Here is a 63,415-nt window from a genome sequence, read left to right as displayed (position 1 = left end):
ATGAGGGAGTGACAAGGAAAAGGGAGAGAGAAGGGAGAGGGAGAGAGAAGGGAGAGGGAGAGAGGAGAGGGAGAGAGGAGAGAGAAGGGCGAGAGAGAGAAGAGAGAGGGAGAGACAGAGAGAAGGAAGAGGGTGAGAGAGAAAGGAATGGTTGAGAGAGAGAAGGGAGAGGGAGAGGGAATGACGAGGGAGTTATAAGGGAGAGGGAGAGAGAAGGGAGGGGGAGAGAGAGAAGGGAGAGGGAGAGAGAGAGAGAAGGGAGAGGGAGAGAGAGAGAGAAGGGAGAGGGAGAGGTTGAGAATGGAAAGAGAGAGAAGGGAAAGGGAGAGAGAGAAGGGAGATCAGGTGTTCAGGATATCCAAGCTTCAACACAGATGCTTTAATCAGTCCCTGCTTCAGCACAGGTGGCTCAATCAGGGTCTCTGTCTTCAAACAAGCCTCTGTTTGAGCCACTTGTGCTGAAGCTGGAAAATCCTGAAATTCAGACATGTTTCGTGGCTTAAGGACTTGAGTTGAGCAGCCATTTGTTCAAATTCTATTATACTTTTTATTTACATTTGCATCTAGAGTACTCTTTAGAAGCGGTTTGTCTCACTTCAGAGTGGCTAGGATAGGCCGCAAAAGCCATTGAGGTTTACAGGGAAAAAAAGAGGCATAACAAACTAAGGCTGCCATCTCTTTATATCACAAGGTTACTCAGCAAACTTAACAGAAAAACACAGAGAATACACAGAACTATGCAAAGAGCCACCCACAAACAGGGCTGGTTGATGATAAACCAATGAATACCATATTTCAAACCAAAGAAAAATTAACATGTACAGTATTTAAAGTACGTGAATGTGACCGCAATCACCGTTATGAATAGGTATATAGGATCAAACGACAGGTGCTCAAGGGGTATAGATATAATGTTTATCAGAGTTGATCAAAAAAGATTTGATCAGAAGAGTTCCCCTTATATACAGCACTCTATTGTCATTCGTATGGTAAAGGTAGACAACAATTGGTCTTGCAGTATATTACTGCAGATCTGTCAGGTTGGCCAGAATCACTGCGGATATCAGAAAATAATAAAATTTTATTAATTCTACATAGATAATTAAAAACACATATACATGATTAAAAATCCCTTTTTGTGGCTGATATGTAAATAGGATGAGGATTATTTGGATCTATTGCCATATATCATCATATCATGACTCTCAGAGTAATAACAGCAGGTCTGTAATTGATTTGTATGTGGCTAGCTAGCAAACAAATTGGTCTTGCAGTATATTACTGCAGATCTGTCAGGTTGGCCAGAATCACTGCGGATATCAGAAAATAATAAAATTTTATTAATTCTACATAGATAATTAAAAACACATATACATGATTAAAAATCCCTTTTTGTGGCTGATATGTAAATAGGATGAGGATTATTTGGATCTATTGCCATATATCATCATATCATGACTCTCAGAGTAATAACAGCAGGTCTGTAATTGATTTGTATGTGGCTAGCTAGCAAACAAATTGGTCTTGCAGTATATTACTGCAGATCTGTCAGGTTGGCCAGAATCACTGCGGATATCAGAAAATAATAAAATTTTATTAATTCTACATAGATAATTAAAAACACATATACATTATTAAAAATCCCTTTTTGTGGCTGATATGTAAATAGGATGAGGATTATTTGAATCTATTGCCATATATCATCATATCATGACTCTCAGAGTAATAACAGCAGGTCTGTAATTGATTTGCATGTGGCTAGCTAGCAAACAAATTGGTCTTGCAGTATATTACTGCAGATCTGTCAGGTTGGCCAGAATCACTGCGGATATCAGAAAATAATAACATTTTATTAATTCTACATAGATAATTAAAAACACATATACATGATTAAAAATCCCTTTTTGTGGCTGATATGTAAATAGGATGAGGATTATTTGGATCTCTTGCCATATATCATCATATCATGACTCTCAGAGTAATAACAGCAGGTCTGTAATTGATTTGTATGTGGCTAGCTAGCAAACAAATGTTGGCAAAAATCACAGTTTGAGATCATATCATAACTCACAGAGTAATAACAGCAGGTCTGTAAATGTTTTGTATGTTATTAACTCGCAGATAGATACTTGCAAAATTCACCATTCAAACCACAATCACTGTCTAACATATATACTGGTATTGCTGCTCTGAATAGATAATTTACAGGGCAACTCTTCTGATCAAATCTTTTTTGATCAACTGATAAACATTTACAGTATTTACAATCTTTATCAGAACTCTTATAGAGACAATAAAAAGTGGATATATATATACACACACACACACACACACACACACACACACACACACACACACACACACATACACATTACAGTATGTGGGTGTGTATGTGTGTATATTATCTCTAGGGGTAGTTGCTCTGGGCTATTTCATACACAAGAGCCCCACAAACAGGGGTGGTTGAGCCTTTCAGGTACAGACACATCTCAAATAAACACTGATACCTTATGAATATTTCTCTATTAAACAGAAAGTAATCAGCAGCTTTGTGCTTTTTCAGTAACAGACCCTCTTTAATCACAGAAGATTCCCAGAGATAAAAAAATAAAGCAACTTACTGTATTTGAGACACACACCACTCGGTTAAACACTTTGAATTAAAGCCCAGGCCCATCTGACATCACATGATCAGTGACCAATTAGAGAATTTGTAGCAGACAAAAAAACTACAGTGCCCATGAAGCTTTGCTGCAAACTCATCCTGGAGTTCAAGAGTTTACAATGATTGATGTCTTACAACTGGGAGTGAGACAAATTGTAACAAAAACTAAATGTATCTATTCTGCTTATTGTAATGTCAGTGTGTGTGTCTGAGGTCCAGGGATATGTCATTTAATTGTGTGTGTGTGTGTGTGTGTGTGTATGTGTGTGTGTCATCTTAAATCAATCTATTCTTAACAAATAAAAATATTTTACATGTACTAATTCTCTAATTTCTTTTAATTCACTATGAATTGACTGAATTATTTTAGTATTTTTCTCTCCGCTCTTAATTATTGCTTAATTATATATTTTTTCATGTTTGTGGTTCTGAATCCACACATTAGGAAGTATAGACAGTTGCTTTCTTTCTTTCTTGCTTTCTTGCTCTCTTGCACTCTTGCACTCTTGCACTCTTGCACTCTTGCACTCTTGCACTCTTGCACTCTTGCACTCTTGCACTCTTGTGGAGAGGGAGTGGCTCAGTGAGTAAAAGACACTGAGTGGCACTGAGAGTTTGAAGCCTGGGGCCTGGTTCAATTCCTGGTGTCAGATCCTTGTGACCTTGGGCAAGTCACTTTATCTCCCTGTGCCTCAGGCACCAAAAACATAGATTGTAAGCTCCATGGGGCAGGGACCTATATTATATTATTATAAATTATATTATTATATTATTGAGCATTTCCCATTTTAAATGCAAAATTACTAACTAATATGTTTTTCTCCTTGTGCTATGAAATGCCTTATTTGAATCCAAAACTCATTGTATGAGGATAGACGCCATTGATTTTTCTTTCATTATTGCACATATGAATGTACAGCTGCAGCAGCAGCGGCCTTTATTCGAACACTTCACGCTGTGTATACTTCAGAATACCCATGTAGTGGCACGTGATCTCTTCCAACCTTCCCGCCTTATCACCCACTATCACTGCTTACTGAATAGCAGTAGGCATTAAGTGCTTGATAAGTGGCTTATGAACGCTTACTGCATAGGCGTGTGTGTGTGTCTGTGTCTATCTGAGGTACTGAGATACAGTAGGTCATTTAATTGTGTGTGTGCATGTACAAACTAAAAAAAAGTAACAGTGTTATTATAGCAATTACCAGTGTTACAAATATAGAAGTGCAAATAGCTAAAATGTAAGGAATCTACCGTTTTTTTAAAAAAGGGGGGGACTATTCCATTGTGCATTTCACTTAATGTGACTTATTACCTTGCAATTAGATTTCTAGATATCTCTTGTATTTTCTAGGGTTACTCTTTGGGAGTACACTGGCGACACACTTTATTCGAGCTTGGCTAGCCCCACGAATTCGGGTATACCCGGGTGTATTGAGGTTTGTGACTGTTTTCTGCCCGAGTGCATTGAGTTATTTTCCAGGCAGGGATTGAAGCATTTTATTCCCGCTGGCTGCAATACTGCACAGTATATATATATATACTGCATTACAATTCATGAATTTATGCCATCTGGCAGACACGCGAAGCATTGCAGCCTATTAAATCCTAATCATTATCATTTAACAGATCAGCCGCCCATCAGCCAGGCATGAACCCAGGCTGGGAAGGCAAATGCAACGGGGCTTGTCAGAGGTGAGGAGCGGCGCATTCCAGGTATCTGCCAGGTACATACCGGGTATTTGCTCTAATAAAGTGTGTCGGTGCAGTATGTGTGAGAGCAAGAGACGGGTTGAGTGAAAGAAATAGAGTGGGAGTCAGGGTGAAAAAATGGAGAGAAGGGAAAGTGAGAGAGAAGGGAATGTGAGATAGAAGGGAAAATGAGAGAGAAGGGAGAGGGAGAGAGAAGGGAGAGGGAGAGAGAGCAGAGGTAAAGAGTGGTGTTTAAAGAGGGGGCAGTTTTAGTCGGGGAAGTAAGGCAAGGGTCATATCGAGAGAGATAAAGGGGGAGTGAGTGATAAAGGGAGAGAGAAAGGGGGAGAGAATGAGCTCTTAAAACAGGACTGCTTTAATGTTTTTAAAGCCTAAGAAATCAGATCAACATACACTGAAAATGAAGGATTTTTTAAAACCGATCGAATTGGCAGAACCAGACTGAAACAGCTTCGTACAAAGCCTTTTTAGATACAGATTGGACATGGGAGAAGGGCTTGCAGCATAGCAAACCATGCCAATTCGCATCTAGAGTGCTCTTTCGAAGTGATTTGTCTCACTTCAGAGTTTCTAGACTAGGCCGCAAAATCCTTTACGGTGTACAGGAAAAAAGAGACATAAAATACCAAGTCTATTTCAAAACAATGAATGCAACTTAAAGACTCAACATATCTGGCTGATGAATGCAAGGGTTAAACCTGGGAATACTATATTTTCAGTGTGACATGACCCTATTAAGATGCATTTCTCAAGGTTTACAAGTTACTGTATGGTTATTTTGCTGTTTAAAGTTTTTCTACCTTTTTTTGTTTAATTTCTTGAAATTACCTATGTACTGGTAGGAAGATAAATGTTTGAACAGGGGTTCTCAACTCCAGTACTCAAGCCTGTCCAACAGGTCAGGTTTTCAGGATATCCCACCTTAAGCACATGTGGTTCCATCAGGGGCTCAGTTTTCAACCAAGCCTCTGATTGAGCCAAGATATATGACACATATTACTAATGCAGGAATAAGTCATCAGAAATAGGCCCCTTGTTCAAAACAATATAACCATTTTCTCCTGGGATGTTGGAAGCATTAATATGCCTGATGACGCCATATGCTGGGCACAATGACCGAGATAGCAGCTGAGAGAAAGAGCAGAGAATGTAATAGTGTTTAAAATTGTTTCCCAATAGCTCAGATATAGCGATCAGTGAAAGAACAGTGTCCCATCAGCAGTGGCTGGACTGGATGTCTTGCTCACAAGTGCTATGTAATGTGGAAAAATGTTGCACACCAAAAATCAAAATAAATCTGAGATACTAATACCAGTGGGAGTCCGAGTGAAAAAATGGAGAGAAGGGAGAGTGAGAGAGAAGGGAGCGAGAAGGGAGTGGGAGAGGGAGAAGAGGTAGAGAGAGGTGATTAAAGATTGATTAGTTTGAGTCAGGGGAAGTGAGGCAAGGGTCATATAGAAGGAGATAAAGGGGGAGTGAGTGATAAAGGGAGAGAGAAAAGTTGAGAGATAAAGGGGGAGAGAATGAGCACTAAAAACAGGACTGCTATAACGTCTTGAAAGCCTAAGAAATCAGATCAACATACATAGACCTGAAAATGGAGGATTTTTTAAACCGATCGAATTGGCAGAACCAGACTGAAACAGCTTCTTATCAGCCGTCTACCACTGAGATGTATATTCTTTCAGTGGTAGAGAATGTATCATACCCTCCATTAGCAGTGTCTGATTACAATGGCTGCAGTGAAAGAAGTTAGGGTTAGGGTATCCTGAAAACCTGGCCTGTTTGCGGCTCTCGAGGACTGGAACTGTGCAGGCCTGGCTTACAGCATAGCAAAGTAGGCCAATTCACATAAAGAGAGCTATTTAGAAGTGGTTTGCCTCACTTCAGAGTTACTAGAATAGGCCACAAAATCCTTTGCGGTGTACAGGAAAAAAGAGGCATAACATACCAAGGCTGCCATCTTTTAATATTACAAGGTTACTAGATGCTCTGCAGAATTTTATAAATGCAGTAATTAATTGAAGCCAACTAAAGTGTCACTAATTTTAAATATCTTGGCATTTGGTTTCACTCCCATTTAAAATTTGAGTTGCATATTGATAATCTGACATCCAAAATCATTGCCAAACTGGGTGTACTTTATAGGAACAAATCCTCCCTAGGCCAAGGTGCATGATGGGTTAACTTTTGTATCTTACAGACATGCTTAAATGTAGTTAGTACTGCATTGCTGTGAACAGGACACATAGTGGAAAGTTACCTTAATTAAGAGAAACTCTCCAGAGTTGTATGGGAGTCTCCTGGGCCCTCCCCTAGGTCATGCTTATAGTGCCAGCAACGCGACTGGCGAAGTGACGGGTGACGTCACCTGCGAAAGTTATAATTTAACTTTCGGGGATGTCGCTGGCGACATGGGCATTGATTGGTTCAGAGGCTGTCACATGTGGCGACAGCCTCTGAAAAATCTGATTTCCCCAGCTCCAAATTTTGAGTCGCCAGCGTTACTCCCGTCGTGTCGCACTTACTATAAGCGCTGCCTAACTGGGATGTATACTGAATGCCTGGATGTGTTCTCTGACACATTTGTACAGCAGAGAAATGTGCCAGACTCTCAACTGTGGCAAAGCTGATAGTATACTCAGGACTGCGTGCAGTAAAAATTGATCACATAATAGCAACTATTGGGAGTCCCCTGGTTGTTGATGACATCATGAGCGCTATCCTGAGTGTCATAGAATGCTGAAATATATCCAAAGCTATGTATCCAATAAATTGAGCAGAAAGAGATAGGGGAAACTGTCCAAGCATTGCTGGAGTCAGAGGTAATATGGACCGCAGCCAGTTTGTTCAACTATCTGGGCTGTGGAAATACCAGATGGGTAGTGTAGGGTGGCTGTGCACTGTAGAACCCTAAACACAGTAGTGCCACTTTTGGTCGCTGTCATCGCTGACGTAGTTACTTTGGTGGAACATATGCTGTGAAGTATGTATATACAATTATACCAAGGTACAAAAATAGGAGAATGAGAAAAGGAACATAGAGTAGTACGTCTTTGGCTAAGAGAAGAAGAAACCACTTGATTGTCTCTCTCTCTCTCTCTCTCTCTTTTTATATATATATAAAAATATAAAAAAGTGTAAAATGGGGGGGTTTGCGAGGTGTGAAATAGGCCTTGCAACACTACCATTTGAGTAAAAGTTGTGCCCTAAAAAAAATGTCATGGTAGGTGTGCTATGGGGTAGGGAGGGGGGCCTGATCCTTGCATTTGTCCTGGGCCCCAAGATTTCTGCTGGCGGCCCTACTGACAAGGGATTCCTCAAATTGGGCCCAGCAGAAGCTACTTCCCAAGCAAGCAATTGCCTTTTTATATTATTTGTTCTGCTTTTTACTATTATCAGTATATATATGTAACATCGCCAAAAGAAGGGTCGTGCGGTCACTGCTGTATTTCATCTCCTGTCTGCACCGCTGATAAGAGGCATAGAGGAATTTGTGAGGGCGGACCCTCGCTCTCGCAGAGGGGAGGGGTTTGATGTCTGTCTGTGTGTGTGTGTGTGTGTGTGAGAGGGAGAGAGAGAGTGTGTGTGTAAGAGGGAGAGTGTGTGTGTGTGTGTGTGTGTGTGTGTGTGTGTGTGTGTGTGTGTGTGTGTCACCCACCCTGTTTCCCTCTGTCTCACTTTCTGTCGCCCTCTGTCTCACTTTCTGTCACCCTCTGTCTCACTTTCTGTCACCCTCTGTTTCCCCCTGTCACCCTCTGTCTCACCCTGTCACCCTCTGTCTCACCCTGTCACCCTGTGTCACACCATGTCACCCATTTTCTCCCTGTCAACCTCTGTATCTCTCGGTATCACCCTGTCATTCTCTGTCTCACCCTGTCACCCTCTGCCTCACCCTGTCACCCTCTGCCTCACCCTATCTCACACACTCTCTGTGTCTCACACACTCTCTGTGTCTCACACACTCTCTGTGTCTCACACACTCTCTGTGTCACACACACACGCACACTCTCTCTGTGTCACACACACACTCTTAACAAGGACTAATTGTAGTATAATGTAATACAATAAATAAACATGTCAAAAACGAATGTTGTTCTTACTAGGAATTTATTCAATTTTTTTTAAAGCGGGTCTGGGGCGGGGCTAGGTGATGAGTAGATTTTTTTGTTCAGCGAGTAGATTTTTGGGTGATTTGTCAACCACAATATATATATATATATATGTAAGGGGGCCACTCCCGGCTTCCCTGATGTTCCTTTGCCCCTTGCCTTACCCCTGTGGCAGTGGGGGAAGGGGATGGCGACTTTTCCCAGTTGGCGCCGCTATCTGTGCCGGCGCCGTCGGGGGCCCTGATGCTCGAGCATGCGCAGATAGCCACAGCGGCCATGTTGTGTTTGGTGCGAGGTTCGCGCAATACGCAGAGGTTGGCAAGGGTAGTGGTGGCCATTACAAGTGTACAGGAGATCTGGTAGGTTGCGCAGGTGCAGTTATGTGTAGCGGTGGCCACTACAGCTTTGCACAGGTGCAGTAGAGACCGCGCACACAGTCCCCATAGGAAAGAGGTTCTGAGTGGACTACATCCCCCAGCAGCCTCTGGTGAATGCCCTATGTTCCCTGTCACCTGCAACCAACCAGCCACTGAGACTTGCAGATTCTCTGCAGCAGGGAATTTGATACATTGTTTTGTGCAGTCAGGAAGCAGACTGGGAAGCACGTGAGTGAGTGAGACTTAGGGGACAAAGGGGGAAAGAAGGTGGGCAGAGAGCTGCGAGATTCTGCCCTAGGCCAGAAATCCCCAGGCTAGAGTTGAGGCCCTGACTTCCCACTAGTGAGGGTGGGTGGTCACAGGGACAGGCCCTAGTACAGGAACCTGTCACTTTAGAGAGAGAGAGAAGTGAAGGAAGCAGAGACTGTCGCAGCACCATTACAGAGGTTTAGGATCAGACCTCTTCAAGCACAGCAGCAACCAACCGGGTGGGATCGCCCTGGAAGGTAACCCTGACGTATCTTCACCGTCGGATCCTTTGCGAAGTCTGTTTGCAGGTCCTAGCGCTGGAGCGCTCGGCAGGTAACATCCATAAGTGCACCAACTATAAATCAGTACATAGTGGCTGTGCAGTCACACACACACATACCTTACTTTGGGGGTGGGGTTGTGGTGTGGGGAGTTGGACATGGTGTGGGTACACGGTGAGGGGTTGCATCCTGCGAGACACGTGAGTTACTGTGTCTCCTAGAAGAGAGACACTTAATGTATGACATGCATAGTTATGTTACTGTTAGAAAAGTCACTGTTCTTTTATATGCTGTGTGCGTGATATTATATTATTGTCCTGTGAGGAACAACTCCCGCTCTGCTTGGAGCCATCACAGGTGGAGGCGCTGCACCATATAGTATTGTTCAGGAGGATACACCCCAGGCTCTCATTGGCGGAGGCTCAGGCCTCCTGTGAGCCTCACAGGTAAAGCACCACACTGGGTAATACATATAGCTCCCCTCACATGCACCCTATCTGCGATTGGGTGGGGGAATATGGGTTACATATATATATATATATATATATATATATATATATATATATATATATATATATATATATATATATATATAGTACCGACACACTTTATTCGAGTGTGGCCGGTACCGCAAGCCGGGAGATTTCCCGGCTTGCTAGTGGCCGCCCCTCGGCGTGCCGCGCGTCATAGACGCGCGGTCACGTGTCTTCGGGAGCGTGCGCCCCCTGCACTCGCGTCCAGGGGCTCCCCGAGGGAGCCCTGGTGTCCCGCGATCGCGGGACAGCGGCAGGGGGTTCCGGGGGACCCGGCGGACCCGGCAGCGGTAGGGAGAGCGCCCCGATCGGAGGGCGCTCTTCCGCTGCTTCGGCGCGCGCCCGTCACTCTCGGGCGCGCGCCAGGCTACTGCTGCGGCCAAGAACGGGCAAATGCTCGAATAAACTTGGCCGCAGCAGTATATATATATATATATATATATATATATATACAGTGGTTGACAAATCACCAAAAAATCTACTCGCCACACAAAAAAATCTACTCGCCACCTAGTACCAAACGTGTGCTGCTTGGGCCAATATTTACTCGCCCGGGGGTTAAATCCACTCGCCCGGGGCGAGCAAATGTATAGGTTTGTCGAACACTGTATATATATATATATATATATATATATATATATATATATATATATATATATATACTTATTATTAGGCTATAACTGCAGCACTGATTATTGTGCTACCTAGTTCTTGTTGGTTCTTAATAGATTGCTATGAGGGATATTGTTATATGCACTTATGATATAATACACCTCATTTAGCAATCAGGACGCCACACTCCATATATTTTAGCACCCTCCCCATCAGTTACATATGTTGCTGGTACCATGGTTTTTTACCTCACTACTTCTTATTGGGACTCACACTGGTACTGTCATTTAGCGCATGAATATTTATTTTGTTCTAACAAAATTAACACAGTATAGGAAAATATGCATTTGTCAGAGGGAAAGGCCAATAATCTGGAGTCAGGTCACCCTAATGTATATTAAAAATAAACACAGGCCTGTCTGATACTCCCTGATATTATAAAGTAAAGAGGCCACTCTATAATAAATATTTACACAGGCCTTTTTAAGTCTGTCCCTAATAATCTGTAATCAGGAGGTCATTATAAGTGTTAAACAGTAGTGGTACTGTGATATTAAAGTGACAATCCCATACAAGTTTAATTCAGCCCAAATCCACACAATAATGTTAATAAATGCATTATAAATATCACATGACCATATGTATACTGTCTTAGTTCATGGCTGTGTTATTACATCATTACATGTGTAATTAAATCCGTGACATTCTCAGGCTCCCCCCTTCTGTGACAATCATACAGCCGGGCCGTTACATTGCAACACACTAATCCCGCCCCTAGTGACATCACGTAATCAGTAACCAGTCAGAGAAGCTAGCAGGCAAAGAACTACATTTCCCACAATGCACCTCGTGGAGTGTGGCTAGCAGCTACACCTTCTCTCACTAGTTTGTCTCCTGCGAGCTTCCGTACACAGCGTCTTGTTAGAGTGGGGCGTGGACATGTGTAAACTTCAATGGTGGGAAAATGAGACAGTTTTAGCTGCTAGCTGAGCAGTGGTACAGCGCTCTGTAGAAGGCGCTCTCAGTCGGGTGAGTGATTTTTCAATGTGTGTGTTTATTTTATTTCATTTCTCATTTTACTTTCACTTTAAGTACTGCATGCTTATTTTTTTCTGTGGGCATTTAGGGATTTAAGTGCTCCGTGAGCCGAGTCCTCCATTGAAGGAGGAGCTATGAGGCCAACCTATCACAGCTACTGTACCATCTTCAGTTGCTTTCAGTATACTGATTAATCCACGGCACAGAATATGCAACTTCAAATACATCTATCAACTGTCTATATGTTAAGCCCCCGGACAAGCAAGTGGTGAAACATGCATGTCAGGACTTGTCTGTCTCATCTAGGATGTGGTGGTGATCTCAGCTGTTTCTCCTTCTCTCCGCTGAATCTTGCAGTCTGTGCTCCAAGCAACCCTGGGAGCATGTGCTGAGACTCACTCTCCCTGAACCTACGAGCAGTTAAGCTGTGGATATATGCTATCACTCTGCTGGACACTTTGCTGTACACTCAGGACTGGTCTAAGTACTTTTGCTACCTATTTTGGCTTGTTAGTTATATCTGCCAATTTTTTGCTCATCTGTGTGTTTCATATCTATAGGCTTGGATCATATTACTAACTTATATAATTAACTTATTCATTTCCTTGCTTGTTAGTTATACACTAGTTTCATACAAGCACTTCACACAGGGGGCTTCAACTTAGGTAGTACTTGACCGGCCGGTCTGAGTGTTCTCATTTCCATATATTTCTTGCCTCTACACTTTATTTACATACTTTGTACTTATTACTGCAGTGTAGCATTTTTCCCCACACCTTAAGGTTCAGTTTATAACAGCTTTGTAGGTCACCACTGCTCCTCATTTTAACCATTTATGTGTATGTGATTAATAAACCTTTATTGATACAATTTGTGTATGTTAGAGTGCTATTCAGGGGATTCTTTTTTTCTGTGTTAGTTTTCATATATATGTGTGTGTGTGTGTGTGTGTGTGTGTGTGTGTGTGTGTGTGTGTATATATGTATATATTTATGTATATATATTTGTGTGTGTGTGACCTTGGGCAAGTCACTTCATATCCTCTGTGCCTCAGGCACCAATGTCATAGATTGTAAGCTCTATGGGGCAGGGACTTGTGTCTGCAAAATGTCTCTGTATAGCGCTACGTAAAACTAGCAGCGCTTTAAAAGAACATGCTGTTATTATTATTATATATAAATGTGTATGTATTTATATAGCACTATTAATGTATATAGCGTTTCACAGTAGTAATACATGTGAAAATCCTATAAATAACAAATACAAATATCAGGTCATGGGAATAAGTGATTTGGACATAAAAGTAACATTTCGGAAGTGTGGACAACTAATACATCTTGTAGATTGCCTTTACAGTGTGATGTCATTGATTCAGTAGATTGTGTGCAGACCAGGACTGCAGTACAGTGTCACTCACATGGATGACTTGCGTGGTAGAAGCTCAAGAACAAGGATGTCAAACTCCAGTCCTCGAGGGCAGCAAACAGGCCAGGTTTTCAGGATATCCCTACTGAAAACCTGGCCTGTTTGGGACCCTCGAGGACTGGAGTTTGACATGCATGCTCTAGACGGAGCACAGCTGTGGGTGGGAGGTGGATTTGCTTTGCATCAAATGGTTTGGAGCAAGGTTTATTGTATGTACACTACCGACACACTTTATTGAAGTGTGGTCGGTACCGCAAGCCGGGAAATCTCCCGGCTTGCTAGTGGCCGCCCCTCGGCGTGCCGCGCGTCATAGACGCGCGGTCACGCGTCATCGGGAGCGTGCGCCCGCTGCACGCGTGTCCAGGGGCTCCCCGAGGGAGCCCTGGTGTCCCGCGATCGCGGGACAGCGGCAGGGGGTTCCGGGGGACCCGGCGGACCCGGCAGCGGTAGGGAGAGCGCCCCGATCGGAGGGCGCTCTTCCGCTGCTTCGGCGTGCGCCCGTCACACTCGGGCGCGCGCCAGGCTACTGCTGCGGCACAGAACGGGCAAATGCTCGAATAAACTGTGCCGCAGCAGTATTATCATAATAACAATGCAATGCTTAACTTTTATTTCAGGAGGGATGACTGCAGAACAGAAGTGAATATTGAAGCCATGTGTTCCTTTTCTTGCAAAAGAGAAAATTTGAAGGACAGTTGAACAGAATGAAAATTACTACACAGAGACAGATAAGCAATGTGTATATTTCTCATTTACCATTTAGTATTTGTCGTTTTATTGACTCCACACAATCCGGCTGCTACGGGTTTCACATTGAACATTTTCATCTCTACTCTACCCCTTCCTGTGATCTGAACCATGCAAGTTTTCATTGATTCAATACATCATGAGTAGAGGGTGGCTACAGTATGAAGTAAAGACCCAAGGACCACATCTACTACCATTCATAACAAGAACATGTGCAGTAGCGCACAGCTGCAGTTCTATGTGATTGTTATGAAAGGTTGAGGTGGTTCAATTCTATGAATCTGGAGTGGGATGGATCCTGTTTGCATCACATGGTTTCATCTAGGCCAGTAGATTATATAACTCTCAGTACAGGTTACACATGGCATCAGTATTAGTGATGTAAAGAGGAGGAAAGCTTCAATGTGGAGAACAAAGCCAAGTAATGTTGAAGTTACTCCTTTTACCATTTACTTGGTCAGTCTGTACTGTCTACTCCCCACACAGCTGCTAAGGGTCTTCCATTTTAAATACTTTCACCTCCTATTCTGCACTGCTTTGCTGCCCATTATTTAGAGATGCGTTCCAGTCATGTTTACCACTCTGAATCTCTCTGCAGTCATTGATTCAGCACATCATGGGTAGAGCATGGCTACAGATACAGAAAGCTTTTATTATTTTACCGGCTGATCATCCATAATATTGCATTAAAACATAGAATATCACTTAATTTCCAAAAGATTCAGTGATGCTGATAATGCAGAATCTCACAACATTTCCCATCATAATGCCATAATGCACCAGAGGAAGAAATAATCCTTGCTATATCTGTACATTGTGTGACGTATTACCTCCATGACCATTGATAGCAAGTACATCTTCTGTATAGAGCAGCTGTGTTATGATGCAGTTATTGATCATCATTGACATAATCACAAGAATCTTATGCAAAGGGAAATTGTCCGCAGCCAAGTGAGATGTGTGCCTGTTTTAAGTCCTCCAGCTTAACGCCCCTACACCTCCCACTACACAGACATACTTACTTATGCATACACTGACATCTGGCATACCTACACACACCCCAGGGCCACTTCCTTCCCCTGATGTCAGGGAGAGGATGGGCATGCAGAGTGCAGTAAGTCTCCACGTTACTCTGGCCAACAGTCTTGGCCTACCCCCAGCATCTGTCACCCACAACATCTGTTCCCTCCTTGTAAAGTGCTGAACTATCTCACCTGGGTCAGTGCTATAGCTGATCACAGTGCCCGATCATGATGTCACTGTGACAGGCAGCAGTGCAGATTGACCGGTCAATCAAAGCAGTGCCGCACCATATGCACTAAATGAGATTTCCGTGCCCCCTGTCAGGTTACTCCCTGGGCAGTGACCCTGCTCACCCCCTCCCCTAGTTCCACCTCTGACCACAATTATCTCTCTTGGAGAGTGTAGCAAATTGGTGTTGGTGGAATCTCACCTCTGCCATGCATGGTCACAATCTGGGCACAGGACCCAAATAGTGGGCAATGTGGCACTTCTTACAGTAGAGAATAAGTAACTATATTCTTTACTTGTGTATTAAGGACCTTATTTGCATTAAAATTCAGTCCCCATGGGACCAAGACTTTCTGGCTTACTGAACAAAGTGGAATTGTTTCGTAGAGGGTGGAGAATTGTATTTTATCTGAAATTACCCCCTCTGCACAAAATACAAACAATTATACACATACACATACCTTGTGGAAGTTGTTGCCCTCTATCTTCCTGTGGTCTCTCCCTGTTTCTCACCGTGCCTCCTCCCATTTCCTTGCACCTCTGCGTCTCCGCATATATCCCTATACTCAGAGCCGGCTCCGGTCAGTGACATGGGATGCCCAAATATGAGCATATCCATACATGGGCATCCATGCCACTGACCGGAGCCCACTCTGTTGCGGATATGGAGAGAGACTGGGAGATTTACATCCCCTTATAATTCATATGGTGCATAGTACCGGCACGTATTGTTTTACCGTTACTGTGTACCTTCCTACTTTCACACTGGTACAGTATGTGCTGCAGTGGGACTGAGAGGGATATATTGGTAACACATAGTTATTGTTGGGGGAATTCAATCCATTTTGAAAATAGTAATGCAATGTTTTATACTTTTTTTTTTGCAGTAATGAAGAATGAAAAAGTTCTGTTAAAATTGAATTGGAGGTGAACTGGAATCATCATCAACTCTGCACCAGTGTGAATTGATGTTCTTTAATGTTCTGATAAGGTACATGCAACATCTCTTCCTCAACCCCTACACCACTCTCTGCCTCTTGCCTCTCTCTCTCCACCTCCCTGCTAAGCGTATTAACCCATCTAATGTAATCCACATTCCATGTCTCACTTTACTCTTCACTTCTCACGTGCCCTCTGGAATGTCTGCTCTCTGACTAACAAGGTCTATTTGTACATGACCTCTTCTGCTCTCATCATCCACCACTTCTCATTCCCCTCACCCCTGTCCTACTCGATACCTCAGCTTAATTGAACTCTCTCCTCTGACATCTACCCTTATCTCTAACCTCTCCTCACTTTCTGCTTAAACTAACTATCTTGTTAACTTTTACAATGCTATCATCTCCTCCTCCTCCCTCCTCCTCCTCCCTCCTCCATCATATATATGCCCCTTCTAGGCTCTGACACACTCATCCCTCTAAGGCCATGATTATCATGGGCACATGCTTGGTCATCCACAGTGTGTGCGAGCGATGCAGAGCCGCCTCGGACCTCAGTGCAGGGATTGCTGCATACCCCCAGCATCTGTCACCCACAAACAATACACACACTAATACTCCCCACAATACACACTATAATACCTCCTCAATACTAATCTCCCCAATAATATTATAGCTCCAAACACAATATACACAACACCCTTACACAAGATACACAATCTAGTACTCTCCTCTGCACCTCTACACACAATATAATACTCCCACACACACAATATACACACTACCCTCCTACCCCCATAAAATACAACCAATAATACACACACACTTTGTGGATGTTGGGACCAGCTCCCGGCATGCACCAGTGAAAGAGAGAGGCCCGCAGAAGCTCGGAAGAACTCCCTCCATCCGTGCCTTCCTCCGTTTCACATCTTCTCCCTGTCTCTCTCTCTCCCTCCCTTTCCTTGCATCTCCCTGCGTCTTTACGTATACCCAGTCAGTGACGGCTCTGGTCACGTGATGCCTTAATATGGGCTTATCCATATATGTTCATCCACGTCACTAATGTGATGCCCGCACTGTTGCGGAGCTGGTACTTACGACGGGCACTTATTGTTTTATCAGTACTGCGTACCTGACTCTACCGGCCTACTTTCAACACTAGTACAATATGTGCTTCACTACGAGTGAGTGGGGAATATTGGCATCACACAGTCACTGTTGAATATGCCATTCAATCCATTTTGAAAATAGTAATGCAATGTGGTTTTGTTTTGTTTGCTTTTTGCAGTAATGAAGAATGGAAAAGTTATATTAAAATTAAATTGGAGGGGGACTAGATTCAGCATTTCATCATGAACTCTGCACTTGTGAGAATTTAACTTCTTGAATACCCTGACAGGTACACGCAACATTAAGACTATAATCTGCTGTGCAAGCTTTCGTGCTATACCTCCCCCTCAGGTTTTGATTTATACATTTGCTCCCTCAATTCATGTCCTCTAATATTTGAAAGCTCTCTCCTAGCATTTTCTCTTTACCACAGAACGTCATCCCAATGTAACCTCTCTCTTGTTCTTTCTGCTTGCTGTTTCCTCACTCCTCTGTTAAACTTTTCTAATTTCTCTAACTTCCACACTCCTGCTTTTATCCACATGTTCTCCTCTTTCCTTCCCCTACCTTTGCATGTGTCTACACACTGCACCATTTGTACAGACCTCTATTGCAGCTATTTCTGCACTGCTCAATGAAAAGCACTCTTTAATATCCTATTCTCTGTGCCCCCTCTCTCTGCGCCCCCTCTTTTGGCGCCTCCTCTCTCTGCGCCCCCTCTCTCTGCGCCTATCTGTCTCATTCTCTCTACGTCCCTCTCTCTCTACATAGAGCTATCTCTGTCTCTCTCTACACCTATCTCTGTGTCTCCTTCTATGTTTGCTGATGTGTGGGATATCTCTTATAATCTTGAACCTGCTCATATACACATCGGGCCTCCCTGCCTCTGCCTCCCTGCTAAGAGTGTTAACCTATCTAATGTAATCCACATTCCTTTCCTTACTTTTCTCTTCCCTTCTCCTATGCCATCTGGAATGCCCGTTCTCTGACTAACAAGGCTCTAGTTGTACATGACCTCTTCTGCTCTCATCATTCACAATCAGTCATTCCCCTCACCCCATCTTACCTGTCCCACTGATTTTCCTCTGCTTAATTAAACTCTCCTCTGACATCTACTCTAACCTCTCTCTCTCTTTCCGCTTAAACTAACAATCTTATTAACTCTTACAATGCTATCCTCCTATCTATATGCCCCCTCTAGGCTCTGACACACTTGTCCCTCTAGCCCACACCCTTGGCTAAATTCCCAAACATGTTCATCACACTTCCACTCGCTGTTCTTAATGCCTATGAAGGAAATCACACAATTGATATTTGATTTTTCTACAGTAAAAATGTCTCCAGTCCTGTATAAAGCTGCTCTCTGGGGCCAAACCACACTACTTTTTTTTCACATTCATCAACACTCAAATTTAATTTACGCTGTCTTTTTTTCCCTGTATTTGACTCCCTCCACTAACCTTCTCCTCACACTTGCCATCCTTCCTTCACTTCTCCTCAAGCATTTGACTACTTCAGAGGCAAGGTGGATGCCACCCACAAGGAGATTCCTTCTGTCCCTTCCCCCTTCTCTCCTTCTACCTAATTCTCCTTCTGCATTTGACTCCTTTTCTTCTCTTACAGAGCTGGAAGCTAATCATCTTCTCTTCTCCCTCTACCACATGCCCTCTAGATCGTATCCCCTCACACCTTACTGCATCTCTTAGTCCCCACTCTCACCCACATCTTCAAGTCCTCCCTATTCTCTGGCTCTTTACCCTCTTACTTTAAGCCTGTAGTGGTCACCCTTTTCTCAGAAACAACCTACACCCTATGTGCCTTACTAACTACCGCCCTGTATCCCTCCTGCTGTTTGTCTCCTAATTGCTAGAATGTCAACATTCTTAAATCACATTCCCTCCTGGATCCTTTACAACCTGCCTTTCGTACAGCTCGTTCTACAGACTGTGCTTAAAGCAAATTCCCAAGGTCACTTTTCCCTACTAATCCTACTTGATCTATCTGCTGCGTTTGATGCTCTCAATCACTCTCCTCCTTCATATTCTAAACTCTCTCTTGGTATCCGTAACACAGTTCTATCCTGGTTTTCATCATAACTTTCCTGTCACACATTCTCCATCTCTGTTGCTAACATGTCTTCGTCTTCTATTGATCTGTCTGTGGGTATACATCAGGGCTCTGTTCTGAGATCTCTCTTTCTCTCTACATACTATCATTTGGTGACCTCATCAACTCTTTGTGACAATCCTATAAATAACAAATACAAATATCAGGTCATGGGAATAAGTGATTTGGACATAAAAGTAACATTTCGGAAGTGTGGACAACTAATACATCTTGTAGATTGCCTTTACAGTGTGATGTCATTGATTCAGTAGATTGTGTGCAGACCAGGACTGCAGTACAGTGTCACTCACATGGATGACTTGCGTGGTAGAAGCTCAAGAACAAGGATGTCAAACTCCAGTCCTCGAGGGCAGCAAACAGGCCAGGTTTTCAGGATATCCCTACTGAAAACCTGGCCTGTTTGGGACCCTCGAGGACTGGAGTTTGACATGCATGCTCTAGAAGGAGCACAGCTGTGGGTGGGAGGTGGATTTGCTTTGCATCAAATGGTTTGGAGCAAGGTTTATTGTATGTATTATCATAATAACAATGCAATGCTTAACTTTTATTTCAGGAGGGATGACTGCAGAACAGAAGTGAATATTGAAGCCATGTGTTCCTTTTCTTGCAAAAGAGAAAATTTGAAGGACAGTTGAAGAGAAGGAAAATTACTACACAGAGACAGATAAGCAATGTGTATATTTCTCATTTACCATTTAGTATTTGTCGTTTTATTGACTCCACACAATCCGGCTGCTACGGGTTTCACATTGAATATTTTCATCTCTACTCTACCCCTTCCTGTGATCTGAACCATGCAAGTTTTCGTTGATTCAATACATCATGAGTAGAGGGTGGCTACAGTATGAAGTAAAGACCCAAGGACCACATCTACTACCATTCATAACAAGAACATGTGCAGTAGCGCACAGCTGCAGTTCTATGTGATTGTTATGAAAGGTTGAGGTGGTTCAATTCTATGAATCTGGAGTGGGATGGATCCTGTTTGCATCATATGGTTTCATCTAGGCCAGTAGATTATATAACTCTCAGTACAGGTTACACATGGCATCAGTATTAGTGATTTAAAGAGGAGGAAAGCTTCAATGTGGAGAACAAAGCCAAGTAATGTTGAAGTTACTCCTTTTACCATTTACTTGGTCAGTCTGTACTGTCTACTCCCCACACAGCTGCTAAGGATCTTCCATTTTAAATACTTTCACCTCCTATTCTGCACTGCTTTGCTGCCCATTATTCAGAGATGCGTTCCAGTCATGTTTACCACTCTGAATCTCTCTGCAGTCATTGGTTCAGCACATCATGGGTAGAGCATGGCTACAGATACTGCAAGCTATTATTATTTTACCGGCTGATCATCCATAATATTGCATTAAAACATAGAATATCACTTAATTTCCAAAAGATTCAGTGATGCTGATAATGCAGAATCTCACAACATTTCCCATCATAATGCCATAATGCACCAGTGGGAGAAATAATCCTTGCTATATCTGTACATTGTGTGACGTATTACCTCCATGACCATTGAGAGCAAGTACATCTTCTGTATAGAGCGGCTGTGTTATGATGCAGTTATTGATCATCATTGACATAATCACAAGAATCTTATGCAAAGGGAAATTGTCCGCAGCGAAGTGAGATTTCAGCCCCCAAACGTCTGTAATATTAATGCAATGTCTTACTTTTGTTGCAGTGAACACTGAAGAGACGGATCTACTACAACACTGTACAGGATGAGCATACGCTACAAGCAGCAAAATGATCTTGCAGTTGACAGTATGTTGTTCTGGTAATGTGCACAATTATTATTTATGGGCTACACACCACAGTGCTGGACATATTCTGTTAACTTCAACTCTACTCCTAACATGGAGATGTCTTCCTGGTGTTACTGATTCAGTACATCATATGCACAGTGTGGTTATGATATGATGGATTGATTTAATGAACCCACCAACCAATGATGACATCTGCATCATCTTCTGTAAAGTGCAGCTACAGCATGATATTATCAGCATTTGGTGCGGTATAATCAGAGGTATCTATGTGCTTTTGTGCCTGTTTTAAGTCCTCCAGCTTAACGCCCCTACACCTCCCACTACACAGGCATACTTACTTATGCATACACTGACATCTGGCATACCTACACACACCCCAGGGCCACTTCCTTCCCCTGATGTCAGGGAGAGGATGGGCATGCAGAGTGCAGTAAGTCTCCACGTTACTCTGGCCAACAGTCTTGGCCTACCTCCAGCATCTGTCACCCACAACATCTGTTCCCTCCTTGTAAAGTGCTGAACTATCTCACCTGGGTCAGTGCTATAGCTGATCACAGTGCCCGATCAGGATGTCACTGTGACAGGCAGCAGTGCAGATTGACCGGTCAATCAATGCAGTGCCGCAACATATGCACTAAATGAGATTTCCGTGCCCCCAGTCAGGTTACTCCCTGGGCAGTGACCCTGCTCACACCCTCCCCTAGTTCCACCTCTGATCACAATTATCTCTCTTGGAGAGTGTAGCAAATTGGAGTTGGGGGAATCTCACCTCTGCCATGCATGGTCACAATCTGGGCACAGGACCCAAATAGTGGGCAATGTGGCACTTCTTACAGTAGAGAATAAGTAACTTTATTCTTTACTTGTGTATTAAGGACCTTATTTGCATTAAATTCAGTCCACATGGGACCAAGACTTTCTGGCTTACTGAACAAAGTGGAATTGTTTCGTAGAGGGTGGAGAATTGTATTTTATCTGAAATTACCCCCTCTGCACAAAATACAAACAATTATACCCATACAAGTACCTTGTGGAAGTTGTTGCCCTCTATCTTCCTGTGGTCTCTCCCTGTATCTCACCGTGCCTCCTCCCATTTCCTTGCACCTCTGCGTCTCCGCATATATCCCTATACTCAGAGCCGGCTCCGGTCAGTGACATGGGATGCCCAAATATGAGCATACCCATATATGGGCATCCATGCCACTGACCGGAGCCCGCTCTGTTGCGGATATGGAGAGAGACTGGGAGATTTACATCCCCTTATAATTCATATGGTGCATAGTACCGGCACGTATTGTTTTACCGGTACTGTGTACCTTCCTACTTTCACACTGGTACAGTATATGCTGCAGTGGGACTGAGAGGGATATATTGGTAACACATAGTCATTGTTGGGGGAATTCAATCCATTTTGAAAATAGTAATGAAATGTTTTTTACTTTTCTTTTTTTTCAGTAATGAAGAATGAAACATTTCTGTTAAAATTGAATTGGAGGTGAACTGGATTCATCATCAACTCTGCACCAGTGTGAATTGATGTTCTTTAATGTTCTGATAAGGTACATGCAACATCTCTTCCTCAACCCCTGCACCACTCTCTGCCTCTTGCCTCTCTCTCTCCACCTCCCTGCTAAGCGTATTAACCCATCTAATGTAATCCACATTCCATGTCTCACTTTACTCTTCACTTCTCACGTGCCCTCTGGAATGACTGCTCTCTGACTAACAAGGTCTATTTGTACATGACCTCTTCTGCTCTCATCATCCACCACCTCTCATTCCCCTCACCCCTGTCCTACTCGATACCTCAGCTTAATTGAACTCTCTCCTCTGACATCTACCCTTATCTCTAACCTCTCCTCACTTTCTGCTTAAACTAACTATCTTGTTAACTTTTACAATGCTATCATCTCCTCCTCCTCCCTCCTCCTCCTCCCTCCTCCATCATATATATGCCCCTTCTAGGCTCTGACACACTCATCCCTGTAAGGCCATGATTATCATGGGCACATGCTTGGTCATCCACAGTGCGTGCGAGCGATGCAGAGCCGCCTCGGACCTCAGTGCAGGGATTGCTGCATACCCCCAGCATCTGTCACCCACAAACAATACACACACTAATACTCCCCACAATACACACTATAATACCTCCTCAATACTAATCTCCCCAATAATATTATAGCTCCAAACACAATATACACAACACCCTTACACAAGATACACAATCTAGTACTCTCCTCTGCACCTCTACACACAATATAATACTCCCACACACACAATATACACACTACCCTCCTACCCCCATAAAATACAACCAATAATACACACACACTTTGTGGATGTTGGGACCAGCTCCCGGCATGCACCAGTGAAAGAGAGAGGCCCGCAGAAGCTCGGAAGAACTCCCTCCATCCGTGCCTTCCTCCGTTTCACATCTTCTCCCTGTCTCTCTCCCTCCCTTTCCTTGCATCTCCCTGCGTCTTTACGTATACCCAGTCAGTGACGGCTCTGGTCACGTGATGCCTTAATATGGGCTTATCCATATATGTTCATCCACGTCACTAATGTGATGCCCGCACTGTTGCGGAGCTGGTACTTACGACGGGCACTTATTGTTTTATCAGTACTGCGTACCTGACTCTACCGGCCTACTTTCAACACTAGTACAATATGTGCTTCACTACGAGTGAGTGGGGAATATTGGCATCACACAGTCACTGTTGAATATGCCATTCAATCCATTTTGAAAATAGTAATGCAATGTGGTTTTGTTTTGTTTGCTTTTTGCAGTAATGAAGAATGGAAAAGTTATATTAAAATTAAATTGGAAGGGGACTAGATTCAGCATTTCATCATGAACTCTGCACTTGTGAGAATTTAACTTCTTGAATACCCTGACAGGTACACGCAACATTAAGACTATAATCTGCTGTGCAAGCTTTCGTGCTATACCTCCCCCTCAGGTTTTGATTTATACATTTGCTCCCTCAATTCATGTCCTCTAATATTTGAAAGCTCTCTCCTAGCATTTTCTCTTTACCACAGAACGTCATCCCAATGTAACCTCTCTCTTGTTCTTTCTGCTGGCTGTTTCCTCACTCCTCTGTTAAACTTTTCTAATTTCTCTAACTTCCACACTCCTGCTTTTATCCACATGTTCTCCTCTTTCCTTCCCCTACCTTTGCATGTGTCTACACACTGCACCATTTGTACAGACCTCTATTGCAGCTATTTCTGCACTGCTCAATGAAAAGCACTCTTTAATATCCTATTCTCTGTGCCCCCTCTCTCTGCGCCCCCTCTTTTGGCGCCTCCTCTCTCTGCGCCCCCTCTCTCTGCGCCTATCTGTCTCATTCTCTCTACGTCCCTCTCTCTCTACATAGAGCAATCTCTGTCTCTCTCTACACCTATCTCTGTGTCTCCTTCTATGTTTGCTGATGTGTGGGATATCTCTTATAATCTTGAACCTGCTCATATACACATCGGGCCTCCCTGCCTCTGCTTCCCTGCTAAGAGTGTTAACCTATCTAATGTAATCCACATTCCTTTCCTTACTTTTCTCTTCCCTTCTCCTATGCCATCTGGAATGTCCGTTCTCTGACTAACAAGGCTCTAGTTGTACATGACCTCTTCTGCTCTCATCATTCACAATCAGTCATTCCCCTCACCCCATCTTACCTGTCCCACTGATTTGCCTCTGCTTAATTAAACTCTCCTCTGACATCTACTCTAACCTCTCTGCTCTCTCTCTCTTTCCGCTTAAACTAACAATCTTATTAACTCTTACAATGCTATCCTCCTATCTACATGCCCCCTCTAGGCTCTGACACACTTGTCCCTCTAGCCCACACCCTTGGCTAAATTCCCAAACATGTTCATCACACTTCCACTCGCTGTTCTTAATGCCTATGAAGGAAATCACACAATTGATATTTGATTTTTCTACAGTAAAAATGTCTCCAGTCCTGTATAAAGCTGCTCTCTGGGGCCAAACCACACTACTTTTTTTTCACATTCATCAACACTCAAATTTAATTTACGCTATCTTTTTTTCCCTGTATTTGACTCCCTCCACTAACCTTCTCCTCACACTTGCCATCCTTCCTTCACTTCTCCTCAAGCATTTGACTACTTCAGAGGCAAGGTGGATGCCACCCACAAGGAGATTCCTTCTGTCCCTTCCCCCTTCTCTCCTTCTACCTAATTCTCCTTCTGCATTTGACTCCTTTTCTTCTCTTACAGAGCTGGAAGCTAATCATCTTCTCTTCTCCCTCTACCACATGCCCTCTAGATCGTATCCCCTCACACCTTACTGCATCTCTTAGTCCCCACTCTCACCCACATCTTCAATTCCTCCCTATTCTCTGGCTCTTTACCCTCTTACTTTAAGCCTGTAGTGGTCACCCTTTTCTCAGAAACAACCTACACCCTATGTGCCTTACTAACTACCGCCCTGTATCCCTCCTGCTGTTTGTCTCCTAATTGCTAGAATGTCAACATTCTTAAATCACATTCCCTCCTGGATCCTTTACAACCTGCCTTTCGTACAGCTCGTTCTACAGACTGTGCTTAAAGCAAATTCCCAAGGTCACTTTTCCCTACTAATCCTACTTGATCTATCTGCTGCGTTTGATGCTCTCAATCACTCTCCTCCTTCATATTCTAAACTCTCTCTTGGTATCCGTAACACAGTTCTATCCTGGTTTTCATCATAACTTTCCTGTCACACATTCTCCATCTCTGTTGCTAACATGTCTTCGTCTTCTATTGATCTGTCTGTGGGTATACATCAGGGCTCTGTTCTGAGATCTCTCTTTCTCTCTACATACTATCATTTGGTGACCTCATCAACTCTTTGTGACAATCCTATAAATAACAAATACAAATATCAGGTCATGGGAATAAGTGATTTGGACATAAAAGTAACATTTCGGAAGTGTGGACAACTAATACATCTTGTAGATTGCCTTTACAGTGTGATGTCATTGATTCAGTAGATTGTGTGCAGACCAGGACTGCAGTACAGTGTCACTCACATGGATGACTTGCGTGGTAGAAGCTCAAGAACAAGGATGTCAAACTCCAGTCCTCGAGGGCCGCAACCAGGCCAGGTTTTCAGGATATCCCTACTGAAAACCTGGCCTGTTTGGGACCCTCGAGGACTGGAGTTTGACATGCATGCTCTAGAAGGAGCACAGCTGTGGGTGGGAGGTGGATTTGCTTTGCATCAAATGGTTTGGAGCAAGGTTTATTGTATGTATTATCATAATAACAATGCAATGCTTAACTTTTATTTCAGGAGGGATGACTGCAGAACAGAAGTGAATATTGAAGCCATGTGTTCCTTTTCTTGCAAAAGAGAAAATTTGAAGGACAGTTGAAGAGAAGGAAAATTACTACACAGAGACAGATAAGCAATGTGTATATTTCTCATTTACCATTTAGTATTTGTCGTTTTATTGACTCCACACAATCCGGCTGCTACGGGTTTCACATTGAATATTTTCATCTCTACTCTACCCCTTCCTGTGATCTGAACCATGCAAGTTTTCGTTGATTCAATACATCATGAGTAGAGTGTGGCTACAGTATGAAGTAAAGACCCAAGGACCACATCTACTACCATTCATAACAAGAACATGTGCAGTAGCGCACAGCTGCAGTTCTATGTGATTGTTATGAAAGGTTGAGGTGGTTCAATTCTATGAATCTGGAGTGGGATGGATCCTGTTTGCATCATATGGTTTCATCTAGGCCAGTAGATTATATAACTCTCAGTACAGGTTACACATGGCATCAGTATTAGTGATTTAAAGAGGAGGAAAGCTTCAATGTGGAGAACAAAGCCAAGTAATGTTGAAGTTACTCCTTTTACCATTTACTTGGTCAGTCTGTACTGTCTACTCTCCACACAGCTGCTAAGGATCTTCCATTTTAAATACTTTCACCTCCTATTCTGCACTGCTTTGCTGCCCATTATTCAGAGATGCGTTCCAGTCATGTTTAGCACTCTGAATCTCTCTGCAGTCATTGGTTCAGCACATCATGGGTAGAGCATGGCTACAGATACAGCAAGCTATTATTATTTTACCGGCTGATCACCCATAATATTGCATTAAAACATAGAATATCACTTAATTTCCAAAAGATTCAGTGATGCTGATAATGCAGAATCTCACAACATTTCCCATCATAATGCCATAATGCACAAGTGGGAGAAATAATCCTTGCTATATCTGTACATTGTGTGACGTATTACCTCAATGACCAATGAGAGCAAGTACATCTTCTGTATAGAGCGGCTGTGTTATGATGCAGTTATTGATCATCATTGACATAATCACAAGAATCTTATGCAAAGGGAAATTGTCCGCAGCGAAGTGAGATTTCAGCCCCCAAACGTCTGTAATATTAATGCAATGTCTTACTTTTGTTGCAGTGAACACTGAAGAGACGGATCTACTACAACACTGTACAGGATGAGCATACGCTACAAGCAGCAAAATGATCTTGCAGTTGACAGTATGTTGTTCTGGTAATGTGCACAATTATTATTTATGGGCTACACACCACAGTGCTGGACATATTCTGTTAACTTCAACTCTACTCCTAACATGGAGATGTCTTCCTGGTGTTACTGATTCAGTACATCATATGCACAGTGTGGTTATGATATGATGGATTGATTTAATGAACCCACCAACCAATGATGACATCTGCATCATCTTCTGTAAAGTGCAGCTACAGCATGATATTATCAGCATTTGGTGCGGTATAATCAGAGGTATCTATGTGCTTTTGTGCCTGTTTTAAGTCCTCCAGCTTAACGCCCCTACACCTCCCACTACACAGGCATACTTACTTATGCATATACTGACATCTGGCATACCTACACACACCCCAGGGCCACTTCCTTCCCCTGATGTCAGGGAGAGGATGGGCATGCAGAGTGCAGTAAGTCTCCACGTTACTCTGGCCAACAGTCTTGGCCTACCTCCAGCATCTGTCACCCACAACATCTGTTCCCTCCTTGTAAAGTGCTGAACTATCTCACCTGGGTCAGTGCTATAGCTGATCACAGTGCCCGATCAGGATGTCACTGTGACAGGCAGCAGTGCAGATTGACCGGTCAATCAATGCAGTGCCGCAACATATGCACTAAATGAGATTTCCCAGTCAGGGCAGTGACCCTGCTCACACCCTCCCCTAGTTCCACCTCTGATCACAATTATCTCTCTTGGAGAGTGTAGCAAATTGGAGTTGGGGGAATCTCACCTCTGCCATGCATGGTCACAATCTGGGCACAGGACCCAAATAGTGGGCAATGTGGCACTTCTTACAGTAGAGAATAAGTAACTTTATTCTTTACTTGTGTATTAAGGACCTTATTTGCATTAAATTCAGTCCACATGGGACCAAGACTTTCTGGCTTACTGAACAAAGTGGAATTGTTTCGTAGAGGGTGGAGAATTGTATTTTATCTGAAATTACCCCCTCTGCACAAAATACAAACAATTATACCCATACAAGTACCTTGTGGAAGTTGTTGCCCTCTATCTTCCTGTGGTCTCTCCCTGTTTCTCACCGTGCCTCCTCCCATTTCCTTGCACCTGTGCGTCTCCGCATATATCCCTATACTCAGAGCCGGCTCCGGTCAGTGACATGGGATGCCCAAATATGAGCATACCCATATATGGGCATCCATGCCACTGACCGGAGCCCGCTCTGTTGCGGATATGGAGAGAGACTGGGAGATTTACATCCCCTTATAATTCATATGGTGCATAGTACCGGCACGTATTGTTTTACCGGTACTGTGTACCTTCCTACTTTCACACTGGTACAGTATATGCTGCAGTGGGACTGAGAGGGATATATTGGTAACACATAGTCATTGTTGGGGGAATTCAATCCATTTTGAAAATAGTAATGAAATGTTTTTTACTTTTCTTTTTTTTCAGTAATGAAGAATGAAACATTTCTGTTAAAATTGAATTGGAGGTGAACTGGATTCATCATCAACTCTGCACCAGTGTGAATTGATGTTCTTTAATGTTCTGATAAGGTACATGCAACATCTCTTCCTCAACCCCTGCACCACTCTCTGCCTCTTGCCTCTCTCTCTCCACCTCCCTGCTAAGCGTATTAACCCATCTAATGTAATCCACATTCCATGTCTCACTTTACTCTTCACTTCTCACGTGCCCTCTGGAATGACTGCTCTCTGACTAACAAGGTCTATTTGTACATGACCTCTTCTGCTCTCATCATCCACCACCTCTCATTCCCCTCACCCCTGTCCTACTCGATACCTCAGCTTAATTGAACTCTCTCCTCTGACATCTACCCTTATCTCTAACCTCTCCTCACTTTCTGCTTAAACTAACTATCTTGTTAACTTTTACAATGCTATCATCTCCTCCTCCTCCCTCCTCCTCCTCCCTCCTCCATCATATATATGCCCCTTCTAGGCTCTGACACACTCATCCCTGTAAGGCCATGATTATCATGGGCACATGCTTGGTCATCCACAGTGCGTGCGAGCGATGCAGAGCCGCCTCGGACCTCAGTGCAGGGATTGCTGCATACCCCCAGCATCTGTCACCCACAAACAATACACACACTAATACTCCCCACAATACACACTATAATACCTCCTCAATACTAATCTCCCCAATAATATTATAGCTCCAAACACAATATACACAACACCCTTACACAAGATACACAATCTAGTACTCTCCTCTGCACCTCTACACACAATATAATACTCCCACACACACAATATACACACTACCCTCCTACCCCCATAAAATACAACCAATAATACACACACACTTTGTGGATGTTGGGACCAGCTCCCGGCATGCACCAGTGAAAGAGAGAGGCCCGCAGAAGCTCGGAAGAACTCCCTCCATCCGTGCCTTCCTCCGTTTCACATCTTCTCCCTGTCTCTCTCCCTCCCTTTCCTTGCATCTCCCTGCGTCTTTACGTATACCCAGTCAGTGACGGCTCTGGTCACGTGATGCCTTAATATGGGCTTATCCATATATGTTCATCCACGTCACTAATGTGATGCCCGCACTGTTGCGGAGCTGGTACTTACGACGGGCACTTATTGTTTTATCAGTACTGCGTACCTGACTCTACCGGCCTACTTTCAACACTAGTACAATATGTGCTTCACTACGAGTGAGTGGGGAATATTGGCATCACACAGTCACTGTTGAATATGCCATTCAATCCATTTTGAAAATAGTAATGCAATGTGGTTTTGTTTTGTTTGCTTTTTGCAGTAATGAAGAATGGAAAAGTTATATTAAAATTAAATTGGAAGGGGACTAGATTCAGCATTTCATCATGAACTCTGCACTTGTGAGAATTTAACTTCTTGAATACCCTGACAGGTACACGCAACATTAAGACTATAATCTGCTGTGCAAGCTTTCGTGCTATACCTCCCCCTCAGGTTTTGATTTATACATTTGCTCCCTCAATTCATGTCCTCTAATATTTGAAAGCTCTCTCCTAGCATTTTCTCTTTACCACAGAACGTCATCCCAATGTAACCTCTCTCTTGTTCTTTCTGCTGGCTGTTTCCTCACTCCTCTGTTAAACTTTTCTAATTTCTCTAACTTCCACACTCCTGCTTTTATCCACATGTTCTCCTCTTTCCTTCCCCTACCTTTGCATGTGTCTACACACTGCACCATTTGTACAGACCTCTATTGCAGCTATTTCTGCACTGCTCAATGAAAAGCACTCTTTAATATCCTATTCTCTGTGCCCCCTCTCTCTGCGCCCCCTCTTTTGGCGCCTCCTCTCTCTGCGCCCCCTCTCTCTGCGCCTATCTGTCTCATTCTCTCTACGTCCCTCTCTCTCTACATAGAGCAATCTCTGTCTCTCTCTACACCTATCTCTGTGTCTCCTTCTATGTTTGCTGATGTGTGGGATATCTCTTATAATCTTGAACCTGCTCATATACACATCGGGCCTCCCTGCCTCTGCCTCCCTGCTAAGAGTGTTAACCTATCTAATGTAATCCACATTCCTTTCCTTACTTTTCTCTTCCCTTCTCCTATGCCATCTGGAATGTCCGTTCTCTGACTAACAAGGCTCTAGTTGTACATGACCTCTTCTGCTCTCATCATTCACAATCAGTCATTCCCCTCACCCCATCTTACCTGTCCCACTGATTTGCCTCTGCTTAATTAAACTCTCCTCTGACATCTACTCTAACCTCTCTGCTCTCTCTCTCTTTCCGCTTAAACTAACAATCTTATTAACTCTTACAATGCTATCCTCCTATCTATATGCCCCCTCTAGGCTCTGACACACTTGTCCCTCTAGCCCACACCCTTGGCTAAATTCCCAAACATGTTCATCACACTTCCACTCGCTGTTCTTAATGCCTATGAAGGAAATCACACAATTGATATTTGATTTTTCTACAGTAAAAATGTCTCCAGTCCTGTATAAAGCTGCTCTCTGGGGCCAAACCACACTACTTTTTTTTCACATTCATCAACACTCAAATTTAATTTACGCTGTCTTTTTTTCCCTGTATTTGACTCCCTCCACTAACCTTCTCCTCACACTTGCCATCCTTCCTTCACTTCTCCTCAAGCATTTGACTACTTCAGAGGCAAGGTGGATGCCACCCACAAGGAGATTCCTTCTGTCCCTTCCCCCTTCTCTCCTTCTACCTAATTCTCCTTCTGCATTTGACTCCTTTTCTTCTCTTACAGAGCTGGAAGCTAATCATCTTCTCTTCTCCCTCTACCACATGCCCTCTAGATCGTATCCCCTCACACCTTACTGCATCTCTTAGTCCCCACTCTCACCCACATCTTCAAGTCCTCCCTATTCTCTGGCTCTTTACCCTCTTACTTTAAGCCTGTAGTGGTCACCCTTTTCTCAGAAACAACCTACACCCTATGTGCCTTACTAACTACCGCCCTGTATCCCTCCTGCTGTTTGTCTCCTAATTGCTAGAATGTCAACATTCTTAAATCACATTCCCTCCTGGATCCTTTACAACCTGCCTTTCGTACAGCTCGTTCTACAGACTGTGCTTAAAGCAAATTCCCAAGGTCACTTTTCCCTACTAATCCTACTTGATCTATCTGCTGCGTTTGATGCTCTCAATCACTCTCCTCCTTCATATTCTAAACTCTCTCTTGGTATCCGTAACACAGTTCTATCCTGGTTTTCATCATAACTTTCCTGTCACACATTCTCCATCTCTGTTGCTAACATGTCTTCGTCTTCTATTGATCTGTCTGTGGGTATACATCAGGGCTCTGTTCTGAGATCTCTCTTTCTCTCTACATACTATCATTTGGTGACCTCATCAACTCTTTGTGACAATCCTATAAATAACAAATACAAATATCAGGTCATGGGAATAAGTGATTTGGACATAAAAGTAACATTTCGGAAGTGTGGACAACTAATACATCTTGTAGATTGCCTTTACAGTGTGATGTCATTGATTCAGTAGATTGTGTGCAGACCAGGACTGCAGTACAGTGTCACTCACATGGATGACTTGCGTGGTAGAAGCTCAAGAACAAGGATGTCAAACTCCAGTCCTCGAGGGCAGCAAACAGGCCAGGTTTTCAGGATATCCCTACTGAAAACCTGGCCTGTTTGGGACCCTCGAGGACTGGAGTTTGACATGCATGCTCTAGAAGGAGCACAGCTGTGGGTGGGAGGTGGATTTGCTTTGCATCAAATGGTTTGGAGCAAGGTTTATTGTATGTATTATCATAATAACAATGCAATGCTTAACTTTTATTTCAGGAGGGATGACTGCAGAACAGAAGTGAATATTGAAGCCATGTGTTCCTTTTCTTGCAAAAGAGAAAATTTGAAGGACAGTTGAAGAGAAGGAAAATTACTACACAGAGACAGATAAGCAATGTGTATATTTCTCATTTACCATTTAGTATTTGTCGTTTTATTGACTCCACACAATCCGGCTGCTACGGGTTTCACATTGAATATTTTCATCTCTACTCTACCCCTTCCTGTGATCTGAACCATGCAAGTTTTCGTTGATTCAATACATCATGAGTAGAGGGTGGCTACAGTATGAAGTAAAGACCCAAGGACCACATCTACTACCATTCATAACAAGAACATGTGCAGTAGCGCACAGCTGCAGTTCTATGTGATTGTTATGAAAGGTTGAGGTGGTTCAATTCTATGAATCTGGAGTGGGATGGATCCTGTTTGCATCATATGGTTTCATCTAGGCCAGTAGATTATATAACTCTCAGTACAGGTTACACATGGCATCAGTATTAGTGATTTAAAGAGGAGGAAAGCTTCAATGTGGAGAACAAAGCCAAGTAATGTTGAAGTTACTCCTTTTACCATTTACTTGGTCAGTCTGTACTGTCTACTCCCCACACAGCTGCTAAGGATCTTCCATTTTAAATACTTTCACCTCCTATTCTGCACTGCTTTGCTGCCCATTATTCAGAGATGCGTTCCAGTCATGTTTACCACTCTGAATCTCTCTGCAGTCATTGGTTCAGCACATCATGGGTAGAGCATGGCTACAGATACTGCAAGCTATTATTATTTTACCGGCTGATCATCCATAATATTGCATTAAAACATAGAATATCACTTAATTTCCAAAAGATTCAGTGATGCTGATAATGCAGAATCTCACAACATTTCCCATCATAATGCCATAATGCACCAGTGGGAGAAATAATCCTTGCTATATCTGTACATTGTGTGACGTATTACCTCCATGACCATTGAGAGCAAGTACATCTTCTGTATAGAGCGGCTGTGTTATGATGCAGTTATTGATCATCATTGACATAATCACAAGAATCTTATGCAAAGGGAAATTGTCCGCAGCGAAGTGAGATTTCAGCCCCCAAACGTCTGTAATATTAATGCAATGTCTTACTTTTGTTGCAGTGAACACTGAAGAGACGGATCTACTACAACACTGTACAGGATGAGCATACGCTACAAGCAGCAAAATGATCTTGCAGTTGACAGTATGTTGTTCTGGTAATGTGCACAATTATTATTTATGGGCTACACACCACAGTGCTGGACATATTCTGTTAACTTCAACTCTACTCCTAACATGGAGATGTCTTCCTGGTGTTACTGATTCAGTACATCATATGCACAGTGTGGTTATGATATGATGGATTGATTTAATGAACCCACCAACCAATGATGACATCTGCATCATCTTCTGTAAAGTGCAGCTACAGCATGATATTATCAGCATTTGGTGCGGTATAATCAGAGGTATCTATGTGCTTTTGTGCCTGTTTTAAGTCCTCCAGCTTAACGCCCCTACACCTCCCACTACACAGGCATACTTACTTATGCATACACTGACATCTGGCATACCTACACACACCCCAGGGCCACTTCCTTCCCCTGATGTCAGGGAGAGGATGGGCATGCAGAGTGCAGTAAGTCTCCACGTTACTCTGGCCAACAGTCTTGGCCTACCTCCAGCATCTGTCACCCACAACATCTGTTCCCTCCTTGTAAAGTGCTGAACTATCTCACCTGGGTCAGTGCTATAGCTGATCACAGTGCCCGATCAGGATGTCACTGTGACAGGCAGCAGTGCAGATTGACCGGTCAATCAATGCAGTGCCGCAACATATGCACTAAATGAGATTTCCGTGCCCCCAGTCAGGTTACTCCCTGGGCAGTGACCCTGCTCACACCCTCCCCTAGTTCCACCTCTGATCACAATTATCTCTCTTGGAGAGTGTAGCAAATTGGAGTTGGGGGAATCTCACCTCTGCCATGCATGGTCACAATCTGGGCACAGGACCCAAATAGTGGGCAATGTGGCACTTCTTACAGTAGAGAATAAGTAACTTTATTCTTTACTTGTGTATTAAGGACCTTATTTGCATTAAATTCAGTCCACATGGGACCAAGACTTTCTGGCTTACTGAACAAAGTGGAATTGTTTCGTAGAGGGTGGAGAATTGTATTTTATCTGAAATTACCCCCTCTGCACAAAATACAAACAATTATACCCATACAAGTACCTTGTGGAAGTTGTTGCCCTCTATCTTCCTGTGGTCTCTCCCTGTATCTCACCGTGCCTCCTCCCATTTCCTTGCACCTCTGCGTCTCCGCATATATCCCTATACTCAGAGCCGGCTCCGGTCAGTGACATGGGATGCCCAAATATGAGCATACCCATATATGGGCATCCATGCCACTGACCGGAGCCCGCTCTGTTGCGGATATGGAGAGAGACTGGGAGATTTACATCCCCTTATAATTCATATGGTGCATAGTACCGGCACGTATTGTTTTACCGGTACTGTGTACCTTCCTACTTTCACACTGGTACAGTATATGCTGCAGTGGGACTGAGAGGGATATATTGGTAACACATAGTCATTGTTGGGGGAATTCAATCCATTTTGAAAATAGTAATGAAATGTTTTTTACTTTTCTTTTTTTTCAGTAATGAAGAATGAAACATTTCTGTTAAAATTGAATTGGAGGTGAACTGGATTCATCATCAACTCTGCACCAGTGTGAATTGATGTTCTTTAATGTTCTGATAAGGTACATGCAACATCTCTTCCTCAACCCCTGCACCACTCTCTGCCTCTTGCCTCTCTCTCTCCACCTCCCTGCTAAGCGTATTAACCCATCTAATGTAATCCACATTCCATGTCTCACTTTACTCTTCACTTCTCACGTGCCCTCTGGAATGACTGCTCTCTGACTAACAAGGTCTATTTGTACATGACCTCTTCTGCTCTCATCATCCACCACCTCTCATTCCCCTCACCCCTGTCCTACTCGATACCTCAGCTTAATTGAACTCTCTCCTCTGACATCTACCCTTATCTCTAACCTCTCCTCACTTTCTGCTTAAACTAACTATCTTGTTAACTTTTACAATGCTATCATCTCCTCCTCCTCCCTCCTCCTCCTCCCTCCTCCATCATATATATGCCCCTTCTAGGCTCTGACACACTCATCCCTGTAAGGCCATGATTATCATGGGCACATGCTTGGTCATCCACAGTGCGTGCGAGCGATGCAGAGCCGCCTCGGACCTCAGTGCAGGGATTGCTGCATACCCCCAGCATCTGTCACCCACAAACAATACACACACTAATACTCCCCACAATACACACTATAATACCTCCTCAATACTAATCTCCCCAATAATATTATAGCTCCAAACACAATATACACAACACCCTTACACAAGATACACAATCTAGTACTCTCCTCTGCACCTCTACACACAATATAATACTCCCACACACACAATATACACACTACCCTCCTACCCCCATAAAATACAACCAATAATACACACACACTTTGTGGATGTTGGGACCAGCTCCCGGCATGCACCAGTGAAAGAGAGAGGCCCGCAGAAGCTCGGAAGAACTCCCTCCATCCGTGCCTTCCTCCGTTTCACATCTTCTCCCTGTCTCTCTCCCTCCCTTTCCTTGCATCTCCCTGCGTCTTTACGTATACCCAGTCAGTGACGGCTCTGGTCACGTGATGCCTTAATATGGGCTTATCCATATATGTTCATCCACGTCACTAATGTGATGCCCGCACTGTTGCGGAGCTGGTACTTACGACGGGCACTTATTGTTTTATCAGTACTGCGTACCTGACTCTACCGGCCTACTTTCAACACTAGTACAATATGTGCTTCACTACGAGTGAGTGGGGAATATTGGCATCACACAGTCACTGTTGAATATGCCATTCAATCCATTTTGAAAATAGTAATGCAATGTGGTTTTGTTTTGTTTGCTTTTTGCAGTAATGAAGAATGGAAAAGTTATATTAAAATTAAATTGGAAGGGGACTAGATTCAGCATTTCATCATGAACTCTGCACTTGTGAGAATTTAACTTCTTGAATACCCTGACAGGTACACGCAACATTAAGACTATAATCTGCTGTGCAAGCTTTCGTGCTATACCTCCCCCTCAGGTTTTGATTTATACATTTGCTCCCTCAATTCATGTCCTCTAATATTTGAAAGCTCTCTCCTAGCATTTTCTCTTTACCACAGAACGTCATCCCAATGTAACCTCTCTCTTGTTCTTTCTGCTGGCTGTTTCCTCACTCCTCTGTTAAACTTTTCTAATTTCTCTAACTTCCACACTCCTGCTTTTATCCACATGTTCTCCTCTTTCCTTCCCCTACCTTTGCATGTGTCTACACACTGCACCATTTGTACAGACCTCTATTGCAGCTATTTCTGCACTGCTCAATGAAAAGCACTCTTTAATATCCTATTCTCTGTGCCCCCTCTCTCTGCGCCCCCTCTTTTGGCGCCTCCTCTCTCTGCGCCCCCTCTCTCTGCGCCTATCTGTCTCATTCTCTCTACGTCCCTCTCTCTCTACATAGAGCAATCTCTGTCTCTCTCTACACCTATCTCTGTGTCTCCTTCTATGTTTGCTGATGTGTGGGATATCTCTTATAATCTTGAACCTGCTCATATACACATCGGGCCTCCCTGCCTCTGCTTCCCTGCTAAGAGTGTTAACCTATCTAATGTAATCCACATTCCTTTCCTTACTTTTCTCTTCCCTTCTCCTATGCCATCTGGAATGTCCGTTCTCTGACTAACAAGGCTCTAGTTGTACATGACCTCTTCTGCTCTCATCATTCACAATCAGTCATTCCCCTCACCCCATCTTACCTGTCCCACTGATTTGCCTCTGCTTAATTAAACTCTCCTCTGACATCTACTCTAACCTCTCTGCTCTCTCTCTCTTTCCGCTTAAACTAACAATCTTATTAACTCTTACAATGCTATCCTCCTATCTACATGCCCCCTCTAGGCTCTGACACACTTGTCCCTCTAGCCCACACCCTTGGCTAAATTCCCAAACATGTTCATCACACTTCCACTCGCTGTTCTTAATGCCTATGAAGGAAATCACACAATTGATATTTGATTTTTCTACAGTAAAAATGTCTCCAGTCCTGTATAAAGCTGCTCTCTGGGGCCAAACCACACTACTTTTTTTTCACATTCATCAACACTCAAATTTAATTTACGCTATCTTTTTTTCCCTGTATTTGACTCCCTCCACTAACCTTCTCCTCACACTTGCCATCCTTCCTTCACTTCTCCTCAAGCATTTGACTACTTCAGAGGCAAGGTGGATGCCACCCACAAGGAGATTCCTTCTGTCCCTTCCCCCTTCTCTCCTTCTACCTAATTCTCCTTCTGCATTTGACTCCTTTTCTTCTCTTACAGAGCTGGAAGCTAATCATCTTCTCTTCTCCCTCTACCACATGCCCTCTAGATCGTATCCCCTCACACCTTACTGCATCTCTTAGTCCCCACTCTCACCCACATCTTCAATTCCTCCCTATTCTCTGGCTCTTTACCCTCTTACTTTAAGCCTGTAGTGGTCACCCTTTTCTCAGAAACAACCTACACCCTATGTGCCTTACTAACTACCGCCCTGTATCCCTCCTGCTGTTTGTCTCCTAATTGCTAGAATGTCAACATTCTTAAATCACATTCCCTCCTGGATCCTTTACAACCTGCCTTTCGTACAGCTCGTTCTACAGACTGTGCTTAAAGCAAATTCCCAAGGTCACTTTTCCCTACTAATCCTACTTGATCTATCTGCTGCGTTTGATGCTCTCAATCACTCTCCTCCTTCATATTCTAAACTCTCTCTTGGTATCCGTAACACAGTTCTATCCTGGTTTTCATCATAACTTTCCTGTCACACATTCTCCATCTCTGTTGCTAACATGTCTTCGTCTTCTATTGATCTGTCTGTGGGTATACATCAGGGCTCTGTTCTGAGATCTCTCTTTCTCTCTACATACTATCATTTGGTGACCTCATCAACTCTTTGTGACAATCCTATAAATAACAAATACAAATATCAGGTCATGGGAATAAGTGATTTGGACATAAAAGTAACATTTCGGAAGTGTGGACAACTAATACATCTTGTAGATTGCCTTTACAGTGTGATGTCATTGATTCAGTAGATTGTGTGCAGACCAGGACTGCAGTACAGTGTCACTCACATGGATGACTTGCGTGGTAGAAGCTCAAGAACAAGGATGTCAAACTCCAGTCCTCGAGGGCCGCAACCAGGCCAGGTTTTCAGGATATCCCTACTGAAAACCTGGCCTGTTTGGGACCCTCGAGGACTGGAGTTTGACATGCATGCTCTAGAAGGAGCACAGCTGTGGGTGGGAGGTGGATTTGCTTTGCATCAAATGGTTTGGAGCAAGGTTTATTGTATGTATTATCATAATAACAATGCAATGCTTAACTTTTATTTCAGGAGGGATGACTGCAGAACAGAAGTGAATATTGAAGCCATGTGTTCCTTTTCTTGCAAAAGAGAAAATTTGAAGGACAGTTGAAGAGAAGGAAAATTACTACACAGAGACAGATAAGCAATGTGTATATTTCTCATTTACCATTTAGTATTTGTCGTTTTATTGACTCCACACAATCCGGCTGCTACGGGTTTCACATTGAATATTTTCATCTCTACTCTACCCCTTCCTGTGATCTGAACCATGCAAGTTTTCGTTGATTCAATACATCATGAGTAGAGTGTGGCTACAGTATGAAGTAAAGACCCAAGGACCACATCTACTACCATTCATAACAAGAACATGTGCAGTAGCGCACAGCTGCAGTTCTATGTGATTGTTATGAAAGGTTGAGGTGGTTCAATTCTATGAATCTGGAGTGGGATGGATCCTGTTTGCATCATATGGTTTCATCTAGGCCAGTAGATTATATAACTCTCAGTACAGGTTACACATGGCATCAGTATTAGTGATTTAAAGAGGAGGAAAGCTTCAATGTGGAGAACAAAGCCAAGTAATGTTGAAGTTACTCCTTTTACCATTTACTTGGTCAGTCTGTACTGTCTACTCTCCACACAGCTGCTAAGGATCTTCCATTTTAAATACTTTCACCTCCTATTCTGCACTGCTTTGCTGCCCATTATTCAGAGATGCGTTCCAGTCATGTTTAGCACTCTGAATCTCTCTGCAGTCATTGGTTCAGCACATCATGGGTAGAGCATGGCTACAGATACAGCAAGCTATTATTATTTTACCGGCTGATCACCCATAATATTGCATTAAAACATAGAATATCACTTAATTTCCAAAAGATTCAGTGATGCTGATAATGCAGAATCTCACAACATTTCCCATCATAATGCCATAATGCACAAGTGGGAGAAATAATCCTTGCTATATCTGTACATTGTGTGACGTATTACCTCAATGACCAATGAGAGCAAGTACATCTTCTGTATAGAGCGGCTGTGTTATGATGCAGTTATTGATCATCATTGACATAATCACAAGAATCTTATGCAAAGGGAAATTGTCCGCAGCGAAGTGAGATTTCAGCCCCCAAACGTCTGTAATATTAATGCAATGTCTTACTTTTGTTGCAGTGAACACTGAAGAGACGGATCTACTACAACACTGTACAGGATGAGCATACGCTACAAGCAGCAAAATGATCTTGCAGTTGACAGTATGTTGTTCTGGTAATGTGCACAATTATTATTTATGGGCTACACACCACAGTGCTGGACATATTCTGTTAACTTCAACTCTACTCCTAACATGGAGATGTCTTCCTGGTGTTACTGATTCAGTACATCATATGCACAGTGTGGTTATGATATGATGGATTGATTTAATGAACCCACCAACCAATGATGACATCTGCATCATCTTCTGTAAAGTGCAGCTACAGCATGATATTATCAGCATTTGGTGCGGTATAATCAGAGGTATCTATGTGCTTTTGTGCCTGTTTTAAGTCCTCCAGCTTAACGCCCCTACACCTCCCACTACACAGGCATACTTACTTATGCATATACTGACATCTGGCATACCTACACACACCCCAGGGCCACTTCCTTCCCCTGATGTCAGGGAGAGGATGGGCATGCAGAGTGCAGTAAGTCTCCACGTTACTCTGGCCAACAGTCTTGGCCTACCTCCAGCATCTGTCACCCACAACATCTGTTCCCTCCTTGTAAAGTGCTGAACTATCTCACCTGGGTCAGTGCTATAGCTGATCACAGTGCCCGATCAGGATGTCACTGTGACAGGCAGCAGTGCAGATTGACCGGTCAATCAATGCAGTGCCGCAACATATGCACTAAATGAGATTTCCGTGCCCCCAGTCAGGTTACTCCCTGGGCAGTGACCCTGCTCACACCCTCCCCTAGTTCCACCTCTGATCACAATTATCTCTCTTGGAGAGTGTAGCAAATTGGAGTTGGGGGAATCTCACCTCTGCCATGCATGGTCACAATCTGGGCACAGGACCCAAATAGTGGGCAATGTGGCACTTCTTACAGTAGAGAATAAGTAACTTTATTCTTTACTTGTGTATTAAGGACCTTATTTGCATTAAATTCAGTCCACATGGGACCAAGACTTTCTGGCTTACTGAACAAAGTGGAATTGTTTCGTAGAGGGTGGAGAATTGTATTTTATCTGAAATTACCCCCTCTGCACAAAATACAAACAATTATACCCATACAAGTACCTTGTGGAAGTTGTTGCCCTCTATCTTCCTGTGGTCTCTCCCTGTTTCTCACCGTGCCTCCTCCCATTTCCTTGCACCTGTGCGTCTCCGCATATATCCCTATACTCAGAGCCGGCTCCGGTCAGTGACATGGGATGCCCAAATATGAGCATACCCATATATGGGCATCCATGCCACTGACCGGAGCCCGCTCTGTTGCGGATATGGAGAGAGACTGGGAGATTTACATCCCCTTATAATTCATATGGTGCATAGTACCGGCACGTATTGTTTTACCGGTACTGTGTACCTTCCTACTTTCACACTGGTACAGTATATGCTGCAGTGGGACTGAGAGGGATATATTGGTAACACATAGTCATTGTTGGGGGAATTCAATCCATTTTGAAAATAGTAATGAAATGTTTTTTACTTTTCTTTTTTTTCAGTAATGAAGAATGAAACATTTCTGTTAAAATTGAATTGGAGGTGAACTGGATTCATCATCAACTCTGCACCAGTGTGAATTGATGTTCTTTAATGTTCTGATAAGGTACATGCAACATCTCTTCCTCAACCCCTGCACCACTCTCTGCCTCTTGCCTCTCTCTCTCCACCTCCCTGCTAAGCGTATTAACCCATCTAATGTAATCCACATTCCATGTCTCACTTTACTCTTCACTTCTCACGTGCCCTCTGGAATGACTGCTCTCTGACTAACAAGGTCTATTTGTACATGACCTCTTCTGCTCTCATCATCCACCACCTCTCATTCCCCTCACCCCTGTCCTACTCGATACCTCAGCTTAATTGAACTCTCTCCTCTGACATCTACCCTTATCTCTAACCTCTCCTCACTTTCTGCTTAAACTAACTATCTTGTTAACTTTTACAATGCTATCATCTCCTCCTCCTCCCTCCTCCTCCTCCCTCCTCCATCATATATATGCCCCTTCTAGGCTCTGACACACTCATCCCTGTAAGGCCATGATTATCATGGGCACATGCTTGGTCATCCACAGTGCGTGCGAGCGATGCAGAGCCGCCTCGGACCTCAGTGCAGGGATTGCTGCATACCCCCAGCATCTGTCACCCACAAACAATACACACACTAATACTCCCCACAATACACACTATAATACCTCCTCAATACTAATCTCCCCAATAATATTATAGCTCCAAACACAATATACACAACACCCTTACACAAGATACACAATCTAGTACTCTCCTCTGCACCTCTACACACAATATAATACTCCCACACACACAATATACACACTACCCTCCTACCCCCATAAAATACAACCAATAATACACACACACTTTGTGGATGTTGGGACCAGCTCCCGGCATGCACCAGTGAAAGAGAGAGGCCCGCAGAAGCTCGGAAGAACTCCCTCCATCCGTGCCTTCCTCCGTTTCACATCTTCTCCCTGTCTCTCTCCCTCCCTTTCCTTGCATCTCCCTGCGTCTTTACGTATACCCAGTCAGTGACGGCTCTGGTCACGTGATGCCTTAATATGGGCTTATCCATATATGTTCATCCACGTCACTAATGTGATGCCCGCACTGTTGCGGAGCTGGTACTTACGACGGGCACTTATTGTTTTATCAGTACTGCGTACCTGACTCTACCGGCCTACTTTCAACACTAGTACAATATGTGCTTCACTACGAGTGAGTGGGGAATATTGGCATCACACAGTCACTGTTGAATATGCCATTCAATCCATTTTGAAAATAGTAATGCAATGTGGTTTTGTTTTGTTTGCTTTTTGCAGTAATGAAGAATGGAAAAGTTATATTAAAATTAAATTGGAAGGGGACTAGATTCAGCATTTCATCATGAACTCTGCACTTGTGAGAATTTAACTTCTTGAATACCCTGACAGGTACACGCAACATTAAGACTATAATCTGCTGTGCAAGCTTTCGTGCTATACCTCCCCCTCAGGTTTTGATTTATACATTTGCTCCCTCAATTCATGTCCTCTAATATTTGAAAGCTCTCTCCTAGCATTTTCTCTTTACCACAGAACGTCATCCCAATGTAACCTCTCTCTTGTTCTTTCTGCTGGCTGTTTCCTCACTCCTCTGTTAAACTTTTCTAATTTCTCTAACTTCCACACTCCTGCTTTTATCCACATGTTCTCCTCTTTCCTTCCCCTACCTTTGCATGTGTCTACACACTGCACCATTTGTACAGACCTCTATTGCAGCTATTTCTGCACTGCTCAATGAAAAGCACTCTTTAATATCCTATTCTCTGTGCCCCCTCTCTCTGCGCCCCCTCTTTTGGCGCCTCCTCTCTCTGCGCCCCCTCTCTCTGCGCCTATCTGTCTCATTCTCTCTACGTCCCTCTCTCTCTACATAGAGCAATCTCTGTCTCTCTCTACACCTATCTCTGTGTCTCCTTCTATGTTTGCTGATGTGTGGGATATCTCTTATAATCTTGAACCTGCTCATATACACATCGGGCCTCCCTGCCTCTGCCTCCCTGCTAAGAGTGTTAACCTATCTAATGTAATCCACATTCCTTTCCTTACTTTTCTCTTCCCTTCTCCTATGCCATCTGGAATGTCCGTTCTCTGACTAACAAGGCTCTAGTTGTACATGACCTCTTCTGCTCTCATCATTCACAATCAGTCATTCCCCTCACCCCATCTTACCTGTCCCACTGATTTGCCTCTGCTTAATTAAACTCTCCTCTGACATCTACTCTAACCTCTCTGCTCTCTCTCTCTTTCCGCTTAAACTAACAATCTTATTAACTCTTACAATGCTATCCTCCTATCTATATGCCCCCTCTAGGCTCTGACACACTTGTCCCTCTAGCCCACACCCTTGGCTAAATTCCCAAACATGTTCATCACACTTCCACTCGCTGTTCTTAATGCCTATGAAGGAAATCACACAATTGATATTTGATTTTTCTACAGTAAAAATGTCTCCAGTCCTGTATAAAGCTGCTCTCTGGGGCCAAACCACACTACTTTTTTTTCACATTCATCAACACTCAAATTTAATTTACGCTGTCTTTTTTTCCCTGTATTTGACTCCCTCCACTAACCTTCTCCTCACACTTGCCATCCTTCCTTCACTTCTCCTCAAGCATTTGACTACTTCAGAGGCAAGGTGGATGCCACCCACAAGGAGATTCCTTCTGTCCCTTCCCCCTTCTCTCCTTCTACCTAATTCTCCTTCTGCATTTGACTCCTTTTCTTCTCTTACAGAGCTGGAAGCTAATCATCTTCTCTTCTCCCTCTACCACATGCCCTCTAGATCGTATCCCCTCACACCTTACTGCATCTCTTAGTCCCCACTCTCACCCACATCTTCAATTCCTCCCTATTCTCTGGCTCTTTACCCTCTTACTTTAAGCCTGTAGTGGTCACCCTTTTCTCAGAAACAACCTACACCCTATGTGCCTTACTAACTACCGCCCTGTATCCCTCCTGCTGTTTGTCTCCTAATTGCTAGAATGTCAACATTCTTAAATCACATTCCCTCCTGGATCCTTTACAACCTGCCTTTCGTACAGCTCGTTCTACAGACTGTGCTTAAAGCAAATTCCCAAGGTCACTTTTCCCTACTAATCCTACTTGATCTATCTGCTGCGTTTGATGCTCTCAATCACTCTCCTCCTTCATATTCTAAACTCTCTCTTGGTATCCGTAACACAGTTCTATCCTGGTTTTCATCATAACTTTCCTGTCACACATTCTCCATCTCTGTTGCTAACATGTCTTCGTCTTCTATTGATCTGTCTGTGGGTATACATCAGGGCTCTGTTCTGAGATCTCTCTTTCTCTCTACATACTATCATTTGGTGACCTCATCAACTCTTTGTGACAATCCTATAAATAACAAATACAAATATCAGGTCATGGGAATAAGTGATTTGGACATAAAAGTAACATTTCGGAAGTGTGGACAACTAATACATCTTGTAGATTGCCTTTACAGTGTGATGTCATTGATTCAGTAGATTGTGTGCAGACCAGGACTGCAGTACAGTGTCACTCACATGGATGACTTGCGTGGTAGAAGCTCAAGAACAAGGATGTCAAACTCCAGTCCTCGAGGGCCGCAAACAGGCCAGGTTTTCAGGATATCCCTACTGAAAACCTGGCCTGTTTGGGACCCTCGAGGACTGGAGTTTGACATGCATGCTCTAGAAGGAGCACAGCTGTGGGTGGGAGGTGGATTTGCTTTGCATCAAATGGTTTGGAGCAAGGTTTATTGTATGTATTATCATAATAACAATGCAATGCTTAACTTTTATTTCAGGAGGGATGACTGCAGAACAGAAGTGAATATTGAAGCCATGTGTTCCTTTTCTTGCAAAAGAGAAAATTTGAAGGACAGTTGAAGAGAAGGAAAATTACTACACAGAGACAGATAAGCAATGTGTATATTTCTCATTTACCATTTAGTATTTGTCGTTTTATTGACTCCACACAATCCGGCTGCTACGGGTTTCACATTGAATATTTTCATCTCTACTCTACCCCTTCCTGTGATCTGAACCATGCAAGTTTTCGTTGATTCAATACATCATGAGTAGAGTGTGGCTACAGTATGAAGTAAAGACCCAAGGACCACATCTACTACCATTCATAACAAGAACATGTGCAGTAGCGCACAGCTGCAGTTCTATGTGATTGTTATGAAAGGTTGAGGTGGTTCAATTCTATGAATCTGGAGTGGGATGGATCCTGTTTGCATCATATGGTTTCATCTAGGCCAGTAGATTATATAACTCTCAGTACAGGTTACACATGGCATCAGTATTAGTGATTTAAAGAGGAGGAAAGCTTCAATGTGGAGAACAAAGCCAAGTAATGTTGAAGTTACTCCTTTTACCATTTACTTGGTCAGTCTGTACTGTCTACTCTCCACACAGCTGCTAAGGATCTTCCATTTTAAATACTTTCACCTCCTATTCTGCACTGCTTTGCTGCCCATTATTCAGAGATGCGTTCCAGTCATGTTTAGCACTCTGAATCTCTCTGCAGTCATTGGTTCAGCACATCATGGGTAGGAGCATGGCTACAGATACAGCAAGCTATTATTATTTTACCGGCTGATCACCCATAATATTGCATTAAAACATAGAATATCACTTAATTTCCAAAAGATTCAGTGATGCTGATAATGCAGAATCTCACAACATTTCCCATCATAATGCCATAATGCACAAGTGGGAGAAATAATCCTTGCTATATCTGTACATTGTGTGACGTATTACCTCAATGACCAATGAGAGCAAGTACATCTTCTGTATAGAGCGGCTGTGTTATGATGCAGTTATTGATCATCATTGACATAATCACAAGAATCTTATGCAAAGGGAAATTGTCCGCAGCGAAGTGAGATTTCAGCCCCCAAACGTCTGTAATATTAATGCAATGTCTTACTTTTGTTGCAGTGAACACTGAAGAGACGGATCTACTACAACACTGTACAGGATGAGCATACGCTACAAGCAGCAAAATGATCTTGCAGTTGACAGTATGTTGTTCTGGTAATGTGCACAATTATTATTTATGGGCTACACACCACAGTGCTGGACATATTCTGTTAACTTCAACTCTACTCCTAACATGGAGATGTCTTCCTGGTGTTACTGATTCAGTACATCATATGCACAGTGTGGTTATGATATGATGGATTGATTTAATGAACCCACCAACCAATGATGACATCTGCATCATCTTCTGTAAAGTGCAGCTACAGCATGATATTATCAGCATTTGGTGCGGTATAATCAGAGGTATCTATGTGCTTTTGTGCCTGTTTTAAGTCCTCCAGCTTAACGCCCCTACACCTCCCACTACACAGGCATACTTACTTATGCATATACTGACATCTGGCATACCTACACACACCCCAGGGCCACTTCCTTCCCCTGATGTCAGGGAGAGGATGGGCATGCAGAGTGCAGTAAGTCTCCACGTTACTCTGGCCAACAGTCTTGGCCTACCTCCAGCATCTGTCACCCACAACATCTGTTCCCTCCTTGTAAAGTGCTGAACTATCTCACCTGGGTCAGTGCTATAGCTGATCACAGTGCCCGATCAGGATGTCACTGTGACAGGCAGCAGTGCAGATTGACCGGTCAATCAATGCAGTGCCGCAACATATGCACTAAATGAGATTTCCGTGCCCCCAGTCAGGTTACTCCCTGGGCAGTGACCCTGCTCACACCCTCCCCTAGTTCCACCTCTGATCACAATTATCTCTCTTGGAGAGTGTAGCAAATTGGAGTTGGGGGAATCTCACCTCTGCCATGCATGGTCACAATCTGGGCACAGGACCCAAATAGTGGGCAATGTGGCACTTCTTACAGTAGAGAATAAGTAACTTTATTCTTTACTTGTGTATTAAGGACCTTATTTGCATTAAATTCAGTCCACATGGGACCAAGACTTTCTGGCTTACTGAACAAAGTGGAATTGTTTCGTAGAGGGTGGAGAATTGTATTTTATCTGAAATTACCCCCTCTGCACAAAATACAAACAATTATACCCATACAAGTACCTTGTGGAAGTTGTTGCCCTCTATCTTCCTGTGGTCTCTCCCTGTTTCTCACCGTGCCTCCTCCCATTTCCTTGCACCTGTGCGTCTCCGCATATATCCCTATACTCAGAGCCGGCTCCGGTCAGTGACATGGGATGCCCAAATATGAGCATACCCATATATGGGCATCCATGCCACTGACCGGAGCCCGCTCTGTTGCGGATATGGAGAGAGACTGGGAGATTTACATCCCCTTATAATTCATATGGTGCATAGTACCGGCACGTATTGTTTTACCGGTACTGTGTACCTTCTTACTTTCACACTGGTACAGTATGTGCTGCAGTGGGACTGAGAGGGATATATTGGTAACACATAGTCATTGGTGGGGGAATTCAATCCATTTTGAAAATAGTAATGCATTGTTTTTTACTTTTTTTTTTGCAGTAATGAAGAATGAAAAAGTTCTGTTAAAATTGAATTGGACGTGAACTGGATTCAGCATTTCATCATCAACTCTGCACCAGTGTGAATTGACGTTCTTTAATGTTCTGACAAGGTACATGCAACATCTCTTCCTCTACCCCTACACCACCCTCTGCCTCTTGCCTCTCTCTCCACCTCCCTGCTAAGCGTATTAACCCATCTAATGTAATCCACATTCCTTGTCTCACTTTACTCTTCCCTTCTCACGTGCCCTCTGGAATGTCTGCTCTACGACTAACATGGTCTATTTGTACATGACCTCTTCTGCTCTCATCATCCACCACTTCTCATTCCCCTCACCCCTGTCCTACTCGATACCTCAGCTTAATTGAACTCTCTCCTCTGACATCTACCCTTATCTCTAACCTCTCCTCACTTTCTGCTTAAACTAGCTATCTTGTTAACTCTTACAATGCTATCATCTCCTCCTCCCTCCTCCTCCATCATCTATATGCCCCTTCTAGGCTCTGACACACTCATCCCTCTAAGGCCGTGATTATCATGGGCACACGCTTGGTCGTCCACAGTGCGTGCGAGCGATGCAGGGCCTCCCCGTCGCCTCGGACCTCAGTGCAGGGATTGCTGGAGCGACAGGCATGCGCTAACTTTGCCTTCTGTTGCGTGCTTACTATAGACGCAGCCTAACCCATGCATTGGTTTAATTCACAAGCACGCTCTCATCACACTTCATCACATCACACTGCTGCTCTTAACACCTATGGAGGAAATCTCACAGTCTGATTTTCTACACTAAACCTTTGTCCTGTTCTGTAAAACTCTGCTCCTTTTTTTAAGGTCAAACACTACTTTTTCCTCACTCATCAACACTCCAATTTCATTCACACTGTCTTCTATGTATTTGAGTCCCACCACTGACTTTCTCCTCCCACTTAACATCCATCCTTTATTTCTCCTCAAGCCTTTGCTCACTTGAGGCAAGGTGGATGCCATCCACAAGTAGATTCGTTCTCTCCCTTCCCCCTCTCTCTTTTTCTATCTAGATCTCATTGCACTCTTGACTCCTTTTTTCCTGTCACAAAGCTGGAACCTGATCTTCTCTTCTCCCTCTACCACATGCCCTCTCAATCCTATATTCTCACTCTCACCCACATCTTCAATTCCTCCATATCCTTTGGCTCTTTCAACTCTTCCTTTTAAGCATGCAGTGGTCACCCCTATTCTCAAAAATAACCTTGACCTTGTGTGAATTTCTAACTATCGCCCTGTATCCGTCCTACCATTTGCCTCCTAATTGCTAGAACGTCTTGTGATCTCCCGTTTGATCAACATTCTTAAATCACATGCTCCTCTGGGCCCTTCACAATCTGCCTTTCCCAATGTAACCAATTATGTACATAAAGAAAATTCCCAAGGTCCATTTTACTTACTAATCCTGCTTGATCTCTCTTCTGCTTTTGATACTGTCAATCACTCTTCTCATTCATATTCTAAACTCTTTCTTCGTATCCGCAGCAAACTTATATCCTGGTTTTCATCATACTTCTCCATCACACATTCTCCATCTCTGTTGCTAACGTGTCTTTGTCTCCTGTTGTTTTGTCTGTTGGTATACCTCAGGACTCTGTTCTGGGACCTCTCTCACTACATACTATCACTAGTTGACCTTATCAACTATTTTGGCCCTTGATATCATCTCTATGCAGATGATACACACACCTATCCACCCTACCGTCACTCCTGCAATTTAGTTCCTAGTTTCGGGTCGCCTCCTGGCTATATCCTCCATGGATGACACTCTTCTGCCTTAAACCTAATGTCTAAAACTGAGCTCCTCATATTTCCCCCTAAATCTGGCCTAATATCACCTTTCTCCATCGCAGTAAACAGTACTACCATCATCCTGTCATGAAAGCACATTGCCTAGGAGTAACATTTGACTCTTCCCTTTCCATCTTCATTCACGACACTGGCTAAAGTTTGTCGATTCTTTCTCTGTAATATTTCCAAGATTTGCCCTTTTCTCTGTCAATCTACTGCTAAAACGCCAATGCATGCCCTTATCGTATGGGTTAACATACTGCTAACAGGGCTCCCTGCTTCACAACTTTCTCATTTGCAATCTATCCAAAACTCTGCTGCTTGAATAATTTCCCTTTCTCCCACAACAGTATCTGCTCATCTCCTCCTCCTCCTTAAATCCCTCTCCTTGCTTCCCATCAAGTTTCAGATCACCTACAAAGTTCTCCTCCTTACCTTTTTGTTAAGGTTCTCTATTAATGGTGTACCGAGTACCCGGCGTTACCCGACACATTTCCAGCTACCCGGACATTACTCGAAACCGGCCACTGAGAAGTGGACTTGGCCGGGTAATACCCGGCGTCGGGTAATGTCAGGGCAGCTGGAAATAATCTTTTATACTTACCTTTCCTAAGACATCTAGGATCAGCAGCAGCAGTCCTCTGATGTTGGCAGCATCAGAGGTGTCTTCACCTGGCGGGGGGAGCTGCAGGAATCACTTCCACAGCACCGAAGCAGGTAAGCTGTGTCTGTGAGCCTGCAGCTCCCCCGCCGGCTGAAGACACCACAGATGCTGCCACCGTCACAGGACTGCTGCTGATCCTAGATGTCACCGCCACCCGGAAGGTAAGTGCCAAACCGTGTACCCGACCGGGTAGAACCTTTCATTTTGGCCGGGTACCCGTTACCCATTTTTTTATAGTTGAGGACCCAGTCCAACACTATTCTCTATTCATCTGCTCCTTCCTACATATCATCTTTGGTCTCGTTATGCCCTTCCTCGTCTCCTAAGCTCTACTAATAACTGTCTCCATTATACTTCTTACACCTCTACTGCGCACTCGCTCTCTTGCCTGAAACCCTTTCCCATCAATTTACCTGTGAAACTCACACACACTCAGTATATGCCAACATACCCTCTTCCACCCACATTTAAGATCAACCTTAAAATTCACAACTTAAATGAAGCATTTCAATAGCTTTTACTCGTTGCTACTGTCACTCATTCAGTCACTAACTATTGTTCCCAAGAAGTGCTTTATACTACAAGTACCCACCATTAAGGACAAGCATTGTCATCTACTGCACTTGTTCCCCCACCTGTTGTCTCTCTGTAAGTCTCCTTACATTTCTCTTAGATTGTAAACTACCCAGGACAGGGATTTACTTTCCTATTGTCTGTTTTTGTTTGTTGAACTTATTGTATAATAATTTCCTGTACTTTTTGGTCTCTCTTGTAAAGCGCTGAGTACACAATGGGTGGTATATAAATAGAGATATATGCAGAGTCTAGAGACAAGGCACACGTGTATAGGTAGCTACAGTTTATCCGGGACCGTATGCATCCTTGAAGTGCCTGTCCCAGTTATTTTCTATTGATTGCAATGTAGGAGTGTCTGTCCTGTCTTATTTTTTTTATTATTATTATTATTATTATATATACAAAGATATATACAAAGATTGTTTCCTGTCGTTAGCATGACATTGTGTGACACAGTGTGATGTCATTGATTCAGTAGATTGTGTGCAGACCGGGACTGCAGTACAGTTTCACTGACATGAATAACTTGTGTGGTAGAAGCTCTAGAAGGAGCACAGCTGTGGGAGGGAGGTGGATTTGCTTTGTATCACATGGTTTGGAGCAAGGTTCATTGTATGTATCGTCAATAATAATTATAATAATAATAATGCAATGCTTAACTTTTTTATTTCAAGAGGAAAGACTGCAGAACAGAAGTGAATATTGAAGCCATGTGTTCATTTTCTTGCAAAATAGAAAATTGAAGGACAGTTGAAGAGGAGGAAAATGACTACACAGAGACAGATAAGCAATGTGTATATTTCTCATTTAGTATTTGTCGTTTTATTGACTCCAAAAAATCCGGCTGCTAAGGGTTTCGCATTGGACATATTCACCTCTACTCCACCCCTTCCTGTGATCTGTACCATGCAGATTTTTGTTGATTCAATACATCATGAATAGAGTGTGGCTACAGTATGAAGTACTGACCCAAGGACCACATCTACTACCATTCATAACAAGAACATGTGCAGTAGCGCACTGCTGCAGTTCTATGTTATTGCTATGAAAGGTTGAGGTGGTGCAATCATATGAATCTTGAGTGGGAGGGATCCTGTTTGCATCATTTAATTTGATCTAGGCCAGTAGAGTATATAACTCTCAGTACAGGTTACATATGGCATCAGTATTAGTGATTTAAAGAACAGAAAAACAGGAGTGGAGAACAAAACCAAGTAATGTTGAAGTTACTACTTTTTACTATTTACTTGGTCAGTCTGTACTGTCTACTCCCCACACAGCTGCTAAGGGTTTCCATTTGAGATACATTCACCTTCTACTCTGCACTACTGTGCTACCCTCTATTCAGAGATGAGTTCAAGTCATGTTTACCACTCTAAATCGCTCTGCAGTCATTGATTCAGCACATCATGGGTAGAGCATGGCTATAGATACAGCAAGCTTTATTTTACCCTAATATTGCATTAAAAAATAGAATATCACTCAGTTTCCTACAGATTTACTGATGCTGATAATGCAGAATCTCACCCTCCCATCATAATACACCAGAGGAAGAAATAATCCTTGCTATATATGTACATTGTGTGACATATTGCCTCCATGACCATTGATGGCAAATACATATTCTGTATAGAGCAGCTGTGTTATGATGTAGTTGTTATTGATCATCATTGAGATATAATCACAAGAATCTTATGCAAAGGGAAACTGTCATTAGCATAGTGGGATTTCAGCCCCCAAACTTCTGTAATATTAATGCAATGTCTTACTTTTATTGCAGTGAACACCGAAGAGACGGATCTACTACAACACTGCACAGGACAAGAGTATACACTACAAGCAGCAAAATGATCATGCAGTTGACAATATGTTGTTCTGGTAATGTGCACAATTATTATGTATGGGCTCCACACCACAGTGCTGGACATATTTTGTTAACTTCAACACTACCCCTACCATGGAGATGTCTTCCTGTGATTGGTGTTACTGATTCAGTACATCATATGCACAGTGTGGCTATTATATGATGGATTGATTTAATGAACCCACCAAACACTGATGACATCTGTATCATCTTCTGTAAAGTGCATCTACAGCAGGATATTATCAGCATTTGGGGTGATATAATCAGAGGCATCTATGTGCTTTTGTGCTGGGTAAAGTCCTCCAGCTGAACCGCCCCCCGCCCCGCACCCCCCTACACCTCCTGCCACACAGGCAAACTTACTTACACACACAGCACACTTACTTATGCACACTGACACTTGGCATACCTACACACACACACCCCACAGCCACTGGCATGCATGCAGAGTCCTGGGCATGCAGGATGGGCATGCAGAGTACAGAATATCTCCACCTTGCTCTGGCCCGTACTCTTGGCCTACCCCCAGCATCTGTCACCCACAACCTCTGTTCCCTCCCTGTAAATTGCTGCACTAACACACCTTGGTCAGCGCTGCAACCGATCACAGCACCGGATCATGTCACTGTGATAGGAAGCAGTGCTAATTGACCGGTCAATCAATGCCACGTGGCAACATACGCACCAAAAGAGATTTCCATGCCCCCTGACAGGCTACTCCCTGGGCAGTGACCCTGCTCATCTTCCACCTCTGATCACAATATTCTCTCTTGGAGAGTGTAGCAAATTGGAGTTGGGGGAATTTCACCTCTGCAGTACATGTAGAGTCCTGTATGCAGAGTACAGAAAGTCTCCACCTTAGTCTGGCCCGTACTCTTGGCCTACCCACAGCATCTGTCACCCACAAATAATACATACACTAATACTCCCCACAATACACACTTTAATACCTCCTCAATAATAATCTCCCCAATAATATTATAGTCTTAAACACAATATACACAATACCCCCTAACACAAGATACCCAATCTAACACTCTCCTCTGCACCTCAACATAATATACACACTATAATACCCTACACACAATATAATACTCCCACACACACACAATATACACACTATCCTCCTACCGCCATAAAACACAACCAATAATACACACACACTTTGTGGATGTTGGGACCAGCTCCTTGCATGCACCAGTGAAAGAGAGAGGCCTGCCATCCGTGCCTCCCTCCGTTTCCCATCTTCTCCCTGTCTCTCTCCCTCCCTTTCTTTGCATCTCCCTGCATCTTTGCGTATACCCAGTCAGTGACGGCTCCGGTCACGTGATGCCTTAATATGGGCTTATCCATATATCTGTTGCAGAGATGGAGAGAGACCTGGAGATTTTACATTTCCTTATAATTCATATTGGTACTTAGTACGGGCACTTATTGTTTTATCAGTACTGGGTACCTGACCGTACTGGCCTACGAGTGAGAAGGCAATATTGGCATCACACAGTTACTGTTGAATATGTCATTCAATCCATTTTGAAAATAGTAATGCAATGTGGTTTTGTTTTGTTTGCTTTTTGCAGTAATGAAGAATGAAAAAGTTATATTAAAATTAAATTGGAGGGGAACTGGATTCAGCATTTCTTCATGAACTCTGCACTTGTGAGCATTGACCTTCTTGAGTGCCCTGACAGGTACACGCAACTTTAAGACTATAATCTTCATCAACTGCTGTGCAAGCTTTCGTGCTATACCTCCCCCTCCGGTTTTGATTTATACATTTGCTCTCTCAATTCATGTCCTCTAATATCTGGAGGCTCTCTCCTAGCATTTCTCTCTACCACAGCACGTCATCCCAATGTAACCTCTCTCTTGTTCTTTCTGTTTACTGTTTCCTCACTCCTCTGTAAAACTTTTCTAATTTCTCTAACTTCCACACTCCTGCTTTTATCCACATGTTCTATACACTTTCCTTCCCCTACCTTTGCATGTGTCTACACAAAGCACCATTTGTACAGACCTCTATTGCAGCTATTTCTGCACTGCTCAATGAAATGCACTCCTGCACATCCTATTCTCTTCCACCTTCCCTCATTCTCTACGCCCCCCTCTCAAAGCCCCCTCTCTCTATGTCTCCTCTCTCTACGCCTATCTGTCTCATTCTCTTGACGCCCTTCTCTCTCTACATATCCCTATCTCTGTCTCTCTCTACACCTATCTCTGTGTCTCCTTCTATGCTCGCTGATGTTGGGGGATATCTCTTATAATCTTGGACCGGCTCATATACACATCAGGCCTCCCTACTAAGAGTGTTAACCTATCTAATGTAATCCACATTCCTTTCCTTACTTTTCTCTTCCCTTCTCCTGTGCCCTCTGGAATGTCCACTCTTACTAACAAGGCTCTAGTTGTACATAACCTCTTCTGCTCTCATCAGTCACAATCAGTCATTCCCCTCACCGCATCTTACCTGTCCCACTGATTTGCCTCTGCTTAATTAAACTCTCCTCTGACATCTACTCTAACCTCTCTTCTCTCTTCTCTCTCTTTCTTTCTGCTTAAACTAACAATCTTATTAACTCTTACAATGCTATCCTCCTATCTATATGCCCCCTATAGGCTCTGACACACTCATCCCTCTAACCCACACCTTTGGCTAAATTCCCAAACACACTCATCACACTTCCACTCGCTGTTCTTAATACCTACGGAGGAAATCTCACACTTTGTTTGATTTTTCTACAGTAAAAATGTCTCCTGTCCTGTATAAAGCTGCTCTCTAGGGCTAAATACACTACTTTTTTCCACACTCATCAACACTCAAATTTAATTTACGCTGTTTTTTTTCTCTGTATTTGACTCCCTCCACTGACCTTCTCCTCCCACTTGCCATCCTTCCTTCACTTCTCCTCAAGCATTTGACTACTTCAGAGGCAAGGTGGATGCCACCCAAAAGGAGATTCCTTCTGTCCCTTCCCCCTTCTCTCCTTCTACCCAAATCTCCTTCTGCACTTGACTCCTTTTCTTCTCTTACAGAGCTGGAAGCTAATCATCTTCTATTCTCCCTCTACCACATGCCCTCTAGATCGTATCCCCTCACACCTTACTGCATCTCTTAGTCCCCACTCTCACCCACATCTTCAATTTCTCCCTATTCTCTGGATTTTTGCCCTCTTACTTTAAGCCTGTAGCGGTCACCCTTTTGTCAGAAACAAACTACACCCTATGTGCCTTACTAACTACCGCTCTGTATCCCTCATGCTGTTTGCCTTCTAATTGCTAGTGTCAACATTCTTAAATCACATGCCCTCCTGGATCCTTTACAACCTGCCTTTCGTACAGCACGTTCTACAGACTGTGCTTAAAGCTAATTCCCAAGGTTTTTCCCTACTAATCCTACTTGATCTATCGGCTGCGTTTGATGCTCTCAATCACTCTCCTCCTTCATATTCTAAACTCTCTCTTGGTATCAGTAACAAAGTTCTATCCTGGTTTTCATCATAACTTTCCTGTCACACATTCTCCATCTCTGTTGCTAACATGTCTTCGTCTTCTATTGATCTGTCTGTGGGTATACATCAGGGCTCTGTTCTGAGATCTCTCTTTCTCTCTACATACTATCATTTGGTGACTTCATCAATGCTTTTGGCCTTAGATATAATCTCTATGCGGATGATACACACACAAATCTATCCACCCCTGTTCTCACTCCTGCAATCCAGGCCCTACTCTTGGGTTGTCTCCTGGCTATATGCTCATGGATGGCACTCCACTGCCTTAAACTTAATGTCTAACACTGGGCTCATATTATCCCCTTTCTCCATCACAGTAAACAGTACTACCATCTATCTTGTCATCAAACATGTTGCATAGGAGTAACATTTGGCTCTTCAATTCCATCTCCATTCACATGCACGGCTATGGGTAAAATGTGTTGCCTCTTTCTCTGTAATATTGCCAAGATCTTCCCTTTCCCCTCTCAACCTACTGCTAAAACTCCAATGTATACTGTTATCCTATAGGTTATTTTAACATACTACTAACAGGCCTCCATGCTTCACAACTTTCTCCTATGCAAAACTCTGCTGCTTGAATTATCTCACTTTCTCCCACAACAGTCTCTGCTCATCTCCTTAAATCCCTGTCCTGGCATCCCATCAAGTTTTTGTATCACCTACAAAGTTCTCCTCCTTACCTTTTTGTTAAGGCTCTCCATTAATCTGCTCCTTCTTGCATATCATCTTTGATCTCTCGTTATGCCCTTGCTTGTCTCTTGCACTATAACCATAACTGTCTCCTGTAAACTTCTTTCACCTCTACTGTTCTCTCACTTGCCTGAAACCATTTTCCATCACTGCACCGTACATGTGAAACTTCCTCACACTCAGTATATGCCAACATAACCTCTTCCACCCACATGTAAGACCAATCTTAAAATTCACGACTTAAATCAAGCATTTAAAAAACTTTGACTCGTGGCTACTGTCCCACACCCACAGTCACTGCTAACAACTATTGTTCCCAAGATGTGCTTTCTACTAATTGTACCCACCATTAAGGACATGCATTGTCATCTACTGCACTTCTTCCCCCAACTGCTGCCTCTCTTTAAGTCTTCTAACATTTCTATTAGATTGTAAAGTTCCCAGGGCAAGGATTTACTTTCCTATAATCTGTTTTTATTTGTCGCACTTATTTTTTAATTATTTTTCCCCTCTCCCCTAATGATATACATACACTACCGACACACTTTATTGAAGTGTGGTCGGTACCGCAAGCCGGGAAATCTCCCGGCTTGCTAGTGGCCGCCCCTCGGCGTGCCGCGCGTCATAGACGCGCGGTCACGCGTCATCGGGAGCGTGCGCCCCCTGCACGCGTGTCCAGGGGCTCCCCGAGGGAGCCCTGGTGTCCCGCGATCGCGGGACAGCGGCAGGGGGTTCCGGGGGACCCGGCGGACGCGGCAGCGGTAGGGAGAGCGCCCCGATCGGAGGGCGCTCTTCCGCTGCTTCGGCGCGCGCCCGTCACACTCGGGCGCGCGCCAGGCTACTGCTGCGGCACAGAACGGGCAAATGCTCGAATAAACTGTGCCGCAGCAGTATAGGTTTTCCTGTCATTTGCATGACAGAGTTATTATGGTTAACTATTGCATCATGTAGACTGCCTTTTCAGTGTGATGTAATTGATTCAGTACTTTGTGTGCAGACTGTGACTGCAGTACAGTGTCACGAACATTAATGACTTGTGTGGTAGAAGCTCTAGAAGGAACACAGCTATGGGAGGGAGGTGGATTTACTTTGGATCACATGGTTTGGCGCAAGGTTCATTGTATGTATGATCATAACCATGCAATGCTTAACTTTTATTTCAGGAGGGAAGAACAGTGAATATTGAAGCCATGTGTTTCTTTTCTGTCAGAAGAGAAATTTTGAAAGACAGTTGAAGAGGAGGAAAATGACTACACAGAGACAGATAAGCAATGTGTATATTTCTCATTTAGTATTTGTCGTTTTGTTGACTCCACACAATCCAGCTGCTAAGGGTTTCGCATTGGACATATTCCCCTCTACTCTACCCTTCCTGTGATCTGTACCATGCAGGTTTTTGTTGATTCAATACATCATGAGTAGAGTGTGGCTGCTGTATGAAGTATTGACCCAAGGACCACATCTACTACCATTCATAACAAGAACATGTGCAGTAGCGCACTGCTGTAGTTCTATGTGTTTTATTAAAGGTTGAAGTGGTGCAATCATATGAATCTGGAGTGGGATGAATCCTGTTTGCATCATATGGTTTCATCTAGGCCAGTAGAGTATATCTCTCAGTACAGGTTACACATGGCATCAGTAGTAGTGATTTAAAGAACAGAAAAAACAAGAGAAACTTCAATGTTGATAACAAAGCCAAGTAATGTTGAAGATACTCCTTTAACTATTTATTTGATCAGTCTGTACTGTCTACTCCCCACACAGCTACTAAGTCTTCCATTTGAGATACATTCACCTCCTACTCTTCACTGCTGTTCTGTCCTCTATTCAGAGATGAGTTCCAGTCATGTTTACCACTCTGAATCACTCTGCAGTCATTGATTCAGCACATCATGGGTAGAGCATGGCTACAGATACAGTAAGCTTTATTTTACCGGCTGATCATCCATAATATTGCATTAAAACATAGAATATTACTCAGTTTCCAAAAGATTCAGTGATGCTAATAATGCAGAATCTTACAACACATCCCATCATAATGCACCAGAGGAAGAAATAATCCTTGCTACACTACCGACACGTTTTATTGAAGCACGGCTAGCACCGCAAGCCGGGGGATGCCCCGGCGTGCTAGCCGCACTCCCTCAGCGTGCCGCGCATCACCGATGCACGGTCACGCGTCATCGGGTGCCTGCGCCCCCTGCACGCGCGTCCAGGGCTCCCCGAGGGAGCACTGGTGTCCCGCGATGTGGGGGACAGCGGCAGGGGGTTCCGGGGGACCCGACGGACCCGGCAGCGGAAGGGAGAAAGCCCCGATCGGAGGGCGCTCCTCCGCTGCTTCGGCGTGCGCCCGGCACCCTCCGGCGCGTGCCAGGTTACTGCTGCGGCCAAGAACGGGCAAATGCTCGAATAAACTCGGCCGCAGCAGTATATCTGTACATTGTGTGACGTTTGGCCTCCATGACCATTGATAGCAAATACATATTTTGTATTGAGCGGCTGTGTTATGATGTAGTTGTTATTGATCATCATTGAGATATAATCACAAGAATCTTATGCAAAGGGAAAATGTCTGCAGCATAGTGGGATTTCAGCTCCCAAACTTCTGTAATATTAATGCAATGTCTTACTTTTATTGCAGTGAACACTGAAGAGACGGATCTACGATAACACTGCACAGGACAAGAGCAAACACTACAAGCAGCAAAATGATCTTGCAGTTGCAAGTATGTTCTGTAATGTGCACAATTATTATTTATGGGCTACACACCACAGTGCTGGACATATTCTGTTAACTTCTACCCCTACCATGGAGATGTCTTCCTGTGATTGATTCAGTACATCATATGCACAGTGTGGCTATGATATGATGGATGGATTTAATGAACCCACCACCCACTGACATCTGCATCATCTTCTGTAAAGTGCAGCAGGATATTATCAGCATTTGGGGTGGTATAATCTGGGGCATCTATGTGCTTTTGTGCCTGGATAAGTTCCTCCAGCTGAACCACCCCCCTATACCTGCCACACAGGCATACTTACAGAGCACACTTACTTATGCACACTGACACTTGGAATACACACACACACACACACACACACACAGACACTGTCATGCATGCAGTGTCCTGTATGCAGAGTACAGAAAGTCTCCACCTTACTCTGGCCCGTACTCATGGCCTATCCCCAGCATCTGTCATCCACAACCTCTGTTCCCTCCCTGTAAAGTGCTGCACTAACACACCTGGGTCAGCGCTGCAGCTGATCACAGTGCCGGATCATGATGTCAATGGGATAGGCAGCAGAGCTGATTGACAAGTCAATCAATGCAGCTCCGCAATATATGCACCAAAAGAGATTTCTGTACCCCCTGTCAGGCTACTCTCTGGGCAGCGACCCTTCTCACCCCTCTCATTCCACCTCTGATCACAATAATCTCTCTTGGAGTGTGTAGCAAATTGGAGTTGGGGGAATCTCACCTCTGTAGTGCATGGTCACAATCTGGGCACTGTACCCAAATATTGGGCAATGTGGCACGTCTTACAGTAGAGAATAGAATAAGTAACTATATTCTTTACTTGTGTATTAAGGAACTTATTTGCAATAAAAATTCAGTCCACCTGGGACCAAGACTTTCTGGTTTTCTGAACAAAGTGGAATTGTTTTCCTATAATTTTATATTCTCTGAAATGTAACATCACAATAAAGTACTCCTATTTTTTTCCTTTGTGCTTTTTTATGGACTATTCCTTTATGTATTTCACTTAATGGGACTAATTACCTTACGATTAGATTTCACTTGTATTTTCTTGGGTTACTCTTTGGAATTTCTCTCTGTGTTCATTTATACTATCTTATTTAGAGCAGTCTTTGCCATTGGACCCCATTTCTTGCCAGAGAGATCTGTAACACAGAGTATTGAAGAGAGTACAGAACAGTGGTGAAGTAGATTTTTATGCTTCTAGGCAGCCTCCCTTCTCACCATGTATTCTGCCCCCGACGGTCTCTTGCACTGCTCCCTCCTACACCCACTCTCCTCACTCTTCCCTCCCCTCCCCGCTATCACTCAATGACCCCCTCTCATTCAATCCTGCTCCCTTACTCCCCCCTCACTCATTCTTCCTTCTGCACACACAATCCTCCCGAATATCACTCCCAAACAACACACACACTAATTCTCCCCACAATACACACTATAATACCTCCTTGTGACGATAGCTTCCACAGGCTTATTAATATTACACAAAAATAATTGGATTTGAACTGAACGAGGCTTAAGATATAATAAATTGTATTTATTCCTTAGAATATAGGTGAACACAACAGATAATACAGTAACGAACAAGAAGTACACTTACTTAAGGGTTGGGGAATGAGAAGTATGATGTAGCATTTCTTTCAGCAGTGAGGAAATCATTCAGGTGATATCAGGTAACCATATCAGCAAACGAAGACAAAGGATATATGGGTGGACAGCAGTTTATAAACCATTCTCCTTCTATTCTTAACCTTAAGCACAGGGGATTGGTTTACAATTACCTCCAGCCACTCACTAACGTGGGAAAGCATTCTGACCCATGCCCCCCTGCTAGTTGGCACATGCGCAGTAGAACTCTGGGGGTCTCATTTCTGAAGCCCCACATTTACGTCAGGAATGCCAGACAGTCTACCATTTGGAGTTCTGGCAGGAAAACCTTTGTTGAAAGGTGTTAACTGGAACACTTAAGACCTGCCCTGGTTTGGGCTTCGGATAAACAGTGAGGGTGATAAAACTCTTTGAACAGCACTTAAATCCTAGACATAGCGGCGTCCCCAGGGCCATCTGCTACCTTATGGCCCAAAAGAATCTCTTCTGGGTCTTTGTCCATACCTTAAGATACACTATTAAGCATAAAACATAAACGTATTAAAATATCCGGTTCCGTTAGGTTTAGCAGGTCCAAACTTCCCAGTTCGCATTGCCAGAACTGGGACACCATATGGTCCAAAAAGCGACTTGCTACGACCTAAGAAACCGAAGTTACACCAATGCACATTAAATCATTTTAATACAAAAATCTCCATTGAAAAAGAAATCTCAGCTTTTCACTAAATCCCCATTGAAAACAACGGGCAGCTCCGCCATAGACTTTCAATGGTAAATCGCCGCCATTGAAGTCAATGGGGGTTTTCTGCCATTGAAGTTTATGGGAAAAGTCCCGAACTTCAAGGGGGTCCATACTCCGTCGGGTTGGTCCAAGCGGGTCAAGGATGGTTCTGCAGCGATGCCGGAGCAGTGGCTACAGATACCCCAAACCCTGATCCGCTGAACCCTCCGGAACCGGAGATATGGATTCCTAAAATTCAGCATTTCTCACTTAGTCATTTTTCTGAGCCGTTTCTGCCACCGCCGGAAAAGCCTATGGCGCGACCCGCTCTATCTGGTTCGACCCTTATCGGGGGTCCAGGATTCGGGGACCCGGTGGTGGTCGAGTGGGGGGACGCTTAGGAACTAGGGGCAAAAAGAATTTTATCCCTAGGTGCCCTAAAACAGTTTATTTCCCCGCTAATTGACGTTGAACTTGACCCAGTGATTTTAGCTCTTTTGAAGGACATTGTATCCGCTTTGCGGTTTGCGGTCTGGACGGCAGCCAACTAGGTTACCTCGAGGCATCTCCATTGAAGTCAATGAGCCCATTGACTTTCAATGGGAAACCGCCGCTCTCCCTCTCGGACGCCACCTGCTGGTCACTACAGGAAACAGGACGAAAACAGCACAAATTCCTATTGAAATGCATTGAGCCCTAATGGCGGCCAA

The 63,415-nt window shown here is 43.5% G+C and overlaps 2 long non-coding RNA genes across 2 annotated transcripts; both read left to right on the top strand.

Annotated features, from left to right (window-relative positions):
* Nucleotides 1-15,904: 15,904 nt before the first annotated feature.
* Nucleotides 15,905-47,040, top strand: LOC142476970 (uncharacterized). Its single transcript, XR_012792094.1, has 20 exons — nt 15,905-15,994; nt 17,230-17,340; nt 19,732-19,853; nt 20,872-20,967; nt 22,412-22,515; nt 23,747-23,857; nt 26,256-26,375; nt 27,396-27,491; nt 28,918-29,021; nt 30,253-30,363; nt 32,762-32,881; nt 33,902-33,997; nt 35,442-35,545; nt 36,777-36,887; nt 39,286-39,405; nt 40,426-40,521; nt 41,966-42,069; nt 43,301-43,411; nt 45,810-45,929; nt 46,951-47,040. It is a non-coding gene; the product is annotated as an uncharacterized LOC142476970 (long non-coding RNA).
* A 1,457-nt stretch (nt 47,041-48,497) lies between these two features.
* LOC142476969 (uncharacterized) lies at nt 48,498-61,269 on the top strand. Its single transcript, XR_012792093.1, has 6 exons — nt 48,498-48,600; nt 52,221-52,340; nt 53,327-53,424; nt 54,991-55,101; nt 58,776-58,885; nt 60,257-61,269. It is a non-coding gene; the product is annotated as an uncharacterized LOC142476969 (long non-coding RNA).
* Nucleotides 61,270-63,415: the final 2,146 nt, after the last annotated feature.

Source organism: Ascaphus truei, unplaced genomic scaffold (assembly GCF_040206685.1).
Source record: "Ascaphus truei isolate aAscTru1 unplaced genomic scaffold, aAscTru1.hap1 HAP1_SCAFFOLD_1822, whole genome shotgun sequence".
Lineage (NCBI taxonomy): Eukaryota > Metazoa > Chordata > Amphibia > Anura > Ascaphidae > Ascaphus > Ascaphus truei.
This window is presented reverse-complemented; position numbering and strand designations above follow the sequence as displayed.